This window comes from Macrobrachium rosenbergii, unplaced genomic scaffold, assembly GCF_040412425.1.
Source record: "Macrobrachium rosenbergii isolate ZJJX-2024 unplaced genomic scaffold, ASM4041242v1 13913, whole genome shotgun sequence".
Classification (NCBI taxonomy): Eukaryota; Metazoa; Arthropoda; class Malacostraca; order Decapoda; family Palaemonidae; genus Macrobrachium; species Macrobrachium rosenbergii.
Window position 1 is genome coordinate 1,285,155 of NW_027100727.1, and position 72,089 is coordinate 1,357,243.

Here is a 72,089-nt window from a genome sequence, read left to right on the forward strand (position 1 = left end):
ACATCAGCTTTCATACCAGGCCAGTAGTAATCTTCCAATAAACGCTTATAGGTTTTGGAAATGCCTAGAAGAGACTCTGCTGAATGAGCAAGATCCAATAAAGCTTTACGAAGATTAGAAGGAACTACAAGCTGATAAATATCATGCCAGGAATTTTGTCCTGCAATCTTCAGAGGTCTGTAACGTCTCATAAGGATGTTATTATCAAGATAAAAATACGGTAACTTATTTTCATCAGCATTGTCTTTTACTTTATCAAAATAATCTTTTAAACTATCATCAGACTTCTGATACTGTACAAATTCATCTGAGGGAACATCAACAATATCAGCAATGACTTTTTCACTCAAAGCACTTGGATCTACCTTACCTGTGGGTTTCGTCTCTTTAGGAGGAACTGAAGTTACAGACCTGGTGACTACTTGACAGGGAAGCTCTGTCCCAGGAGAAAACACTACTTGGCTAGCTTTCTCGATCACTACTTCAGGCTGAGTGATGATAAGACTAGGAGTACTGTTAGTTTGAGCCAGGTCATTACCAAGTATCATGTCTATATTCTTGCAAGGCAGGTCAGAATCCAACAAGGCAACATTAGTTGAACCTTTAAAATAAGGACAGTCAAGAGAAATCTGTACAATGGGCAAAACCTTTTGACAAGTCAAATCTGTGACAGTTACATATTGATCTGTTGGTTGGGCTAAATCTTTACCTTTGAGTTAATGATAGTTTGAGATGACCCTGTATCTCTCAAAATTTGCACTGGAATATCATTAACTTTACCAGGATATATAAATGCTGAAAAGTCTGATAGAGGTTGAGCACAGTGAAGTGTAGTTTTATTTGCAGTGGTCCCTGACTTGTGTCCCTGTTGAAAAGCATTAAGAGAAGCCTTACCATGAGATGCTTTGCATTTGGGGCTAGGACAGTCTTTGATATGATGTCCTTCTTTCTTACAAAATGTACAAACTTGAGTGGCAGATGAAGGGGAGGACGACTATGGTTTATGTTTATGAATGAGATGGTAATCATCAGCTAATAGGGCAGCCCTTTTTCCATCTTTTTCTTGTTTTTCTCTAATAAACATTGACACATTAGCTGGAATACGCCTTAGGAATTCCTCCAAAACTATTAAATCCTTCAGTTGTTCTAATGCGGTTATTATCTAACCATTTATTAAACTGCTTCAACTTCAGTTTGAAAAACACAGATAAGTTTTGTGCTTGGTTCAAAGTTTGTCGAAAGATTTGTCTTACCCTTCTGCTGTCACACTGTAAGCATCTAAAATGGGTTTTAAAGACTTCATAATCCCTTTCTTCCAGTAATGTTTCTTTTCCTTTGAATGAATTTCTGATTAAGAGTTCATATTGGTCAAGGCCAGTTGAAAGACGTTGCAGTGCTTTCAAAAGTAATGAAAAATACATCAGGTCTTTTTCATCGAAGACAGGTAGGAGTTTTGCGTGCTTTGCCAAGATCAAAAGCCTGGGCACTGCTTCTCTGCTAACCTTTCTTCCATCTTATGGCTGATAGTTCCTTTTCAACTGAGCTCCTTTTCTTTAAGTTTCTGCAATTAGGCTTGCTTCTACCCTTTTTGTTCTGCTGCCGCGGCATTTGCAGCTGTTCGCTGCTGTAGTTCAAGTTGTATTTTAACTCTGGGTCAGTCGTCGTAACTGAATAACACCTCGTTCTAGTGTTAAAAAGCCTCTTCTTCTGTAATGTTTCAAGATCCAAAAGGCTAAAATCTTTCAGTTACTAACAGCATGAAAGTTATCCTTATTAAAAGCTGGTCTTTCTTGAGTGTACAGGTGTTCCTGGGAGCACTTAAAAAATTTTCAAGATCAAAAGGCATCTTTCAGTACTGAAAAGAAAATATTAAAAAATGAACAGTTCACACATACCATACACAAGCTATGTAACCACCAAATGTCAAAACTTTAGGCCATTTGTTAAAAAAAATATAATGGTGTGAAGGCACCCATAAATCACGAATTACCGTAACAATCATTAAATGAAGCACGGAACACAATTGACAGCCAGACAGTAATTCCCTTTTAAATGAAGGAGCATTTGCTATAAGCAATTTTTCAAAAATTCATAACAATCAGAAAACGCAGTCCACCATTAATGCACAACCATAAACAATCCAGAATGAAACAGATTCTGAATGAAGTAATTACGAGGTACCAACTGTTACCTGAACAAGGAATAAACCTTTAATTGGCCATCGAACTAGGAAGTGAGGTTCCTGACGACGTGGTATTATCATTCGTAGACTGAATCCTTTAAAGAGGAAGGGTCGTAACCTGTTTAGGAGGAACATAGGTTCCTATGGAAGGAATTTTAATTCCTTAAGGTGAGGTTTTGAATGCCTCGAAGCACCTCGGCGAAGTTGGGGCGACTATGAAGATATCGCTAAGCGATGGTAGTCGACAGAGTCGAGGGTTAAAAGAATGACGAATAAAAGGATGCCATTACCCTGCCTGCCCGTCCTCCAAAATCCTGATGCATGCCTAAGATATCGTGTACCTACACGACATTCTTGTATGTGAAAGTGTGAGCGCGCTGGAGAACACTATCCGGTGGTAGTTCGTATTATAAACTTACAAAGTATCGCTAATACACTACACTCATGTTGTCCATCATCACGGAGAAACAACAAAGTGAATATCACAGTCCATCAAGATCGAGCGTAAGCGTAACGAAAACGTAAGTAAATCCCGGTCAGGCCCCCAATTTGTCACTGCTTAAACTTTCCACTTGAACCATTCATTAACTCCAAGTGATGAGGACAACGCTTATGTAGCGTAAAGTAGATTTACGAGGTGCATTAACAAACCAAAACTTAAATTAAACAAGAATTTTACTTATTTTAACTAACTTAAGAATATTTCAACAATAATTACAAAAAACCACTTAATAACTGTAATGAACAAAAGAATCGTAAGCCACCGGATAATGAACTCAAAGACATAGTTGTAATGAGTTTGGAAGTTAACATTTCCAAGGATTCCACAAGGGAAAAACAGGAGGTAATTTCATACACTATGTACGGTACAAAAAGCAACCAATAGATGGCGCTACCAGCATATACATAATAGGTGGGTTATTAGTTACTACATAATGATAGAGTTATAGTATTACAACATAATGATAGGAGGGTTATCATAATATATATTTATTATATATATATATATATATATATATATATATATATATATATATATATATATATATATATATATATATATATATATATATATATATATATATATATATATATATATATATATATATATATATATGTGTGTGTGTGTGTGTGTGTGTATATATATATATATATATATATATATATATATATATATATATATATATATATATATATATATATATATATATATATATATATATATATACAGTATATATCATGGAAGTGTAAATGGAAAAGCAATCTCTCTCTCTCTCCAGGGATTAGCACAAAAGGAAGGTAGCAGGCTCCACCCACATCACATCACATTACTCCTACCATATGACTCAAAAGGAACTTGATCGGTCAAGAAACCCCTATGACTCGATTCAGGGAACCAATCGCTGTCATCCGTCTCTCTCTCTCTCTCTCTCTCTCTCTCTCTCTCTCTCTCTCTTCATCTTCATCTTCATCTGCCAAAGCTTCATCTTATATGCCATATATATATATATATATATATATATATATATATATATATATATATATATATATATATATATATATATATCATGGAAGTGTAAAAGGAAAAGCGATCTCTCTCTCTCTCTCCATGGATTAGCCCAAAAGGAAGGTAGCAGGCTCTGCCTACATCACATCACATTACTCCTCCCACATGACTCAAAAAGGAACTCGATTGGTCAAGAAACCCCTATGACTCGATTCCGGGAACCAATTGCTGTCATCCGTCTCTCTCTCTCTCGCTCTCTCTCTCTCTCTCTCTCTCTCTCTCTCTCTCTCTCTCTCTCTCTCTCTCTTTATCTTCATCTTCATCTGCCAAAGCTGCCAGATGTATGAAGTTTACATGGATAATTTTGTGGAGGAAAGTTGGTCAATTCAGACTACACAATAAAACAATATATTAAATATTTCCTGGACAACATGGAGGGTAATACTTCCATTAGGTTAACTAGAAAAAGGGTCTGTAGCAAATCAACAAATGTCCATTTCACATACCTTACAATGCTGGGTAAGCCAATCAACTTACAACTATATGTCAAACTTGTTAGCAACATAGGCTATAATGAAGGTAGGTAAATCTGCCTGAACATCTATCTTTCAGGAAATGCCAACAATGCTTCCTGAAAGAATGCAATGAACCACAAAGTATCATGCGTGTAGACATGAAATAACGTATAAACTTGTTTTATTAACATATGGACTAAGCCTAATATCACCAATATTTCAAACAGCAAGAATCCCACCCGTTACAGTCCTCAGTAGACAATACAAGACTATTCATAAACATAAATTAATAGATATGACCATTTGCTGTAGGATCGCTACAACAGAAAGGTTAGATTACTAGGCTAACAGGCTTCTCACATAACTAGCCTAACCTGTTGCCTAAGATATGGGGCTAGGCTACAAATGAACAATTACATGTGTATGCATGATTAGCATAAGGACTGTAATGGGTCAGCAAAGTAAACAATGGATTGAAACCTACTGTGGCCCCCCCTTGGGGCCGGTAAATAGTCGCACGGGTATTAGTCTAACAACAGCACTTAGGCCTAACCTAGTAGAATACTTTAAGCTATGTTTCCACGTGAGGCCTACAATGTTGGCTGACTAGCCTAAAAGCGATCAACAGATCAAAATATGAAATAAGATGCACGGCAACTATAATCATGCCGTAAAGCCTAAATCAAGCTGCTCATAGATAAGAGCAAAAATGGTCTCTAGGACATACCTAAAGGCTAATGTCGTAGCCTAAGTCATCTAGAGGTATAAGCTATCCTATGTTAAGGCTATCATACAATAACTGAAACGGATGACTACATCGGACAGGCCCATCACAACATACTCACCGCTACCCTAGCATTAATGTCCTTATAAATGAGTGCATATAGTGCTAAATCCCGGCGAACGGGTGCTGAGGCGTTCTCTTAAGCACGACTCTCTGGCAACTACACACATTTTGGCAGGATCTGCCTCCCAGCCTTCTCAATCAAAACACATTGTTTGTAGGTTACAATAAACAAGACAATGAAATAAATGCTTGGCCATAAAGTAGTAAAAGGGGGGGGGGGGCATTTCTAGATGGAAAAATTAAATGATTTAACAATATCAAAAATATAATAACCCAATTAATGATGACTATCAATAAACAACAATAACCCCAATAATACTTGAGTCTAAGTCATGTCCGAACTTCGAACACAACTCTCAAACGAAACTGACTTATTTGTACAAAACTGATAAACTTAGGAAAATGAGAAACACCTTCTAGTGAATACAACAGCAATAATAAAATATATCTCAATTCCAACTAATAACACAGTGGAATCAAAGAAACAAATATGAAACATCAGACCTTTCATGTGACGTCATCAGATGTCTTACATCAGTAAAACTATTTCTGTTGAGTCGAAAAACTCGACACACTCCCAACAAGCAAAGAATCAAATCTTAGATTTGATCATGATCAATAAGATAGCGTCGGAGCTTGGCAGCCTTTAACGCAGCTTTCCTCATGGGACGCACTTCACTTACACTATCTTCTTGCATTTGTTCGGTTTCACCACTAACAGTAGTTTGTGATTCCTCGCCCTGCAAAATTGTGGAGTTTATAAGTGCCCACCCGGAAACTTGAAGTTCTATGAGAGTTTGTGAAACGTCTCCTCAAGGCGCGCAAACCTATGTTCGTGAACCTAAAATGAGCCCTAAAAACGACACTAAAACTACCCATTTTTGTAAACAAAAAAGAGCTCATAGTAGGTCTTATGAACGTTCATAAATGCTTAAAACGAACCCGAAAAGCACCTTCATGAACGTTCATGAAAGCTTAAAAAAAACCTGAAAAGCACCTTTCTGCTAATAGCCTGTAGGCCTATATACATTGGGTTCGATCCCCAAGGAAGGCAAGATGGCTAGGTAGCCTATAAGTCACCTTACACCCTGAGCCTGTACATGTTCACCTAGCAGTAAACAGGGGCCTGGTATCAGTGAACTGTTATGATGACCCATCTGTCAAACACAAAGATTAAATGTTTCCAAAATGTTGAATAATATACTTGCATTTTAAGAACCAATTTATTATAAATCATAATACATTACATTTAACAAAATAATCTTTCCATTATACAGTAAAAGTACCCAAAGGAAATAAACAGAAAAGAACATGGAATAAAGTACCTACACAACGATTTTTTTTTTTTGTCTGCTGTAATCTTCTTGAAGTTGTAGGCATAAATAGCATATAAAGTAAATTCCTTTTCAACTGTATGTTGAAGAAACCCCATTACACTTAAAATTTCATTTAATATCACCATTCAAAACTGTACAATCTTCATTTTATTATTTATCATACACAGTACCATATGTACACATTTACTCAGCAAGAAAATAAATTAAATAATGGCATTCCTGGGTGTGGAGAAACAACTATGGAGTTTAGTATTAACAAGGTCAGCCAAGTCTAGCCGCCTCTATGACAGACTATGCTAATAGAATTAGATGAAGCTAACATGTACAAAACCACAACATGCAAACCCGTTCAATTTTTCACTTATACACAAGGGCTATATAGCCTGTGGCTATATAGGAAAATTTAATCTCATGGCATTCTTACAGTCCATAAAGCACCAACAAAAATGACTCACTCAATAGTCTATAGTACAGCCATAAACGCATTAAATGTATTATAATTAGTTTTTACATATTAGAAAGCTACAATATGTCGGTATCCATCCTTCTAATTCCAGATGCTTCATACAGTAGCTATCATAAGTACTGCTGCCTTAACTTTTAAACTGAATGAATAAATATCAAGAACAAAATTGGGTATGCAGTCTATGAGCTTTTACCCAGGAAGGATGAATAGCAAAGAAAAATAAATATAGAGGAGGTAGCTACTAGAATTAGGATAGATCTGACCACTCAGATACAGACTCGTATGTTGAATATGATTTTCTTACTAATTTTTAGTTTGTATCCGAGTCATCAGATATCTCTTGTAGACCTAGTAGAGACAGTGAATCCTCACTGGCAGAGCTATATCACCAGGATCTGCACCTCCAGAGTGAAAGTCATTACCAGCCTGTCTTCCCTGTGAATGAGGTTGAGCTCTTCCATGCTCATCACTGTTATTTGACCTTATTATCCCACCTAACCTAGCTTTTTCCCTGTGTTGTTTGGATGATGCTCTAGTGCTTGTGTTTTTCAAATAAACTGAGAGAGCACTTGTTGCCTCTCTTGGATCTATTGAAAGTGTCTTGCATGCAGTAAGGAGAATTATATCCCTTATTTGTGGCATCTTGCTGCTCATGGACATCTTTGTCCCCGATCTACCGGTGGCACAAATATATTGCCAAAGCCAGTCGCCAGCAAGTCTCTGCATTGACACTCGAATGATGTCCAATGCCGAGATTTTACTTCCATGTTTTGGTTTTGGCGCTAATTCTACGAGGACTTTTAAAAGGAGCCTCTGTTCTTCTCGCCATCTAGGTGTTCCTCTGAGAACTGCTTTTCCCGCTCAAGAAGCTGTTGATAAAACAAATATTTATTAGTATTCAAATATTGTTTCCTGTATTTATAATGAAAAAACTGCAGACATGACCATTTCTTACTGAAAATCACCTGAAAAGCACTGCACATCCTTTAACAATGTCAAGGGGGTGATTTCAGGAGAATTTTTTTATTTGACATCACATCTATGAATTCTATTAAAATTTTACACAATGTAAGCTTAAGTGAACTAAAATGCTTCTGTAACTTTTTCTGTTTTTAGTGTAGCCAAAAAAATGCTTAATATAATATTAAAAGAGCTATTTTTAACCTCTGAATGCACTAATCACAAATTTGCTAACTTAAAAATAAGATATTTAAATTTTAAAATAGTGGGTGCGGAAAAATTGGCACTTTTAACCATTCCCTAATTAAAAACCAGAAATATTAAAACATTATAATTTGATACAAATTCATAGTAAACATAAGCCTACATTGTGTGAAGTTTTTACAAAAAATCCAGAGATGTGGTGAATGTCACATTATGGTTTGTCCTGGAAAAACCCAAGATTATCTTAAGATAGAGTTTGAATGTGGCAGCGTTGTTTAACCCCCAGAAGGCAGGTGGTAATAAATGTTACCAGTACCATTGTGTACTCAAAAAGCAGGTGGTAACAGGTGTTACCAGCAAAAAAAAAAAAAAATTCTACTGGAAACATCCAGGTTTTTGTTATTTCGTACTTGAATTAAGTCAGAGGAAGCGTTTCCAGTCGTTAAAGAAGGGACCCTATTGATGACACATGATTTTAGATGAATTTTTTCCTTATTTCCCTCTCTCCCTGTCTCTCTAGCCAAAAATGTGATTTTGTGTTTTTGCGTACTTATTGTTACTTTTATTACTTCATATGCTTGATATGAATAAATTTAGTTAATATGATGAATCCATCAAAACTTATTCGAAAATATAGTAAATAATATATGTTTTTTTTTTTCTTTTTTCACCTCGTAACCTTTACTTGACTATGTTCATGATTTTCTTGACCACTGTTCATGATTTACAGGGGAACAATGGTTTTTAATTGATTTATGGGGGTGGCCAAAAACACCTGCCATGGGTGGCAAATGTGTCCTTTTATGACCCGCCGTCTAGGAGTTAATACACAATTATTGTAAGCTCAACCTACCCATTCATTTTACTTATCTATGACAGTAAATAAATTTTGCAATACTTTTGGGGAAAGAACATACCCAAAACAAAGTTAACTAAAATACATTAGCAAAAGTAACACTAACACATGCGGATGAAAAAAGTGACCCACGTACATACTGTACAGTGTACGTGCATAAACCTCATGCACCCGCTATTCATACAATAACACCCAAATGTCATGGACTTAAATTCACCTTAGAAATCAGTGGGAAGTATTATTTTTCCACTGCTGTCACTGCAGAGGCCACACATTCTCAGGGAAGCTAAACACTACAAAATCAACAAAAAAATGTACAAGGAATCCTTAAGCATAATGGTTGCATTTTGGATATCATGTGTGTCACCAAATCTCACACAGACAATATATGCATACAACTCAGGAAGTAAAAAAGCCTTACTGTAGGCTTACACAGCTGTAACAAAAACCCAGAACACCCAAGCACAGGGAATGAATGAGAATGTACTATGAAGTAAATCAATATTAAGAGTTATTTTCTGGATAATTAAGGTGAGAAATTTGGCATTATAATACAGTAGTGAGTATATGTAGTACATATACTCATTACCCATACAGACAGAAGTGACAGTACTAATTATATGCAAATATGATGAAAACAATGTAGATGTAGATGCCCGGATAAAATGGAAGTTAATAACAAACGTATGTTAATGTGAAAAAGTCTAAACAAAATTTCCAACATTGAAAGACGTAAGCGGTAATAATTATTCGAGAATTCTAGTCTGACTGTCTAGAGGCATTTTTGCCAGGCTATCTATTAGCAGGGGCAGCCTATGGCACTGAAAATATTGATGACAGTGAGGACAGTCACCAAAATGTGAACACAGATGAGAAAAAAAGGTCTTCACTTTTTTATAGTCTACTTTTTCTGAAGCTGGCAAATTTACACCTAGTCACTTTTAGGTGCAGAGAACAAATGACCTTAATCCCTTCCAAAATTGTGATTTGATTGTAATTAGAAATGTGAGGGATATTTTATTATTTCTATTATGTAAACCACCATTAAATCCCATAGTTTTCATTCATTCATTAATCCTCTGCACCTGCAAGTGGCTCAGTGCAAGTTTGTCAAGCTTAAAAAGGTAACAGTATAGTAAATGTAAGCAAAGCATCTTTTCCCAAATAAATTACATTCAGCCCTCAATTTAACGGATATCGGTTTAATTGATACCATCAACTACAAACAGCATGCCCTTTTTGCCCAATGCTTCGAAAATTTATCAAGCAGGTACTATACTTTAATTTTACTCTGTTTATTACCACATAATTTCAGAAAACCTCCCACAAAGTGAAAAACACAAATAGCTACAGAAATATGCCTCCAGTAACTGTACAATAAAAAGAAGGGCTTTTCAACCTATGGACAGGCTTTCACCGAATTAGTTTGTTAAATCAAGGGTTGACTAGACTATAATATCAGCTATACACTACCAACACCAGCAGCATTGTTAAGAGACAAAATACATTACTTATCCGATATCTTGCTGCAAACAAGATGACGTTCAGCCTCCTGTCTGGACATAAAAGAAGTTATATTCTTATACTGAACAACCAGTATACAAAATGAAAAAATCTGACTTGTATTAATTATTGTGCAGAGGTTATATTAGAACCAGGAAAGGTTGGGTACCCTTATTTATTAATTGGGGGTAATTCCCAACTGTAATTTATTCTTCAGTGCTAGGCAACTAATGACCATATTGCATGTACTTGTATCCTGCCATTATTTAAAAGCTCACTTACTTCTTCCAATGAATTGGCTCTGAAGCCAAATGACCGAAGTATCTCGAAGGGGTTTTCCAAAGTGGTTTCCACAGTTTTATTTTCACCACACTTAGGGTCCAACATGTCCATCCTATTCTTGATAAGGCGGACATCCTCTTTCAATTCTTGGACATCCTTCTTGAGTTCTTGAAGCAAGTGTAGCGGCAGCGTTTGCTCTTGAATATCCTGCAGTAACAAAATTATGCTATGTATGCTAATTGATATAAGTAAAAAAAAAATTATATGGTAGAGATAGAGCAACCCCACTTTGGACAAATTATGTTTTTCACCTCACTGGATGCTTCATTCATATTTTTGGTACCACAGAATAACCTTATCTTATCTGTGACACCTTGCCCCAGGGAGCTTCCAACTGGGGAGGTGGCCATGGCAAAAAAAAAAAAGTCTCCAGTATCCTAACCAACATAAACTACAGCGCATATATATTTCTTTTAAGTAGTCTGAAGACTTGATCTGACCATAAAGTGGGGCCTGCATTTAGCAACATACAGAACTGATTAGTGATTACTAAGTTACTATGCAATCCAGAACTCAAAACTTGTACTTCAGTGAAAAAATCAGAGGAAGAAAAATATTGAGACAAGGAAGGAGATTGTTGCCCAGACCAGAGACTGAGTACCAGTCCTTGGGCTGCATGGGATAGGGAAAGGTGAAGAACTTTGTATCTATGATCAATAGACAATAGCAGGATTTTGAAGTTCGGTATTCACACATTCTCCTCTGTCCAATCCGCGAAGTGGTGCAACACAAATGTCTTCCAACACTAGCTGATAAGAGACTTTTGTTACAGAGTAGGTTTACTGCAGTACAAAGAAAATAAATCCTATATTTTGTCTCACCCTTCTTTTTCCGCTAACTTGGTTTTCCTTCCTCTCGTCTCCTTTGGTCTTGTTGCGAACTGACTCCTGTACATCATCATAAAGCCTCCTTCCTTGTGGCCTTGGGGTAACAGCTCCTGGAAACAATTCAATAAAAGAAGTTAAAAGTTTAATGAAATCGAGAGCAACTTATGAGATGCATTAAACTGAAGGGTCTGCATCTCAGATTTGTCAGTTTAAGGGGGTATGTCACATATACCATATTCTAATCAAGAATGGCACCGAAACAAGCACGCTGTATTGCAACTATGAGCCATCAGGCAAGGCATCAATGATCATTCTGGGGTCTCATTTTGAGGTCCCGGTCCTTCCTTTCAAATCTCCTGAAAAATCTCATCAGTGCAAATAAGTACCGTATGCGTAATTCTTTTCACTCTACAAAAAAGAAGGTAATTAACCATGACCCTATCTTTTGTGTTGTTTCTCATGGTAGCAATGTAAAGGTTCATTAATAAATGGAACATCTTATACAATCAAGATTATGTCCAATTTTCTATATTTGGTATATATAAAGGATGATCAGTGCCCAGAGACCCCAGAATCAACTTGGCTAAAAATACTGAGCTAATTCTATTCTGCAGATGTGTGATAATCCCCTAACGAGGAGTGAATTAGGTAGTTTTACATTATAACATTCTATAACAAGGAGCAAAGTGAGTCAAGTGCATGCACAAAGTTTTTTCCCCTGAGCAGATGGTCCGTTCTCACCCCCAAAACGGAGATGAGATTTTGCTGCTGACTGACTGAGATACAGTAAAGTAATGCATGCTGTCAAAGAAAATGAAGTAGAATGATAATACCATTAAGGTCAGCCTTGTAACGTCCATCAACAGCTTTCCTCTCAGATGTAACTTGCATAGATTGGCTCTCATCACCACTTTCAGCATTCACATCTGGAAGTACAGATTGAAATCAAGGTGTGAGGAAAAGATATGATAATTATCTCATTCAACCACCACTCACACATTGCTAAAAATGTTACAAACTCCACACCAAGTGCAAGGGCTGGTAAAAGGAAAAAAAAGAGTATAATTAAAATTAAAGAAAGAGTATAATTACCTGCAATGTTCTAAACTGTAATTGTTAACAGCAGTATTTTCAAAAATTTTTACTAAGAATGCATGGTAGTGCTGATATACCATTTTACTTGGTAAAATACAAATAAATGGCGATATTTTAATTCAATTACATACTGTATATATGTTACTGTTGATACATACCAAGTATACTGTTTGAAGTACAGGTACTGGGGCTGGGGTTATGCCCTGTCTGGGACATTGAAGTGGGAGTCCTGGCTACATTTGGAGTGGGAGATCTGCTGACGATATCACTGAATGTCCTGGGGCTGGGTCTATAACTTGTTTTTTTTTTTACTGCTAAAGCAGCTTTTTTTTTCGAATAAGTCTTCTAAATCAGTAACAGCACTGGAACTGGTGCTGACTGTACCAAGTTTCTCAGTGATGTCTGCATCACCGTCTCTAAGGCTATTGTAAAAACCTTTCAAGACTCCTGCTAATAAATCCCATTTATTAACATCAGGATCTGAACAAACTCTAATTAATTTCTGAACATTTAATTCATCGGCTGATCCCCTTTTAGGCCAAAAACATTTAGTTTTGACTCTTGTTGTGCCCGTTTTGTCTGACTTTTTAATTGTCCTGACCCAGCCCGCAGGAACTGTCAGCAGGATATGGTCTTCTGCGAAGTCAAACACAGCCCACCATTTCTGTGCACAACATACAGACTACCTAATATATCCTAATTAGTATACTTACTATAATTATATACACTAAATCAATTAATCATGTAAATGTTCTTTTTACCTTTATGGATGCAATTGAATCTCATCCCTTTTGAAGTGAGAATGGATCAGCTCAAAACATTTAAATTCACAGGTGAAATACCAATGTACCTGTACAGTACACTGATATAATATTGTACAGCATAGTATATGCACTCTGCCTGTCCACTGGAATTTCATACATGCACACACTGAACATTCTGCATGACTACAAACATCTATGAATGAAATAACACCTCTCTACAACCTACTTGTGCTTTTTCCGACTGCCTTGAAGAAACACGATTAATGATGGAAGACTGTGAGGAACACATCTTCTTTGCTGGAGGAGTTTCAGCTCTGACTCGGAAGAGGACATTTCAAATCTGCTGAGAAGACAATGATATCAATAAAAATGAGCCAGAGTGAAATTTGTTTTTTTTTTTTTAAATACTGTATTATGTACATTACCTGGTATATGTATAGCAAGTTTAAATGTCACATACTCCATAAAAGGTTACATAGTATGGCAGTATTAAGTTTAAACTTACATCCCTTTTCTCTTGTAAAATCAGCTTAAAAGTAATCCCACAAATATACAAATGAGAAATTTACAAATGTAGAATACCTGTACTTAAAAAAAATCCCCACTTTCATTTTTGCATGCCTTGCTCTCTACTAGTACACTATGGGCACGCCTCCCCTGGGAAATTAATAAATGAATGAAGATCAAGAAGAAAACTGGGTATGTGGGCTATGCACTTCTACATGGGAAAGATGAAAAGTATAGGAGAGGAGTATAAGTGGAGCCAAAATGACTTTGGTACGAAAAGTTAAATTAACTTTGTTACACTGGGGTTATGTTTTTAGTTGGTATAGCTACAGATTACTATACTATTAAGACCATACTGAATTATATTTGGTGGGAGTGATTCTTTTATTTTAAATAGGACACTAGTTTATCTATGGAGAAATTGCTGCTTTCAGCCAGCATATCCTATAGGGTATGGTTACTGAAACATTTGCTCTTTGGGGATAAGGGGGCCACCGCTGATTCAAGATTAACCCTAAGGGGTGAAAGCCCACAAATGTTAAGCACCACTGCCTTATACAGTATACAGTACACTAAGTTCTTTAATTACTAGATTATATTTACTTCTGTCCTTCCTGCATAAACATTACACGAGTTCATTGCACAATAGTTATGTTATATGTTCAGATAAGTTTTTACAAGTATAAATCCTCATTTAGTTAGAGCTAATGCACAGTACAGATACCATTATGCTTAGTATAAACAGTTGTCCTGGTCATGAAGCATTGCCATAATAATGGAAATGTTTTCATATTCTGGCAAATTCATGTTTTCTAACTTATCAATGTCTATTTTCATTCCTCTCCTGCATTTCATGATGTAAGCTGTATTCACTGTGACATAACGGTAATCCTGTCTTCGCACCTGGTAACAACCAATCTTTCTCGAGTCAAAGGTTTTTCATAAAAGGGAATGATGCAACATACTCCATGCATGACACTGTTCCATCAGTGAAATCTATTACCTGTAAGCATTTGCCCTTTTCCATGTTAACATATATGTTGTTTGGGGATTTTGTACTGATACTGTGCGTAATGTCTTTCAGTTTCATTGTACATGCAGCTGCTTGCATTCTCTGAACACCCTTGACCAAAGAGATAATCGGTCGATGGCTAGACGTCACCATTTTTTTGAGTTCCCTAGTTTGCTTTCAAATGCATAAGCACTAACATTATCTATGCTACCATGCATTTCAGCCACTGAGGAAAGTGTAGCTGACTGTGTACATTATACACCAAAAAGAATTTCCATATATTTCCTGACAGTTATCAACAAATTTCTTCATTAACAACTGGCAGTACTCTGAGTAGGGTTGTGCAGTCCTTTCATCTACAAGCAATGCACACACACTGTTATATGTGACAAGATTCTGGTAGCTTTCATCTGTGGCCATCAGATTCTTGAATACAATCTTAGCCGTGTATAGTTGCAACTGACGGATTTCAGTTGCCTTGAAGTAAGCGAAGTCTTTAAATGAACGTGGCTTACGGCTGAAGCAGTTTGGAATGAAATCCCTCAACTGTATCATCCTTTTTGTTAAGAGTGTCTACATTTCTACTAGACATACGACACTTGAACTGATCAGTTCCTGCTGACTTTGGGCCAAAAATGTTCCAGTTCAATAACTTCTTCATGCATCCTCCCCTCTGGTGCATGAAATCAGGGGGAAAGGAACTGATCATGTCTATTTTCAGCCTCAGGAATGGGCTATCCTTTCCATCAGCCTTGTGGTGACTTGGTTGTGATTTAGTTCTAAAACTATCATCAGTTCTGAGTGGTAGCTTCCAAGTACGAGGCCAAGTCATTCGGTATCCATCATGGAACCCTATGCTCTCGCACTGGTCGCACCCAAGCGTTGAAGAGAACTGTTTGACATGCTTTACATGAGCCCGAGCTGGGGCATCACATACAATGGCTGTTATAGCTAAGCAGAACTTCTGGTTATGAAACTCTAATCCATTTTCCATCAAGTGCCTGGCTTCTGTGATGAAATCTTCCAAATATTCCAAGTCGTGAGGCTTCCCTGATCCAGCAGTCAGTACAACTGGAAATACCTTCCTTGGTCTTAAATTAGCAATCTGAACTAGTATAGGCCAAGAACTTATGTTGTTACTCTTGAATAAGGGTAAGCCATCATTGTTAATTATGATGGATATGGTATCCAGTTTCTTAACATCATTTTCTGGATAAAGCTCTAAGTAACACTTCAACTGGACCTCTAACCCAAAATAATAGTAATCATGCCCTGACTTACTTTTGAGGGCTTGAGTTATAGGGGGTATGTGACTTTACATAGCGATTTATATGATTTAGGGATGATGCCAAATAGGTTTCTGTGTTTGTGAAGAGTACTAAGAACAGCATCTACCTGCACTGTAGTCATGCATGTTTTGACGGCTGCAGATCTTAAATCATCCCAGAGGGTACCAGGAGCATCAGCTTCAACATGTAAATTATGATGATCTAAAACCTCACTATCACCTTCACTCACTTCTGAACAATAACCATCATAATTGTGACTATGGCCTACTGCCTCCTCATCTGAAGTGTGTACATACTTTCCATTGTCTAAAAATTAACACAGCTGTGCCTGGATTACTTTCTGTAGTACCAGTGGTATCTGGTACCACATCACAGCTTAAAAAACCATGTCTTTCCAACTCACTTTTACCCAAAACTCTTCTAGCGAGAGCCAGCGCTCGTGCCTCTTCTCGTTTTTTTCTTTCTGATTGCCTGTGTGCTGCTACTTTCTTTTTTATATATATTTGCCTCAATTTCTGTTTCCTTATTCTTTCTTCAATGAAATAATTTTTTATAAAATCTTTATTGCAGCAATTTACGCTCATTGTCAAAGTATCATACAAGGCATGCAAAATAAGTGGCATCCCATCACATTATGTATAGTAGAGTAGGTACCAGGATATAAGAGTCAAAATGTAAAATTTTAAACACAAAATATAGTGTATATAGTGGGGATAACTTTAGTTTCTTGATGGGATGAATTTGTTACCTCGATCCTAATTTCAGTACCAGTAACAACTGTACCTGGAAATATGAAGAAAGGGATTTGAAAGTTTTGCCATACATCTTGCATAACTTACTGGTACAGGTAATAATTTAAATTATTAGAGGTTAGGTGTGGGTAGTTTTTAGTACCTGGAAGAGGGCCTCCTCATCTGTCACCATTATTACATACTGTACTAACACTAAAGGGGGAATTGTGGGAGGGTAAAACGTGACGGGGTGAGATTATGAAAATTTAACATTTCATAGTCCTATACATTTGTGAAGGTTATTATGATCAATCAAACATAGTTTCTTCACAATATCTCTTATAAGTTTTAAAAACCATGTATTTTTCAAAGTTCATTGAGATATACATTCACTAATATAGTCTACCTTCAAGTGGCACACTTTGTATCATCCCAAGGTACTGTACTCCAAAAAAACTTTTCTTGGGCAAGATCATAAGTGATTTGAAAATCACATTAAAAAAAATCTTATAATTTTGTCCATGAAAAAAGTCTATGAAAGTAAAATACATATATTTTTAAGTAAAATCAAATATGATTGGTCCCCAAAAGGTGCATAATCATTAAGCTAGCCTATATTTAGGAAATGATCTAGGCCTAGGTATGCCTACAAAAAATAAAGGTCAATGTGTTTTCTTTTAAGTTAGTAATTAAGGCCATAATTTCTGATTAAACAGAAGTTAATGAAAGTCCAGCCATGAGCAGTGCAAACTCTGCTCCATGACGCTTTTGAAAATTTTTGTCAAAATACCTTAAGTTTTGAAAATTGACGACATCTCAAAGGTTGCAGAGTCACTTGTGTCAACAAACATTCCATTTCATATCTCATTTTGTTGACGAAACTTCAATCTTTTGCATGGTATGCTTAAATATTGAATTATATTGTTGTTCCACCAATTAAATATCGAGTGAAAAAATGGACCATTTGCCGATACAATGAATCATTTGACGATGTTTTACCCTAATGCCTACGTTAGGCTATCTACCTATGTGGTATATTTACGTTAGTATTAACAACACTTACAGATGGTTGTTGTCAATTAATAGGTACCTATATCTACGAAACATTTTCTACTACAGTCGTAGGTGTCTAGGCCCTATTTTCCGAAACAGCAGGGGATAGGTATTCTAGTTTAAGGTAGATTTAGGCTACCTCTATTATACCAATATCGACCGTGGAGCTTTTCCCTACAATTATAGATTTGGTTACGATTAGCCTATTATTCTTATTTAACTGATTTGTGTACAGACAATGCAGTATCATAGCTATATACCTACTAATAGGTAAGTAGTTTAGGCTAAACCGAGACAAGATTTCAGTAAGGAAACTACGTAGTATTTCTTATATTTCAGACAATTCTACGACACTTTTCTTGTCTGGCATTTCCACCTCATTTAGGACAGCATAGACAAGGCCATTAAAACTACAATTAATGACAGGAAAATCAAATTACATACCTTTTCTTTGTAAACAAAGCGGAACAATACTAGACAGGCAAATCCCAATGCGCTTTACCATGTAAATTGGCAATAATATAGTAATATGTCAACATATTATTAAAGATTACGGATATGCATTCCACTGATAACGTAAATACGCACCCATAAGCAATTTCTGCATAATATGACTAGGGAGAACTACTTTGTCATGCGGATGTACTATGTTGTGTGATAATGGAGAAGCCCGCCAAATTCAAATTTCCAGTTATCTTTAAACTTGTAGTTCAAGCGCAATTTGATGGCGTTTTTCATAAGTTACTTAGCATACATTATTTAATAATGTGTGTATTGTATACAATGTACTTATTTTGGTTATTTTGGGGGTAAACGTTCAGAGTACATGAAACAAACTGTTCTCTGCTATTCGTAGAACACAAACTCAAAATGCAACTATCACAAGCCTGAAACAAACCGCTCATTTTGGGTTTGCAAGAGTTTGCTTCTGGGGGGGTGGTGAGTGGATTTCCAAAGGAACCAGTTTGTCTATGGTACGTTTAGTTATTGATCCATTGTAGAGAACATCCACTACTCTTATAATACCATCTTTATCATGATACACTTTCACAATACGACCTAAAGGCCACTCATGTTGAGGACCTGGCCGTTCAACAATAACTACGTCCCCTACACGTGGTGCTTTATCCTGGCATGCTTGTGAGCTACCGTAATGTTTTTCACGTAGGGCAGTTAAATATTCATTTCTCCACATATTTTCAAAGTGGTTAAGAATGACAGACACTTGGCTATAGCGCTGCTTAATTTCACTATGATCCAAAAAGTTTGGACCTTGTTGATCATCCAACACTATTGATGGCATAGGACTAATGATCCTACCACACCACAAATGAATTGGGGCAAGAGGTTCGATGGGAGTTTCAGCACCTATATACTGTAAGTTAAGGGACGATTATTCAATTTACACTGAATTTCCTTTAACACTGTTTCTAATTCCTCTTGGTTAACTCTTTTCTTGAACAGCACCTTCTTCAGACAGGACTTGGTTAGCCCAATAAGGCGTTCATAAAATCCCCCCTGCCAAGGAGCACGAGGTGCGATGAACTTCCACTGAATTCTATTAACAGCCATATATTCCTTTACATCTCTTTGTATCAATAATTCACTAAAAACCTTGGCGCTGACCAAAAAATTACTACCATTGTCAGAGATCACAGAAACCGGGGCGGAATCGTCTAAAAATATTAATGAAAGGTTGATGCACTCATGTTAGATGCTAACTCTAAATGAACTACTAACTATTTCAAGGCCCATAACACCCTCCTTTGTTAATATAACTAATGAACTAGGCTTCTGATTAATGTGAAACCGAAACCACCGGAGTTCGAGACACCGACCTAATTAAGAAAAATGGATTCAAGCATCTACTCCGCATTATTGTCTTACTTTATATCGAGAAATGTCATCTCAATTTGGTGGGCATGGTGAGAACGGAAATTAAGACCTGGCAACTAGGCACAGAATGACGTGTGTCGACCATGACGTGTGGCCCCGTGACGTTTACACCTGCCACGTCCCCATTATTGTATGGTTATCAAATAATATATAAGTTGTAGTGAATTATACTGATCTTTGATGGAATGTTTGAATAAACTCATTTTTAGCCTCACTTGTGTTTATTATTTAATTAATAGGTAATTCTTACGAAAAAGAAGACAAAAAATCAAAATCTCGGATGGCAGTCAGAGAGGTGATCGTGCTAGGGAAGGTACACGTCTGTTAGATACAGGCATTGACAAGGGCTCCTGCTGACACCTTGCTTACTGCCTACTATTGACATTTTATATCATGTCTTCAATGCTTCACCTTTATCCGCAAGGTTGTCGTAATGCTTTTGTGTTGCGACTCTTAACATGCTACAAGAGGGAACAAGACAACAATAAACTGAAGATTGGATTGAATAGGTTGATATCATGTTGTCATGTTTAATGGCGTACCATCACGGACATGTATAGTTGAATATTATGCATTATCAGATTCTCTCTCTCTCTCTCTCTCTCTCTCTCTCTCTCTCTCTCTCTCTCTCTCTCTCTCTCTCTCTCTCTCTCTTTATATATACTGTATATATATATATATATATATATATATATATATATATATATATATATATATATATATATATATATATATATATATATATATATATATATAAATAAATATATATATATATATATATATATATATATATATATATATATATATATATATATATATATATATATATAAAGAGATAAAGAGAGAGGTTGTTCGATAGATAATTACACGAGAACAAATATTTTTTTTACCCAAACAGACCGTATGACCGAGTTGTGATGTCATAGATATGACAAGGAATGCCGTTCGTCAGATGGTCAGGCGCACCACACATTCACGACCAATTGCAGGACAACCAACTCCACCATCATCACCAGTCCCATCACCATCACCACCCTCATTGCCAGCACTATCAATAGCTCCATCGCCATCAAGAGTTCCATCGCCATCACCATTATCACCGCCCTCATCAGATTCAGCACAGTCTTATTCCACACAGCTGTTCACAACAAGTTCTTGTCAAAGGATACCTTTACAATTACTACTCTGACAAGAGAACTCAAGAAGGAAGGAATATTACTTGAAGGCACATCGAAAACTTCGTTTTGGAGAGTACTTCACAAGATGGGATTTCGATATAAGACGACACAGCGAAAAATGTATGCTAGAAAAGAGTCCTTAGACATAGTATGAAAAAGGATCCGTGCTCTCAGGCTCTCAAACAGTCTCGTGAGGAAGGAAGACAGGTGGTCTATTTAGACGAGACATGGTTCACTACAAGGATGAGCCACAACACAGAATGGGTGGACACAGCTCAGCCATTCACAACTACCACATACGAGTATAGCCGACAGGTTCCGCCAGGAGATGGTGAATGCTTTGTCGTGGTAGCAGCTGGTACTAACAAGGGCTTTATTGAAGATTCATTCCTTTGCTATACAGCAAAGAATAGTAGTGGGGACTACCATGGCGAAATGAACGCCGAACTCTTCAAGCGATGGCTGACAACCAAATTAGTACCATCATTAGAAGAGCCATCAGTTCTCGTCATCGACAACACTCCCTACCACAGTCACCTTACAGAGGAGAGCCACTGTCCAACTACTGGCACCAAAAAAGGCGATCTAATAAATTGGTTGCGGCAGCGCAATATCACATACCCACCACACGCTTTGCGACCTGAACTGCTCAAAATATGCAAGGAAAATCGACCACCTCCCAGATTCACAGTGGATAATACCATTCGCCTGTGGGGTCATGAAGTAGTGCGGCTACCACCAGCACACCCAGAGCTAAATGCTATTGAGCAAGTATGGAGTGTCATGAAGAAGTACGTTCGATCATCCCTTCACCATTTTACACGAACGGACCTCAATGCAAGATTGAATGAAGCAAAGTTGTATGTGACAGAGGACGTGTGGGCAAATGCTGTTCAGCGCTCTGAATACTTTGAGAGAGAGTACTGGTCATTAGATAATATCCATGACAGTGTGGATCCCATCATCATAAGTCTCGCCAGTGACGACGAAGAGGAAGACTTTATTTTAGACAGTTTTGAGGGGTAATAAAAAGTGAATATATATATGTATATATATATATATATATATATATATATATATATATATATATATATATATATATATATATATATATGTATGTATGTATGTATGTATGTATGTATGTATATATATATGTATATATATATATATATATATATATATATATATATATATATATATATATATATATATATATATATATATATATATATATATATATATATATATATATATATATATATATATATATATATATATATTTATATATATATATATATATATATATATATATATATATATATATATATATATATATATATATATATATATATATATATATATGTATATATATATATATACATATATTCTATTTCAGTCTTGTAACTTTATTTATTAAAATGTTAGCTGCTATACTACTACATATGTACAATACACTTATTGTTAATAAAGTATTACTATCCTTTCACCTCCATCCAATCCTCAGCCATATTAAATATTTATAATGATCTTATTACGTACGCACCCTCAACAATCATATTCACCAATAATCAATTCACATATAGCACGATTAAGCTCTTTATCTAAAATTACTTTCGTGACGTTATTGAAATCAGGGAATAATACAATAATATGACCAATTTAAACTTTGCCAGACCGAACATTTTTTCATTCCATAACTTCAACCCACTAATGACTGCATACCTGTATTGAAAAATAAATACACCTTATCTCTATCAAAGGTATATATATATATAATTTCTTGTACTGATATAATGATAACCATACAGAAGGGGGGCGTGGCAGGTGTAAACGTCACTGGGCCACACGTCATGGTCGACACACGTCATTCTGCGCTTAGTTGCCAGGTCTTAATTTCCGTTCTCACCATGCCCACCAAATTGAGATGACATTTCTCGATATAAAGTAAGACAATAATGCGGAGTAGATGCTTGATTCCATTTTTCTTAATTAGGTCGGTGTCTCAAACTCTGGTGGTTTCGGTTTCACATTAATCAGAAGCCTAGTTCATTAGTTATATTAACAAAGGATGGGGGTTATGGGCCTTGAAATAGTTAGTAGTCTTGATGCAGTACATGTAAAAAGTACTATATAATATTTATGAGGTTTACCATCATCAGTTTTGGTTATGGTAATGGGACCTGAAGAATCAATGCCAGTATGTGCAAATGGTCGGATAAACTGAACTCTTACAGCTGGAAGTGGAGGACCAGGGTAATCAAATCTACTATCTCCAACTCTTTTACAAATTACACAATGTCTTAGGAACTTCTTAATGGTTGATATCACCTTTGGTATCCAATATTGTCGACGAAGATAAGACAAGGTGTCTTTAACTCCACCATGCAGACATTTTTCATGAGCATAGTCAATTAACAGACTAGTAAAATGACTCTTGAGAGGTATTAAAATAGGAAATTTGGTACGTTGATCTAAATTAGAATGGTGTAGTCTACCGCGACTATGGACCAGACCAGTATACTCATCATAATAAAGACCTGTCTCTTTAATAAATGTCAGTTTATCTTGTTCAAGACTGTTCAATTCCTTCCTAAGGAAGGCACAAATTCTGGGATAATGAGTATCTTGAACATATCTGATCCAATACATAAGAGGATCAACTAATCTAATATCAGATTTAACATATATAATGAAATTATAAACAACTCTAGTAACATTCAACAACTTTCTTAGAGATGAGTAGTTACTATAATCAAAAATAGGTTCTGGAATAGGCACTTCAGGAACAACCTCTGATACAGTTTCACAAATCATTACATAAATTTTCTGTTCAGGCCATTCTTCAGGACGAGACAACCATGAAGGCCCATGGATCCACAAGTAAGACTTGCGAAACTGAGCTATACTAATACCCCTTGTTAGGAGATCTGCTGGGTTATCTTTGGTGGATACATATAAAAACCTGAAAGAGGATCCTAATTCCTTTATCTGAGCTACTCTATTTTGTACATAGGTAATTTTACATTTATTGTTTTTAAGCCATTGGAGAGCAACTTCTGAATCTGACCAAATTATGACTTCCTCAATAATGAAACGATTGCAAAGGTCTCAGATACAGCATGCAAATTGAGTGCCTAGCTGTAACGCCGTAAGTTCTAACTGAGGTACAGTACGAGTTTGCTAGCTACAAAATTAGATTGATCATTATTACTGAGATAACACACTGCACCATAGGCAGTAGTACTAGCATCCACAAAAACATGAAGTCTATATGAGTCTCCCATCTGACAGATGCATCTAGGAAATCTGAAGGTTGGGAGCTTGATTAACTCTTGAGCCAAAGTATTCCATCTGTCAAGAAATGAAGGTGGTAATTTTACATCCTAACCAACCTTTTCTTTCCATGCTTCCTGAATTAACAACTTCCCATTAATCAAGATGGGTACACATACCCAAAGAGTCAAAACAAGAAGATACAAGGGACAGTAATTGTCTCTTTGTAACATATTGTAATGGTTCAAATTTACACTGATTAAGAAATAAAGAATCAGTTGAAATTTCCCAATTTAAACCTAATACTTTGTCTACAAGTGGGAATGTAAATGATTTCTCTGTACTCTGGTTTATATAATCTTTAAGTAACTCTGAATTACTGTTCCATTGTCTCAGATTCATTCCTGCCTTGTTCATCTCACCATTGGCCACATCATATAACTTAACTAACTCTTGTTCATCATCAGTAGTATATTGAAAATTATCTACATAGAAACTAGATAATAAAAGATCTGAATAAGGTGAAGACGATATCTGGAAATGATACTGTAAGGTCATCTTCAGCAAAAAAGGGCTGCAAGTAGCACCAAAGAGAACTGATTTAAGTCTGTATGTGTTTACTGTACTGTCTTGATCAAATGGGTTTTCTAACCACAAAAATCTAGTAAAGTCCCTGTGATGAGGTTGTAATCCAATCTGCAGAAAAGCCTTCTCAATATCAGCTATGCAGGCAAATTTATTCATTCTAAACCTGACTAGCAAATCAAATAATTTCTCTGTTAATGAAGGACCAGTCATGAGACAATCATTCAATGATGCAGGGGACTGATTGACTCTTGCACTACAATTATACACCGCTCTAAGGGGTGTAGTGGATGAGTTCTTGCTGACTGCATGATGTGGAAGATAGTGGGTGTTGGGACTTACTACTGGATTTTCAACTTCTTCAATAAAATCTAAATTTAACTGCTCATAACATTTCAAAAGCTCTGGTTGATGCTGAAACCTTTTTACTTGATTGTAAATTTGAGCTAATGCTATATTGTGATTAGTTGGGAGAAAAGGATGATTATGCTTGAATGGTAATTCCACCCAGCATCTTCCATCGCTATACAAAACTGTGGTTTCATACTTAGAAATAGTTTTGACATCACTTGGTGAAACTTGTGAAGGAATTATCCCGACTACGTCAAGGTCCCATAATTTATGCACCGGAAGAGTATCATCAATCACGGCAGAGTTTAATGTGCGAGGTTCAGCCAACAATGGGGCACTTTCTCCTGACTCAACACTCACTCTAGAAACAAGTGCACTGTTACAATGGATATGACTAGTACCTTTATGTGGAATGAGACTATAAACTAAATATCCACCCGGGGATTCAAATAAATCAATATTATTCACTTGCCTCATACCTGATAAATATCTCCCTAGGAAGTCTGAACCTATGAGCATTTGGATGTTGTCAATCCTATCTGACCTTATATCTTTATCTGCAAGACGATAACCTCTCCTATCAAGATCTCTCATAGTCTCACAAAGACCAGGAGTTGCTATTGGTTCTGGCATGTTTTCCACAACGATTATTGATACTCTCTTTTTCCTATTCCCCAATGAAACTACGGGGTTAACAATCTCATAATTCTTGGAATTTCCCATACTATCAAAGTTATTCAAAATCATATCTACAGTAGTGACTGTTCTGATGCCTAACTTATTGGCCAAATCTTTATGAATGAAGGAACGCTGACTTCCACTATCAAAAAGACATCTAACTGGTATGAACTGGCCATCTTCTGATTTCACGGTCACTGTTGCAGTAGGAAGAGCAGTAGAGGAAAAAACCCCATATAGACTCCACTTTTCTAACCCCGCCCCCGAAGGGGGCGTGGCAACCCCCCCCTCCCCCATCCTGATAAGCTCATGTACGTACGTGAGGCCCAAAAAGGGGCGGGGCAATGCCCCAGACCCCAAAAGGGGGCGTGGCTACCCCCTCCTCCTCTTGATAAGCTCATATACGTACATGAGGCCTAAAAAGGGGGTGTGGCCTCCCCAGACCCCAAATAGACTCCACTATTCTGGGGGGCGTGGCCACCCCTGACCCCAAATCGACTCCAGTTGTATTATAAGCTCATGTACGTACATGAGCTCATATTAGGGGCGTGGCCACCCCTGACCCCAAATGGACTCCATGTCTTATAAGCTCATGTATGCGTACATGAACTAATATATGTACATGAGGTGCAAAAGGGGTGTTGCCACCCCTGACTCCACTTGTCTTATAAGCTCATGTACGTACATGAGGTCGAAAAAGGAGTGGGTGCGTGGACACCTGTAACTCTACGGGAATGAAACCACTTTTCTGCACCCCCGTGACGTCACGCAACTCTCTACGGGAATAAAACCACCAATTCAACCCTGACCTCAAATTGACTCCACTTTTTGGGGCGTGGCCACCTGTAACTCTACAGGAATAAAACCAACATTTCAACCCCGACCCCAACCTGGCTCCACTTTGCCGCACCCCGTGACGTCACGTAACTCTCACGGGAATAAAACCACCAATTCAACCCTGACCTCAAATTGACTCCACTTTTTTTGGGGCGTGGCCACCTGTAATTCTACGGGAATAAAACCAACATTTCAACCCCGACCCAAACCTGGCTCCACTTTGCCGCACCCCGTGACGTCACGTAACTCTACGGGAATAAAACCACCAATTCAACACCTGACCTCAAATTGACTCCACTTTTTGGGGCGTGGCCACCTGTAACTCTACGGGAATAAAACCAACATTTCAACCCCCCGATCCCAACCTGGCTCCACTTTGCCGCACCCCCCGTGACGTCACGTAACTCTACGGGAATAAAACCACCAATTCAACCCCTGACCCCAAATTGACTCCACCACTTTTCTACCTCCTGTGACGTCACGTAACTCTACGGGAATAAAACCATCCTTCCAACCCCCTACCCCAAATTGACTCCACCTTTCCTACCCCCATGACGTCACGTAACTCTACGGGAATAAAACCATCCTTCCAACCCCGACCCCAAATTGACTCCATTCCTAACCCCGTGACGTCCACGTAACTCTCACGGGGGAAACCCTTCATTTGAACCCCGACCCCAAATCGACTCCACGCTTATGCCCCGTGACGTCACGTAACTCTACGGGAATAAAACCACCCCACCCCAACCCCAAATAGACTCAGTTCACTGCTTTTTTGCGACTCATGTCCCCTTTAATTGTTTTCAACGTAACCGGGACGTTTACCTCCTCCTCCTCCTCATATAAAACCTCTAAATTAATATATGCACATCCCGAAAATATAGCCTCTATCAACTCTCTCTCTCTCTCTCTCTCTCTCTCTCTCTCTCTCTCTCTCTCTCTCTCTCTCTCGTTACATTTTTTTTTTATATATATATATATATATATATATATATATATATATATATATATATATATATATATATATATATATCTCTATATATATATATCTAGTTACATTTTGCTTAGATATTCAGAGTATCATGATAAAAGGATATTTGGCGACTGACTTCAACCTCATGTGAGACATATATTTATCAATTTGATATCTCCCCAATAACTGACACACGGATGAAACCTGACCTTATCGCCATATTTGCCAAGCTGACTTCACCCTCACGTGAAATTTTATCTATCATAGAATTTGAGTCATAATCTCCATACATTACACAAGTTTAAAGGCACACACTTCAATTTTGTTTATTTATTAATACCGAGTTTGAAAGAGGTTAAATGAAAAATCAAATGACAGACGGAATTTCAATTTTGTTTATTTATTAATACCGAGTTTGAAAGAGGTTAAATGAAAAATCAAATGACAGACGGAATTGTTATTTTATATTTGTAACCAATGCTAAATACAGGGAATGAATTAATATTCCATACAAATACATACATTAGAAAAAACTGTATATACAAACACGAACGCGATAATATACGCATTCGCTTTTCCAAAAACAATACTTCAACGAAACACACGGCTACTAAATATTTTCTAACCTGTTCCTTCACATCACAGCCTCAGTATATGCCACACATACATCTACTCCAGCACTTTCCCGACCGTTTATCAAAGACGACGTTTCATCTAACACCTCAAAGCTTTTAAATTTAGCTAACAAGTTTTTCATATATAAATCTTCCACGCACCTTTCCTCCAACAGGGATAAATTCTTTTTCATTATAGCCACGCAACATATTTTACCAATTTTGCTCATTTCATCACTGAATGTAGCTAACACAGGTAAATATTGATTCAACCAAGTCGTATTAACACGCCCGCTTTGACCGATGCCAGCGGGAAAGATAACATACTTGACATAGTCATACGATGATTTAGATAATTCTTCCTTCAATTTCTTGACCGAAGAAAAAAAGTGGTTGAATCTCATCTGCTTACTATCTCTGGCCAAACGATCGGCATGATCTTCATCTTTGGAATAAGCCACGCTCTTTTGTGCGTATTCGTTCTCTTCAATGGGGGCGCCGATACCGTATTGTGTTAATAAGGTAGCTATGGTAGGGAGATCAACTTCATCGTTGCATTCCCAAGATGTGATATTTTCAGGTCTTTTCACAATGGCGGAACCTTCAATACCCTATCACGAGGACATGCATATGATGCACCAGTGCGAGAATATCGAAAACCTGCCAACTCGGCATACGGATAAGCACGAATGACGTCTGCCACCACACCGTAATTCCTGCATGTGACACAATTAGTGGCCACTACTAAACACGTGTTCCGCTTCCTGAACATATTTTCGGACAAGTTCCCGAAAACTAACTTGCACGAGGAGGTTGATGAAGCCATGGCGAGAGTCCACGTCTTGATGTGACAATCCTTCAAGAGATAATGAGCTACCTGAGCTCCCTGCCTTTATCACAATCACCGATTACAAACCAGTTGTGACGAAGCATCAAGTCTCTCTCCCTCCCAGCCATGATTCACACACACACGAATAAACAAGTCTTATCATTCCCTCACGCCAAAGGTCATCCACACAGATCGGTGTGATCTACATCTTTGGAATATACAATACTTCAACGAAACACCGTATGTCACACCTGATTATTACTTTCTGACTGAACACCATAAATACAGCCGACAAGGGAAATTGACGTTATTCCATGCCCAAAGTTTATAAGAGTAAGTGCATCAAGTATTTCTCTTGACCAGTGAGTGAACGTCAGTATTTTCCCCGTCACTATTCAGTAAGTAGCATATAAAACACTTTCCATTTACTCGAACATATAGTAAATATTAAAAACAGCAATAAGATTCATCTGTATACGGAATAGATATTCATATGAAATAATGTACCCGTTGAAAGAAACAGAATATATAAAACAGTCATTATTTCTCTCTTTCAGATATGGGAAATAACTCCAGTAGCGAACTGTCAGCTGACGAAGTAGCCACTCAGGTCAGACACCATTACTACTATGGTGCTGGAGCCCCCAACACATTTATTAGGAAGGTGAAAACAGGTCATGACCATGAAGCAGGAGCAGAAGAAGAAGTAGCAGGAGATGCAACAACCCCCGCTGACAGCCCACAGCAGTGCAACCCCCACCAACTCCGCCACCACCCACTACTGAAGGAAACGAGCAACCCGGTGAAGGTATGTAAAACCGATGTGTTATATATTTATTTAATAACAGTTCTTGATTCCATAGAAACACGCACTCTTTTTTTCTCCGTTTTCCTGTTTTTGATTTCAAATGGATTGTGGGCATAGTAAAAAAACACGTATATGATTATTCATAAGGATTTATTGACCACATAAAAGACAGTGTACAAATTCAATACACTAATCACCGTCAGACTGTCTCAGCACACATCCCAATATAACGTCCACGTGTATCCTTATGATAAGGCGAATATTCCGAAAAGCGTTTAAGAGGAAACGACTAAGACGTCTTAGCATTTTATCACCGACGTTCACGGGTGAATGATTCTCACAGCTCATCCTGAAATAAGTAAAAAATAGTTATGTGATTCACGGTGTATGATACATATATAGAATATATCCTTAACAGAATGTAAATGGGGTAATATAAAAATCAAAGAAAAATATGCATTTACCTTAGTTGTTTAAGATGCGGAGACATTCCTTGTATGTAATAGCACGTTTGACCCCCGACCTCCAATGTGAACATTTAAACTTTTTCAAATATTTAAAATAATATCCCGTTATCCATTTATCATTGCCTCTCAAACGAGTGAATGAGAATACATTTTGTATTAAGGATAATACTGTTTTCACACCTCGGTGACTCACGCAATGAACAAAAAACTAACGTAAAGACCGCATTTGTACGATTTATCGGGTTGTATTTGTTTTATTAGTCGATAGAGGCTATATTTGGGATGTGCATATATAAATTTAGAGAAGTCATTCGAATAAACTTTAGGATTTATACCGTAACTATCAAAAAAGAAGATTATATTTCTAGGTGATTTTTCCACGTAAAAACATACCCAATGACCGACAATATTAATATCAGTAGACGAAGATAATGTATTAGATATAAAAACTAAAGGTTTGATTCTATTTTCTGGCAATGTCAATAATCCTACTTCATCCGAAGCGAACACACCTAAATATTTAACCCGGTCACCGAGTGAACCTTTTAAACTTATTTCAATTTCTTTTGTATCCATTCTATTTAACCCCTAACATCACACTGAATAACTCTATCCGCATCCACCGTTAAAATACCCTTGGTATCCCCGAAAAGTAAAATAATGCAAGGGTTAGGTGTAGCCGTACCCAGCCTGATCGATATTCGCAGGTTTGCCGAAATTTCCACTGGCATGGAATCTTCAACATCTTCCACCACAAAATTAAAGCAGTAAATAGCTCTACCATTTTTAAAACTATCATAAGTGATCAGATTATCACCGCCACCCCTATACTTTTCTGCGTCTCGTGATATAATTGCATGATGGTATTAGGGAAACTGCATTGAATATTATATACAGTATTCCCATTAACGGTAATATGTATATTATTTAAATCGAAAGATTGAAAATATAGGCTATTGGCTGCGTAATCACCTGAAAATGTTTCCATATCAATCATGGCCAATGTGATTTTTTCAGGTATACAACTGTTAAAAGGTTGATCAATTAAAATCGAATTTTCATTTTGCCCAATAACGTATGTCTTGTATAAAGTCTTATCAAATATATATTGTATAGGATTAACTGCTATCGCCTCATTTAAAGCCGACATTGCGTTATAATGTGGGGTAACTCTATCGATCCATAATTTAACCTTTTCTATATTTATCACATTTAAATGTCCGTCTGTGTGGGCACCCATAACCCAGTTATTATTTGCTAATTCGAGCCTAAGCCTCAAGTCAATCGAATCCAGTAAATACATGTCTATAGTCGCTATATCCAAAAGAAGTGGAAAATATGTATGCACGCCCCGCGTTTTAATGTCGCCCATAACTTTCGTCTCCCACCTGCTGGTTTGACCGAAGGTATTGGCAGTAAATTGTCGAGTTACCCCGTGTGTTACATGATAGTCATCATATAAAAATCCCGCCCGACCGGTGGTAGGTAATGCCGAGGGCTTTATCATTTTCAGCATTTTGATATATGATTGATAGTTAAATACAGGACAGGATTCCACCAACTTTTCATTCAAGAAAACAGAAGCGGATTTAAATAATGTATTACTTAGACCATTAACGACAGACACGTGATCATCATCTGCTAATTGCGCGCCGGCCCTATCTATTGTGATATATAATTCTAAAGCTATACTTGACAAATCTAAGAAAGAACCTGCCACCCCATTAATGCGAAATTCTATATATTTATCAGTTAGAATTTGATTTACGGAAATATTGCAAGGTGTAAAATCCAGTCTTTCCTTTGAATTAATTGAAGTTTCAATAATTCTCCGTCTATTAACATTCGGGAACAATTCAGATATACCCGCAATATACGATGAAACAGGAACTTGATTACCAGTTCCGGGTATGTTAGGAACTACGCTAGCCATATTTTTGTGTTTATATAATTTGAGATGAAGGGTAGAACGAGTGCGTACCCGCCGAATGTCAATTGATGAATGAGTTACAAAAGATCGTACACGTCCTTATTATATGTACTTCTAGATTTAACGCGTGTAACCTTCCTCTTCCTACGTTTTTTTTTCTTTCCTCCCACACTCGACCGTCTAACTAAACGTTTCACCGTTTTCCTCCGTCTCGTTCTTCTTCTTCTCCTTCCAGTACCGCTTAAAATTCGTTGTCCAGTAGTTTTGAGGGCTCTTATACCATTTCGTTTTAAGGATTCTTTTAAAGGTAAACCGTTGTTTACCATATCAGATAACACAGATCTACCGAATTCATTAACTGAAGGTTTCGCGGCATTAAATAGAAAAGGAAGTACTTTACGTGCAATACCACTTATAGTAGAAAAATACCACTTCCCCTCCTGCGACCGGGATAGAAAACGGAAATATCCTCAAACCCCGCCCCTCTCCTTAATAAAGGGTCTGATAAAAATAGTTTTTAAATTCCGCCTCTGAAGGAGGCGCGAATAACACTCTCATTTTACTGTTTATACTATTCCCAAACAATTTAAGTGGAGCTTGATTCACACGTTCTAGTTGACTCGAGGGTGTTACGATCACGAATAAGGAATGCCAAGGGTGAACATCGAATTATATACGTACCTATTCATCTAATTTTCCTCTAGGTTTTATACGGAGCAGGCAAGTAACGCTTGAGTCTTTAGCGAAATGTAAAAGGTGTCCATTTTGATCCGTGATAAGAATAGAAATCTGATCCAAGATGTTCGTGTTCAACAATTTGTAGACTGTATTATGTATTCCTTTTCCTCTACCACTTGCTAAAGTAAAACAGTCCAATATATTGACTAGTCTCCCACCAAAAATCGTCGGTTGAACTATATCCGTATACACATATATATAATCTACCCCACAATTATCAGGTAGAGAATCAAGGGAAACGTGTTCATTCAATTCACGCCCACCATATATTTCATAACCAGTATTAATATGAAAACCTAATAATTTCGCGGCTTTTCCACTAAATTTTACGTATATACTTTTAACGTCCCCCGGTCTCAGTTTCTCTCTCTTGATACGTGGCATAGTAATTCTCCTTAAATCTTCATCCCAATGAAATATACCGTTACTATTAAAATAATTTATGAAATTATCACCGTAATAAACTTTCAAATAATCATGCACGTCCTTATTAAGAGCTCTCACGAGTCTTTTCATATCCCCGCTAACATCGCTATTCTCGGTCTGTACAAATATGTATGCCTATCACGTTTATGACGCTCTGTAATAAATTCGAGAGTGAATAAATCATCTTTGGATAATATAGCGTAATAACTCCCCGGGAACATGATCGAAGCTAAACCTACTTCATATTCAACCCCATTAGGTAATAATATAGGTGTAGGTAATCTATTGGCAAATTTCGAAGGTGTATTTTTGGTATACGTGTCTAAACAGCCGAGACTGCTCAAATATATGTGTTCACCAGCCATGTCGGTTAAATACTACGATGGGTATATGTCACGAATGGTATTTATAAGAAAAGTTCGATAGCGTTTTATCTAGGTCTTATATGCAGACTGCATGATACAACCCCATTTTCAGTAAACATTATTTCTTCACCGTTCTGATCCGAGACATCGATGGTAATGTAATCCAATACGTCAATGGTATTTAAAGGTTTATAAATGGCATTATGCGGACCTTTACCACATGCACATCCTAACGTGAAACAGTCTAAGAGATTAACCATTTTATCACCCAAGATGGTAGGTTGAACGATACCCGAATACAGGTAAACGTATTCAACGCCTTGATGGAATATATTTCTACCGCGGTGAGGTCTCAACGCACCCGAACTGTATATTAAATACCTGACTTTTTCATTGAAACCAAACATATTAGCTGCTTTAGCACTGAGTTTAATCGTAATTGAATCAATCATGTCAACTTTGGCCACTCCTGCATCGACATGTGGAATGCTCATTACCTTCGTGTCATCATTCCATGAGAATAAACCGTCCCTGCGGATAGCTCCGCGAATATGCTCACCGTAAAATCCAGATAATTGTTCAATAATTTCCGTATTAAACGCTCTAGTCATGACATTCATATCACCACCCAACAAACCCGAAATGGACTTATAAATATAAGTATAAACGCGTTTCCCAACTGACTCGTTATAGATCACGTTAAATTGAATAGTAAAATCAATGTCTTCTGGTTTAATAGCGTAATATAATTTCGGGAGAATGACTCCCACTAGGCCCACTTCATATTCCACTTCTTTCGGTAATGATATTGGGGCAGCTAACCTATTGGTAAATTTACACGCCCGGTTTTCTGGAAATGTACTTATACATGCTTTGCTATTCACGTATATGATGTGATCGCTACACATGTTGAATGTAGACTGTATGACTAACAATGGGCATCGGGTTTATAAATAATATGTGTACATAAAAACCTCCACGTTCATGTTATACATAAAAACCTCCACGTTCATGATATGTCATGCAGTATTCATGAATTTGTTATCTCACAGATTGCCACGTCATTAAAGAAGATGTCCAAGCCTCTAGCCGCCATGATGAATCATCCTCACCACACTCCGATCCAGGTAAAAAATTATTATTATTATTATATTATCATTGTTGTTTTTGCAGTTATTATTATTATTATTATTATTATTATTATTATTATTATTATTATTATTATTATTATAATACACGTTCACCCGGTGCTAATTAACACGATCTTTACAGATCCCTTCGCTGAAGACTTCCCATTAGATGAAGATTTGATGGGGAGTAATAATAATGAAGCGTCACGCATTGGTGGGAGGGGATCTGCACTCGCGAGGGAAAGAACGGAGGGTAACAAGGTAGTGAGTACCATTCATTATGCGGCTGCGGTAGGGTCACACATTGACGTGGCAATGAAGCTAAGTAGTAGCATAGCCCGATTACGCGAAGATGTGCTCAGTAACTTCCTTGAAAGAGGTATTCGCTCGGCTATGCTCTACTTGTGTGTTATTATCACCAGTGTGAGGATGCTAGGCGACATGAATGAAAAAAATGCTTTTTATTTATGTACCCCGCCTATCCTCACTACGATTGACTCGATCTATGACTCCCTGGAGGAGGCTATTGAGTTTATAGCTAATAACTTGGAAGAAAGACTCAACCGTACTGAGGGTTCGGGTTGGTGTATGACCTCGCTGGACAGGGTTGAACTTCATATCACGCGGCGTGAGTTAGTGAATATTAATAACTTCAAGGCGTATCCCAAGGGAGTCCGTGGTAGTGATCAGGTTATCAATATTCAGTCCGGGTACAACTGTGTTATTACAGCATTAGAAGCTTACGTTGTACTCCGGGATAACCCTCCCACACGTATTAACAACCTCCCTCGTGTCTTAATGAGGAGGATGGGGAGGGGGCAATTTAATATCAAACACTCGCCAGATATGCCGTTGACCCATGACTCTTTCAAAACATTAGAAAAGGGGAATAACCTCAACATATATCTGTATAAATTATGTGAATTAGGCATGGGGAAACAGCGGAAAAAACATTGGACGGTACATCTGGCGAGGAAAGGTGGTAACCCCAAAGCCGTCATTTGGTCACGTTGTTATTAATCACTGACGACCACGTTGCGTTGATTAAGGATATGTTGGCATTCGTGAAGAAGTTCCGACACGGATTCAAGCAGGGGCGGGGACTGAGCACGCGGGTGGTATGTGTTACAATTGTTTGACTTTGTTTAATAGTCCCACCATCCGCGAGGCACACACTCAGGCCTGTACCGCTCGAACCACTGTCGAATACCCAGAACCCGGTCAATTTAAACAGTTTACTAAAGTTAAAGCTCTGCAGCCAATCTCACACATGGCTTTCCTGGATTTTTGAAGCGTATAATATAACCGAAGACCGGAGAGGACGATCCGAGAATAGTATCTCGGCAGAAAGCTTTCGCTTACTGCTACGTGATCGTTGACGGTAGAACGGGGGAATATTGTACCCATAGACTAAGTCACGGAGAGAAATGCGTTGATGATTGTTTGCAGAACATGAACCGGGACTGGGCGTTATTGCGCGAACGAATGCGTGCGTATCCTTTACATATGACTCCTGAATCCACCCGTAAGTTTGAAGCGAGCACTCATTGCGAAGGCTGCAACGTCGAATTCAAGGCTGGAGTCACGAAAATGCGACATCACGCTCATTCTGTGGCACGGGATAACTTTCTGTGTGCACTGTGTCAACAGTGTAATTTGAAGATTCAATTTAAGGAGCCGACTTTAACAGTGTTCGTACACAATTTGTCATATGACATCGCCCTGGTCTTGAAAGAGGCGGGGGCTCAACATGATTTTGAAATTCTGAAACGCGAGGGTAGTAAATTTTACTCAGCCAGATCAGGCAATCTGAGATTCGTGGATAGCAACAACGTGATTAGAGGGACCCTTTCTAGTCTCGCCTCGAGTCATATCAAACAGAAAGGTTCCCTCGAAATCGTACGTAAGTTGTTAACCCAGTATTCTCGGGATTGTCTCGATTTAGTTTTGGGTACGGGTAAACAGTACTACCCTTATGATTATGTGACGGGTTTCAATATCCTGCGAAAGCCTGGCATCCCTTCTCGAGAGTGTTTCGATTCGGAACTTACAGGGGAAACCCTTTCCAGCGAGGACTATGCACACGTGGTCAAGGTTTGGAACGCTGCTAATTGCGCCAATCTTCTAGATTACACCATTTTGTATTTGTTAATGGATGTGGGATTATTAGCAGACGTTTATTTAGCTTGGAGGAAGGCTGCCATGGCGCAATTTGGACTAGACCCCGCCCGTTACCTGACTTCTACCTCTCTCTCGCTCGATGCTTTCCTGTATTCCTCTAAAATTCGTCTCCCCCTCATTTCGAATGGTGAACTCTATCAATTAATTTGTAAAAACATCCGCGGCGGTTTTTGTAGTCTAGTTCGAAGGCAATGTGTAGCTAATAATCCAGAGTTAAATCCCAGTTTTAGGGTAGGTGATCCTCAATCGTATATATTATACGTTGATTTCACCAGTTTGTATCCCACAGTTATGAGTAAATACAAAATGCCCTTGGGTGAAATAACTGAACTTTGCCCTGCCGAATTAGAAAGTTTTGTCGCTAGCGATATTACCGCCATTGATTCACAGGGTGAATACGGTTATTTCATCCTGCTCGATACCAAACCAGTTAGACGGGATGTTGCTCTACAGACGGACGATCTCCTCTCGCCATTCATCACATGAATGTGACTCACCAGGATCTATCGCCCTATAGTAAAAACCTAATGAATAAATTCAAGGTGAAGCTACCCAAGAAAAATGTTAAGTTGACGGGTACGCATTTACCCATGCGTAATCACTTGATCTGTCTTCCTTATTACAAACATTGATAAGACTCGGTCTCGAAGTTGATGTAATAAGGAAAGTGTACAAATTCAAACAGGATTTTTATTTGAGGGAATATATTCTGGAGAATGCCGAAAGGCGTGCTAAAGAGACCGATCCGGACAAGAGGAACACCATCAAAATCATAATGAATGGTCTTTTCGGTGTCACTATTAAAAATTCATTGAATTATTCTACCCGAACTGTCGTCACCACCGGTGAAGCCTCTCTCCTCAGGAATGTATCCAAACACACGTACAAGTCTTTGGAAAAACTGGGTAATGACAGGTACATTGTGAACCATTGCAAAGAGTCTGTTATGGCTGAATCCCCGATTTATATCGGTTTCAGTATACTAGACATGGCGAAGGATATGGTGTATCAGTTCTATTACGACGTTCTTCGAAAGCAGTATGGACACCGAGTTCAGCTCCTTTATACCGACACTGACAGCTTGATCTTTTCCCTCGCGACTGATAACCTCAATCGAGAACTGAAGGGTGTGCTCAAACCCTACATGGATTTGAGTAATTTCCCCAAAACTCACGAATTGTATGATGAGTCACGTAAGGGGAAACTAGGGTTAGTCAAGGTTGAAACGGGAGCTGAACTCATGAGGGAGTTTATCGGCGTTAAACCTAAAGTTTATTCGTATCTGACGGAAACTAGTCGTAGTAACACCTTGAAAGGAGTACAAAGGTGCCGGCAAAAGACCATTCCGCATGACCAGTATCGAGCTGTAATCGAAAAGAATGAGATTACTTATACTCGTGTGCACAATTTGCAAAGAGTAGGAGGTACGATGTGTCATACGAGCCAGCGAAAGGTATCTCTCTGTCCTTTAGAGGACAAGAGATATTATGTGACACCTTATAAATCGTTGGCGTATGGACATCCAGACATTGGGGTGGAGGAGGGTATGGCGGGGGAGGGGGAGGGGGGGAGGAGGAGGAGGAGATAGAGAGGGCAGTGGCGGTGCCAGCAGTAGCGGCAATCTCTCCCGCTCCTAGCACCTCGAGAATTCCTCCGACCCTACATCCATCACATCATTTCCCGCGGGTGAAAGGATGTTCAAAACGTCGAAGAGAGAATAGTAAAATATACAATGTTAATTCTCTCTCTCTTCGGCGTCTTTGACTTCTCCTCGACAGGAAATGGTTTCACCCTCTCCTCCAGTTAAACGGAGGCGTATCACACCTTGACCGGGTGTCATAGTTTGTATATTTTACTATATATTTTATCCTATATTCATATATTTTAATATATTATATTGTATATAATATATTCATATACACAGTTGGTTTTTATATTTTTAAATTATTAAATTGTATTTTTATTATAGGTTGCATTTTTACTGTACATTGTATTTTGATATTGTAGGAAAAACCTGTATATGTTTCATTATGGAAATTAAACAAATATTATTGCCGTCAACTTCCATTCACCCTAATTATTATTATTAAGGCTTGTATATAAAAGGAGCGTGTAAAGTATACAACTTTAGTCTTGAACGCGCTAACATCATGGCTGCGGCAGGTCCCTTCCCTGGGCAGTTGTTAGACCCGTTCGCTAATCCCGCTCGTATTATCATCGCGGGGTTTAGTAACAGTGGCAAGTCCGTCCTTTGTCAAAAATCATTGAACTCTATGAAACGCGTTTCCAATACATTTTATATTGCGGGGTATCTGAACACCCCCTCGAAATGCATCCCTCAATAGGTCCCAAATTTAAAGTATCCAAAGAAATTTTAAATCCCTTTGATTACGCTGAAAAGGGGGAGACAGAGGTTAATAAAGGTCTATTATTCATACTCGACGATTGTTTCCTCGAGGCTAGTGATAATAAATTTGTCACTAACGCCTTCACAGCGGGACGTCATTCATCTATTTCAGTTATATTCATAACGCAGAATATGTTTCATTCGGGCAAGTTTAGTAGAAGTATAAGCCTGAATTGTTCACATTATATTCTAATGAAAAATCGTGATTTTAGTCAAATTGAAACTCTAGGTCGGCAGTTATTCGGCCGTCAAAAAGCTTCAGCCTTTTCGGACATATATAAAAAGGCCCTATCACGTAACCGCTACGGTTATTTGTTAGTAGACTTCGCTCCGTCAACACCTGAACTGTTACAGCTCCGAACTAATATTCTGGGTGAAACGGAATATCAAATAGCTTACCAATATGGATAAAGAACGGATAAAACTGCTAAAAACTTTGTACGGAGATGCACGGGGTGTGGGTAGTTTCAGCGGGGTGGACTCTTTATTCAGGGTAGCGAAAAATCTGGATAGCCAAATTACACGTGAAAATGTTAAAGAATTCTTGCGTGGACAAAAGTCTTACACACTGCATAAAGTCACTCGAAAAAATTCCCCAGAAGAAAAATCATGTCACCCAAAACCGCGAGTAATAGCGAGCACCGATTTAGCCGATATGTCCAAATTAGCTCGGTATAATAATGGGTTTAAATATTTGCTGGTCTTTATTGACGTGTTTTCCAGATATCTACAAATTGTTCCCTTGAAAAAGAAGGATGGTGTTACTATGCGTCGCGCTTTGAAGAAGGTTATCGAATCTACCGAATTTTCGGGAATTTCACGTTTGAATAGTGATGAGGGTAGAGAATATTATAACAAACATGTCAGAGAATATTTAGATAGTAAAAATATAAAATTATATAGCGTTTATTCGAGAGAAATCAAATCCTCTATAGCTGAAAGAGTCATAAGGACTATTAAAAGTCGGATATATAGATATCTCACACATAAGAATACCTTAAAATACATTAACGTCTTGCGTGACATTGTTCAGAGTTACAACCACAACCCCATAGGAGTTTGGGTCGCACCCCGCAAGAGGTTCACGCATTAACGGCTAGAGATGACATTGAACGTCAATTCTCGAGTATGTATAAAAAGGCTGTTCTCGTTAATCCTCCCACCATTTCGCTCTTGAATGTTGGAGACGTTGTACGCATTGCCGATGAGCGTCGGAACGCAATTTTTAGGAGGGGATACACAATTCAAAATACTCTAGAAATTTTTAAAATCCGAAAAGTGGATACATCGCAAAATCCAGTCGTATACTTCTTGGAAGATTTAGCGGGTGAAGAAATAAAGGGTGCATTTTATCGTGAAGAATTAATTCCCACAAATCTACCAGAAACGTATGATATCACTATTCTGGGAAGGAGGAAGAAAAATAATAAAACTCAATATTACGTTCATTGGAAAGGTTATCCGAGACAATTCAATTCCTGGGTTGATGAATCTCAAATTGAACGGATATGAACCGTAAGCAGCCTTTAATACGTAAAAATAAAAACTTTATTTTATTCATCTCTGGTTTATCACCCAGTGAAAGAAGTAAAGTCATTCCCATCTTAAACGGTGGTTTGGTGGCTACGCTCTCGGAAATTTTTAGAAATTTTCTTTGTGGTAATCTAACTCAAGATAAGAAGTTTATTAAACACTTAAGAAATTGTAGACGAGAAATTCATCTTGTGTCCTTGAAAACAACGTCCATATCTAAGAAGAAAAATATACTGAAAAGTCGTAAAGGGGGCTATTCTATCAGCGTTATTGCCTATTGCAGCGAGTTTGGTAGGAAGTCTTTTTAATTGAAAATGAAGGAGTTTTACGTTATCCCTGCCATTACCTACGAGAGGTTAATGAATAGAAAAGAGGTTTGTGATGGTGATATTAATAACCTGGAGGGTACTGGCAAGTTGGATACGACAGCTGTTAGTAGTAGCGGACACGTCCCTCTTAATATCCAAAAACTGTCTGTGCCAGCTATATCGCTCACGGGACCTCCTCTTCCTCCTCCTCCTCCTCCTATAGAAAGTGTAGGTGCAGTGACTGGAGGGGAGGTGGTAAACGCCCCGATTACGTTGAAAACAATTAAAGGGGACATGACTCGCAAAAAAAGCAATCCCGATTTAACAGGTATTATTCCAATATTTTTAAAGAACCTCAAAAGTCATATGTTACGGCTTTTTGTTAAGCACTTACAAGATTCTAACACGGTTGAATGGAATGAAGAAGGAGATTTAACTCATCCACTCGCAGGTTATAATATTTTAGATATAGCTCGAGAATTTCAAGGGAATAAAAAAACCCACGTTGATAATATTTCGAATTATCACTACTTCATAGAAATGGCCGGGGTTAAAGATTGGATGTTAAGGAATATAGCCATTAAAAACAAATCGAAACGTGGCGAAATATGGGGAAAAAGGAGGAGGAGGAGGAGGAGGAGGAGGAGGAGGAGGAGGGGAGGGGGAAAAACAAGATGGCGATTGTGAGGAAGAAACGAAACAGAAGCATGGTGGATGCGTGGGTGGCTTATTAACATTTTAGGAACAATGATGCCGGAGCTGTTTAGTCACGTGATACTGATTTTGATAAAATGAGTCATATGTGTGGATGACTTTGGCATGGGGAATGATAAGACTTGTTTATTCGTGTGAGCTTGAATCATGGCTGGGAGTGATACTGATTTTGATAAAATGAGTCATATGTGTGGATGACCTTTGGCGTGAGGGAATGATAAGACTTGTTTATTCGTGTGTGTGAATCATGGCTGGGAGGGAGAGAGACTTGATGCTTCGTCACAACTGGTTTGTAATCGGTGATTGTGATAAAGGCAGGGAGCTCGGGTAGCTCATTATCTCTTGAAGGATTGTCACATCAAGACGTGGACTCTCGCCATGGCTTCATCAACCTCCTCGTGCAAGTTAGTTTTCGGGAACTTGTCCGAAAATATGTTCAGGAAGCGGAACACGTGTTTAGTAGTGGCCACTAATTGTGTCACATGCAGGAATTACGGTGTGGTGGCAGACGTCATTCGTGCTTATCCGTATGCCGAGTTGGCAGGTTTTCGATATTCTCGCACTGGTGCATCATATGCATGTCCTCGTGATAGGGTATTGAAGGTTCCGCCATTGTGAAAAGACCTGAAAATATCACATCTTGGGAATGCAACGATGAAGTTGATCTCCCTACCATAGCTACCTTATTAACACAATACGGTATCGGCGCCCCCATTGAAGAGAACGAATACGCACAAAAGAGCGTGGCTTATTCCAAAGATGAAGATCATGCCGATCGTTTTGGGCAGAGATAGTAAGCAGATGAGATTCAACCACTTTTTTTCTTCGGTCAAGAAATTGAAGGAAGAATTATCTAAATCATCGTATGACTATGTCAAGTATGTTATCTTTCCCGCTGGCATCGGTCAAAGCGGGCGTGTTAATACGACTTGGTTGAATCAATATTTACCTGTGTTAGCTACATTCAGTGATGAAATGAGCAAAATTGGTAAAATATGTTGCGTGGCTATAATGAAAAGAATTTATCCCTGTTGGAGGAAAGGTGCGTGGAAGATTTATATATGAAAAACTTGTTAGCTAAATTTAAAAGCTTTGAGGTGTTAGATGAAACGTCGTCTTTGATAAACGGTCGGGAAAGTGCTGGAGTAGATGTATGTGGCATATACTGAGGCTGTGATGTGAAGGAACAGGTTAGAAAATATTTAGTAGCCGTGTGTTTCGTTGAAGTATTGTTTTTGGAAAAGCGAATGCGTATATTATCGCGTTCGTGTTTGTATATACAGTTTTTTTCTAATGTATGTATTTGTATGGAATATTAATTCATTCCCCTGTATTTAGCATTGGTTACAAATATAAAATAACAATTCCGTCTGTCATTTGATTTTTCATTTAACCTCTTTCAAACTCGGTATTAATAAATAAACAAAACTGAAATTCCGTCTGTCATTTGATTTTCATTTAACCTCTTTCAAACTCGGTATTAATAAATAAACAAATTGAAGTGTTTGCCTTTAAACTTGTGTAGTGTATGGAGATTATGACTCAAATTCTATGATAGATAAAATTTCACGTGAGGGTGAAGTCAGCTTGGCAAATATGGCGATAAGGTCAGGTTTCATCCGTGTGTCGGTTATTGGGGGAGATATCAAATTGATAAATATATGTCTCACATGAGGTTGAAGTCAGTCGCCAAATATCCTTTTATCATGATACTCCGAATATCTAAGCAAAATGTAACGGCTGAGAGAGAGAGAGAGAGAGAGAGAGAGAGAGAGAGGCTACATTCGCGATGTGCATATATTAATTTAGAGATTTTATATGAGGAGGAGGAGGAGGTAAACGTCCCGGTTACGTTGAAAACAATTAAAGGGGACATGAGTCGCAAAAAGCAGTGAACTGAGTCTATTTGGGGTTGGGGTGGGGTGGTTTTATTCCGTAGAGTTACGTGACGTCACGGGGCATAAGCGTGAGTCGATTTGGGGTCGGGGTTCAAATGAAGGGTTTCCGTAGAGAGTTACGTGACGTCACGGGGTTAGGAATGGAGTCAATTTGGGGTCAGGGGTTGGAAGGATGGTTTTATTCCCGTAGAGTTACGTGACGTCACGGGGGTAGGAAAGGTGGAGTCAATTTGGGGTAGGGTTGGAAGGATGGTTTTATTCCCGTAGAGTTAGAGTTACGTGACGTCACAGGAGGTAGAAAAGTGGTGGAGTCAATTTGGGGTCAGGGGTTGAATTGGTGGTTTTATTCCCGTAGAGTTACGTGACGTCACGGGGGGTGCGGCAAAGTGGAGCCAGGTTGGGGTCGGGGGTTGAAATGTTGGTTTTAGAGAGTTACAGGTGGCCACGCCCCAAAAAGTGGAGTCAATTTGAGGTCAGGGGTTGAATTGGTGGTTTTATTCCGTAGAGTTACGTGACGTCAGGGGGGGTGCGGCAAAGTGGAGCCAGGTTGGGGTCGGGGGTTGAAATGTTGGTTTTATTCCCGTAGAGTTACAGGTGGCCACACCCCCAAAAAGTGGAGTCAATTTGAGGTCAGGGGTTGAATTGGTGGTTTTATTCCCGTAGAGTTACGTGACGTCACGGGGTGTTGCAAAGTGGAGCCAGGTTGGGGTCAGGTTGGGGGTTGAAATGTTGGTTTTATTCCCGTAGAGTTACAGGTGGCCACGCCCCCAAAAAGTGGAGTCAATTTGAGGTCAGGGGTTGAATTGGTGGTTTTATTCCCGTAGAGTTACGTGACGTCACGGGGGGTGCGGCAAAGTGGAGCCAGGTTGGGGTCGGGGGTTGAAATGTTGGTTTTATTCCCGTAGAGTTACAGGTGGCCACGCCCCCAAAAAGTGGAGTCAATTTGAGGTCAGGGGTTGAATTGGTGGTTTTATTCCCGTAGAGTTGCGTGACGTCACTGGGGGTGCAGAAAAGTGGTTTCATTCCCGTAGAGTTACAGGTGTCCACGCACCCACTCCCTTTTTCGACCTCATGTACGTACATGAGCTTATAAGACAAGTGGAGTCAGGGGTGGCAACACCCCCTTTTGCACCTCATGTACATATATTAGTTCATGTACGTACATGAGCTTATAAGACATGCGGAGTCCATTTGGGGTCACGGGTGGCCACGCCCCCCTAATATGAGCTCATGTACGTACATGAGCTTATAATACAACTGGAGTCGATTTGGGGTCAGGGGTGGCCACGCCCACCAGAATAGTGGAGTCTATTTGGGGTCTGGGGAGGCCACACCCCCTTTTTAGGCCTCATGTACGTATATGAGCTTATCAGGAGGGGGAGGGGCTAGCCACGCCCCCTTTTGGGGGTTGGGGGCGTTGCCCCGCCCCTTTTTAGGCCTCACGTACGTACATGAGCTTATCAGGAGGGGGAAGGGGGGGTGGCCACGCCCCCTTCGGGGGCGGGGTAGAAAAGTGGAGTCTATATGGGGTTTTTTCCTCTACTGGTATAGGTGCGTGTTTGATGCAGAAATTTGAGGAAAATTACACCCAATTGCTTTTTATAGCAGAAAGTTCAAACGCTGCAGTAATGAAAGGCTGATGTCAGTTGTAGACAAGGAGGCTTTCTTTAGTCGTCTCTAGCCTTGTTCATTTCAAGAAGTTGTTGTTGGGAAATAAAGCTGAGATTTTTACAGATCATCAACCGTTGCTTGCTTTTAATAAGCCAAATTTATCGCCCAAGAGAGCATGTTGGTTTTTGACATTGAGAGATTTGATGCAAGCCCAAATACATTGAAGGTAAGCATACTGTGGTTGCAGATGCATTGCACAGATATTTTCCCAGTTGAGGATGAGGGAGTACATACCGAATCCTATGTGGGAGATGAGAGTAGACATTTGGTATCTCATGTCTCTGATACTAGTAGTTCTGAGATATCTCATGTAGAGGACATACACATTCCTACAGTGCATACTGGGAGAAATAGTGTGTCAGCAGTCTCGAAGAGATTGTTGTTCGTGATGTTGAGGGAGGGAACGTTGTGTGTTATGTTACTGGTGAAAATATCACTTGGGATACTTTAGAAGAGAAGCAAGATGAAGATAAATACCATCAGGATGCTAAGGCATTTTTCAGGGAGTTCCACCGAAGAAAGGGTATGTTGCCTTTTTCTGGACTAGAGCTGAGAATAATTTATTAGTTAGGAAAGTTAAGTATAACTTGCAAGTACTCTAAGCATGGGTGAAATTACACAAACTATCGTGCCAGAGAGTCTAGTACCACAAGTTCTAGATACTTAAAGCATTGTAAATTTGGTTCTCCTCATTTAGGTGTGGACAAGACGAAGGAAACGTCAGGTCAAAGTTCTTTTGGAAAAATATGTTTTCCGCAGTAGAGGCCTTTGTGAAGAATTGCGCTGTTTGCAATGCGAATAAGCCGGCGACGACGGTGTCGTCGTTTGGGTCTTCATATCCCATACCGGGCCAGGCCGTTTCAGAGAGTGCATATGGATATTCTGGGTAACTTCTCAGTGAATCTGCTTATGGATATAGACATTCATTAGCAGTTGTAGATGAGTTAACTCGTTTTGTCGAGATTTTCCCACTGAAATACAAGCCGCCGAGTAGTTGCTGTAGTGTCTTTAAGGATAATTTGTAGATATGGTGTGTTCCTGAATGTCTGATCACAGACAATGGTAGGGAATTTATTAATAAGACTTTAGACGGTCTTGCTAATTTACTGGGAATAAAGAAAGTATCTATAATCCCGTATAGACCAGAAGCGAACGGGTTATGTGAGAGGGCGAATCAGAAAATAATCGAAGCTTTACGCATGACAGTGGGCGGTTCCGATACACATTGGGACAGATCTTTGGATGAAGTGCGATATAGTATCAACACTATGGTGAATGACATAATTAAGATATCTCCAGCAGCTTTGTATGGGTACAAGTTGAAAGGACCTTTGATTTGTTACCAGAGCGAGTTATGGTGATGTTACTGTTACTTCGTTGGTAAATACAGAATAGAAAGCTTTAGGTGTATCAGTAAAGAACTTGAACTTAGTTTGCGCAATGGTAGAGAAAAGTGAATGCGAAATCGCGGGAGTAGCTTTTTCTATGAGTGATAGAGTGTTTGTTAGCGAATGTTCGAATGATCCGACTATAAATTAAGTCCGAGTTCCATGGACCTTGAGATTGTAGAGATCAAAAAGGAATAGATTTGTAGTAAAGATAAATACTGTGACGAAATTAACTCATATTTCAAAATTAAAGAAAGTTGAATGTAAATGGAACATTTGTATATAATTAGAGGGATAAATGGGTTGATATTTGTATATACTGTATATAATACTTTTTTTTTTTTTTGTCTCGTGTTCATTTTAGATGAAGTAGAGAATAAGAGAACTTTACCAGTCTCTTTAACTAGATTAATGAAAGAATTGAGAATAACATTAGATAGAGTTGATAAAGGGATAGATAAAACGTTAGAATGGATTTCTGACGTTACTCCAGGAAATTCACCTTCTATACAGAATAGGAGAAGTAAAAGAGTAAATTATGAAACAAAACTAATTCACAAAAACTTTATCAGGAATTTAAATTAATCAAGCAAAATTTAAACTATCAAGAATTACTCAAGATTTAAAAAAAAAATCTCAATAAATGAAATCAAGTATACAATATTAAATTACCAAGAAATATTTAAAATGCTACGTAAATAAATGTTACATCACAAACACAAAAAATGTGAAAATATAGAGATTGTAAATAGATAAACACACAAAAATACACATAAGATTTATCAGTAATGATTTCACTTGGTAAAAATTTCCTAACTTATCATACCATGGTATTAATAAGTAAAATTCACGTTACAAATACACAAACTTGTGAAACCTCTGTAAATCACTTGCTGCAACTGCGTTACCACAATACACACTTTTTTTACCAGGCGCCATTACAAACTAAATAACTTTGCTAAATTCAGATCTCAAAAGTTAATGTTAATATGTGACCACAAAATACTACGTTAAAAGTGATCTCTTTCTAAGAACAAGAGAGAGAGAGAGGGAACCAACTTGACTGGTCTCAGAAATCAGAATGAAACAAATTTTAGAATTTCAGTAATACGTGAAACAATTACATGACGTCTAAAAAGCGTTTTGGGTGCGAGATACAATGGAGAAGCTTCTAGAAGAAAGTTACGTCATCCCAGCAAAATGTTTTGAACACAGTCTTACAAAACATGACGTAATTGATCAAGACACGTATTCTTTCTCGAACATGTAACAATGTGAAATCACTCGTCTGAAGCCCGTATGGGACGAATCGGCGTTTGTTTTCGCAACCTGTCATCACTAACCCAAAACAAAGCGCTCGCTCTTATCTCAACTGATGACAATTGAAATGAAACAAGTCCTGGTAATTGTTACATGTTCATAAGCTACGCTTTTATCAAGAAAGATTCTAAACTACGTTACAATTAAAATTGTATTAACAATTCTAAATTACGCTATCAAGTTACTTAATCATTAGTTCTTTTGAGATCTGATTCAAACTAAATATGACACTTCAACAACCATTATAATTAAGCATAACACATGAAAAAGTAAATATGTCAAAATTATAGGAGGATATATGTCGGAATTTATTGCAAGGCAACATCATAAAATATATATATATATATGTGAATATATATATATATAAATATATATATATACATTTATATATATATATATATATATATATATATATAATCAGATATTGTATTATGTATTTATGTATGAATGTATGTATGTATGTATGTAGCTGAGCTAACATTATTATATATATATATATATATATATATATATATATATATATATATATATATATATATTATATATATATATATATATATATATATATATATATATATATTTATATATTAGAAAATATGGCCGTTTTAACATTACTGTGTTTATATTAGGTGTGATTCAAAAAGAAGTTGCTGCAAGATGGTAGTAGGTCAAGACAGACAGTTGAATTGAATCGTTGCATTCAGCAAATAGTTTGGTTACTTCAGCCGTTTGTTTGATGAACATACAATATTGGCTCTGGTATGCTGAGTCATATGACGTAAAGTTGGTATGTGGGTACATAAGTTCGTTTCACGTTAGAAAATCTAGATTTTGTGTATAATTCAGTTTGCCCAAAAATTAGTCCGATCGTTCATTAGCCTGAAGCTAGAACGAGATCGTCAAGATATTATCTTTGAGTGTTGCAATCTCTTAGAATTGGCAGAATAAGGTAAAGTTCAGACTCTTCGTTTTTCTGTGTGAATTGTGAACTTATGTTTTTTACCATGTTTCAAGACATTTTTTAACTTGTGTGGGAAGTGAACATAACCTTTACCATTTCAATATTCTATTTTATTGTGTTTTATTTACCAGCAGGCTATTTACTCATGCATTTTAGACTTTTCATTATTATGTTTTGCACTTGCATATTTTTGGGAGATTATTATTTGTGCTTAATTCTTTCGACAGATGTCGGTGGTGGGAACATTGTGGTGAGAACATTGTTGTGGTGATGAAATTGTGTGACATGGTGTTATCATGGTGGTGTGATTATAGAAAGACAGATGCAAACCTTTGCAATTCTAAATTTCTCATGTGGTAGACTTCTGAGACTAGACTACAGTGTCTAAGATAGAGTATGTGAGATTTTTTGAATTTGCAGGTTATTAGCCACAATCAGATTTTTAGTTGGACTGAGATTAAATCTTGAGTTAGATTTTTTTTACTTGAAAATTTCATTTATGATGCATTTTAATCTTTGCTTTGTTTATTCATTACTTGTTGGGTTGCTTTTAAATAATAAATCTATTTTTCAAAGGAAAGATTGCGTTTCCTTAGATGATCCATTTCATTTCTTTAATGTGGAATAAAAGAACGAAAGAGATCTTTGTGCTGTCTGAGAGAGAGATTAGATTAGATAAAGGGAATGCTTTGAGGAGTGCAAGAGAGAGATAGAGAGAGAAAGAAAAAGTAAGTGAGTGTCCAGGGGAGGTCTGTGTGGGCTGAGTGTTAGATTTTAGGAATAAGGGTCGAATTACCAAATGCCTTCCGAAATTAGATCATAAGACACGTTACGTAACACTTCAAAAAGTATTTAATCATGAATCCGTAGGCATAACATATATAATGTGCGTGTGTGTTTATTTCAGCACACATATTACACAATATATATATATATATCTTATATATATATATATATATATATATATATATATGCCATATATATATTATATATATATATATATATATATATATACCATATATATATATATATTATATACCAAATATATATATATATATATATATATATTTTTTTATAAATATTACTGCTGTTTTGAACTTACCAATGTATTTAGGTGTAGGAATATTGTCAGATTGACCTCGAGAAGAGAAGAAATCTGCCAGATAAGTGGCTGACAATTCAAAATAACAATCACCGCAAAGTAGACAAATGGCTTTGTGCAAAGGGCAGTTTTAAAACAGAATATGCTAGGGCATTAGGGACCTAAGCCTAAAGAGGGTTTACACTCAATGACCCTAGTTAGGTGGCCCTTAAGCTTTATTCTATGCATTCAGGCGATGCCTCTGTCAAAGCATTCGGATTGCCCGGGCGGTATGTCAAATCGGCGTCTTGTTTTCACTGAGGACCTGTCATCACTAACCCAAAACAAATCGAGGCTCTTATCTCAACTGATGACAATTGAAATGGAAACAAGAGCCTAAATACCAGCCAAGCATATGGATTGGGAAAAGCCAAAGGCATTATGCCGCTCACTGGAGAAGAGCCAGAGAGGTAACATGGCAGAAGTTCGTAGAGTCATTACCAAGGCCTACGAAATAACCCCAGAAAAATGGAGACAACGGTTCCGAGGTCTTGCCAAGGAAGTCGGCTGGTCTTGGACGGAATGGGCATGTCACAAAACCCAGTCCGCACGCGCTGGCTCGACTCCTTGGCCTGCACGACGCTTGAGGATCTTTTCAATCGGACCATGCTAGAAGACCTTTTCCAATGTGTGCCAGGGCCCCTTGCTGTATATCTTAACGATAAACAGCCCTCCACGCTTATGGAAGCTTGTCGCATGGCTGATTCAACAAGAAACTTTCAATCAGTCGCATAGCACCTCAACAGAAGCGAATCGTTCCCCAGACCTACCTCTCGAACTCCACTCACCTGAAGAATGGACTGCCTAGCATGACCCTGTGCAACTATTGCAAGAAGGGGGGCCACATTGAAGCTGAGTGCCGATACAAACTCGGCACTAATAAGCAGCCTAACCCTACCAGCCAGAACTCCGCTCCCGATTCATCCGCTCAGCCCTCCTCCAACAGTTACTGCAGGCCACCGAGCCCATCCAAAAGGCCCGTGCAGATCCTGTGGGGCTGCTAGCCACTACAATGCTGGATCTCCGGCCTGTCCACATCATGTCCCCACCACCAAATTTGTCAACCTAATCAGCACTTCATTTTCTGCTGCTGGTCCGCACCGGATCCTTTACTTTCGAGGGACTGGAAACCCAGTTCATCTCGGTGGCCCCTCTTCAGAGCACTAGTGATTTGCCAGTGACCCTTCCGGTCACAGTAGACACTTTGCAGACATTAGCCTGATCACTAGGGCCCAAGTGCCAGCCGGTGCCATGGTTGATGAAGAAACCCGGTGGGAAATGAAGTGGATAGAGGGCCACACCATTACCGTTCCTACTGTCCAACTCCAGGTTATGACACCTTGGGGCACGATACCCCACCTAATCGGCGTGGTAGGTGGAATTCGGCCCGGAGTGGCTTTCTTGTTGGGTCAGGATCTTCTCTGCAGGAAGCCCGTCACCAACGCCACTTCGCAGCAGCTATGTTACCTCCACAGAGGCCACATGCCTTAAACCTCTCAACCATGACAAACCTCCACCTTCCGCCCACCAAAGTGGTCCGCGGAATGGGGGCATCTTCAAACTATTTCAGGCTCAGCCCTCTCCAATCGCGAAGGGCTGGCCCACCAAGAGGTCCTCCTCTCCCCGAAGAGAGATTCAGGAGGAGCAGTACTGCTGCAGGACGTGCAAAGCGGGCAGACCACTCCACAAATTGGGAGGGCTGCCCAATGCATTAGCAACGCCCAGCGGACGCCCAATGAACAAAACTCTAGGAGAGGATCACGATCTCCTGCTGGGGCAGGAATCTCTGCCGCAGCCAAACCCAAGTCGTCCGCGAGGTATTGCACCTCCGGACCCCTTATCAGGCATGCCTGACCTCAACTGCTGCCAGTGCCACTTGCGAGCTTTGAGCAGTGCCAGACTCCGTCCGCCACGGACGTTTTTTACCAGTGAAAAAGGCCCCCATGCCGGGTCTAAATCATGAGGTGAATCCTCCTCCAGGAGATTTAGGATTCCCCATGCAGTTGATCATTGCGACTGGAGAGCCTCCAGCACCCGAAACTTCTTTGCAAAATTTGACTCCAGGGGATGAACCCCTGGAGGATCGAAATGGTACCCCATCTTTGGAATACCAGTAACTGGCCTCCTCGGACGCAGAAGTCGAGATCGTCTCGCCCGGTTTCGCAGCAGCCGGAGTTGGGAGTCCTCCTGCATTTTTGAAGTTGCCCCTGACTTGGTGCGCCCACGCACTAGCCCTTCTGGCCTGTCCCCGAGTCGGTGCCATCATCACCTCCTAGACCAGGCTGCTACTGATAGGCCTTGGAGGAACCCGAAGAAGAAGAAGAAGGGGTGGAAGAGAGCCCAGTAGTTGCCGAGCTATAAAGCTCATCCTGGCACTAATGCCCTCTCGGCACAGTGCCCTAACATCTAAGAGTGATCCTGGCCCCTTGTCCAGAGAAGGTAGCCAGTGTGATCTCTTCCTTTTATTTGTACATAGCCTAGGCCACCTTAATCCTTGGACTGTACATCAATTTAGTAACCTTGTTCCTTCCACTTACCACCGAGCCGCAGTAATCACGTAAGTAGCCTAACTAATTTCAATAATCTTAACTATTGTGAAACGAGCCATGATGCTACCAGGACACGCATGGCTTAAGACCTCAGTGAGGCACCCATTTATCATATGAGGCAACCTCAATGAATTAACTAGTAATTATTAATTGTATTAAACATAAACCAATGTTGTGATTTAGTTAGAACATTAACTCTTATGTTGGTGCTTGGTCTGTTGTTAGGATAAGTTAGGCTAGGGAATATCATAGAATGTACCACTAGGCTAGGTCTAAAACACATCATGATTGAAGGAGGTAGCCTATAATAACTGTGAGCACCTTTCTTGTACTATTAGATTAGGTAAAGTAGTGATTATAGCTCATATCCTATCTAGGGTTAGGTAGTTCTGTAGCTAGGTAGGCTAACCAGGACTAATCTGCTCAGGGAAGGAGAGTAACCTACGAGAGGCGAACAGCTTGTTTAGTATAGACCTTCACGCCCGAAAAGGAGTGAAGGCCCTCTTAAGGGGGAGCTTTTATAAATATTACTGCTGTTCGCCCTCGATGTATTTAGGTGTAGGAATATTATCAGATTGACCTAGATATAAAGAACATCTCTTTATAAATATTAGGCTAGACAATTCAAAATAACAATCAACAGTAGACAAATGGCGCCGTGCATAGGCTGGGCAGTTTTAAAACAGAATATGCTAGGGCATTAGGGACCTAAGCCTCAGAGAGGGTTTACACTCAATGACCCCTAGTTATGGTGGCCCTTAAGCTTTATTCTATGCATTCGGCGATGCCTTTGTCAAGGTCGGATTGCCTGGGGCGGTATGTCAAGAGGCCACCTCATCTGGCGGGAACGAAGCGAGGTCAGGCAGAGAGAGTAACGGTCACTGAACCAGGATGTGACGTTTAATGCGTGCCCAGAACGATATTCTTTGTTCTTTATTACTTTTCCTCCTACGTCTATCTTAATTAGTGAATTGGGAAGACTGCCAGAATACGACTCCTGAGGTCCCTTTTTCATTAAGCGACTCGACATTCACGGTAAGTCCGATTCTTGTTGAAGCTTCGTCGATTGACTAGTACTTTTCTGTATTTCACATTTTTTCTTTGTTTTCTTCCTTCAGCCACCACTTAGGGTATATGTGTTTACGAAGTCTAGATTAAGCCAAATTATTATATTGTTAGCTTCAACCCCGTTATTCCAGTAAAATACCTAGGTTAGGGTAAGCAACACAGTTTTAAGTCTCGATGCTTTTTATGCCTAGTGTTCGAATGTTTGGAAGAACCGTTGCGTTTTTAAAATCAAATTCATCTCAAATATTCTTGTTAGGTTAATTACCCTTAACTGGCGACCTTTGGCTAATTAACGACTGTCTTTGAGGTTAACTTTTGGCTTCAAGTGGCAGGTTACGTGTAATCTTGGTTTGCAGGGCCGTAAAAAACTACGTAAATTGAATAATACATGATCGACCAAGACCCTACACGTAACATTGGCGACCTTGCGTAGAATCTAAAAATAAAGTTTAGAGAAAGAATCTGGAGAAAAGGAAATTAAATTACATTAATTCCAAAAAAATAAAAGTCAGATATCGAACTCCATTTCATTCTTCCAAACAAGGAACCAGGCATAATAATAAGCAGTAAAGAGCATAGTTATAATAACAGGTAGTGAGAATTAGCCGTAGGTAGGAAGGGTGCGACTTGAGAGCAGAGCGAATCACAATTTGTGTCGTTTAAGGAAGGGCATTTTACCGTGTTCGGAACGTGAGTCAAGTCGTTCAAATAACGAATCTTAAGGCCAAGAAAAGCGGAGCCCATTTCATATATACAAAGTAATGTAGTAATCGCGTTGGCAATTCCGATCGTTATTGTTCATATAGCAGGAATCAGGTAAAACCGTGTCAGTAAAATAGCAAACGAACGGAAATAGTAATTTTACAATAAAATGTACCATGCAGCAACGTAAATTCACGCTGGTAGGACAGCAGTTTTTTCATTCTTTTGTTCAATGTCCGGGTGAGAAATACGATAACAAAAGACACAAAGTTGTTTGGTAATTTCGTTTTCCATCCTTAACGTAAAACACTATGCATGATTGGTATATTTAAAGTAAATCTGGATACCTGCATTTGTTTCGTTTGTTGTTTTGAATTTTGTGCTAAAAAGAAAATACCCGCCATCTTGGATTCCTCCGCCGTGTTCGCGCAGGTTGTTTTGAAATTGTTCGAACTGTATGTGAGAGAACCGCCATTTGATGTTGTCAAATGTTGCCTTAAGGTTTTGAAATTTAGGCCTAACGGGACTTGGCCGCCATCTTAAGACCTTGTTATTGTCATTCTCTGTTGTGACCACTCTGCTCCCAGCCCTTTTGGAACTTTTTTCTCGGCGTAGTAGAAGTTATACCATCGCAATATCTTAGCTAGACAGACTTCGAAGAAAAAACCAAAAGATAATTTAGGCAGGGAAAGATAGGCCTTAGTTAGGAGTAATACCATAACAAGTTCCTATACAAATACATGCTGTAAGAATCATATAAAAAGAATTTAAAATTGTAGCTAAAAGTCTTGTGACGTCGCATCGGCTCCCAGGAAAATTACGATAATAAAGCAAAATCCCTAAGGAAACCAAGACGACACATCTATCTGATTTTATCAAGATCCATGACATTGTGCATTTATAAGATCTTTGCTTTACATGTTCTCAAGCAGCAAGAAATTAGCTGATTGAAAATCTCTCTCTCTCTCTCTCTCTCTCTCTCTCTCTCTCTCTCTCTCTCGTCATTCAGGCCATTCATAAGCATTCCTAACCTAAGTGTACGTGACCCTCTTCAAAGGAAGAACGGCCGACACTAGGCTAATTAATTCAAATACAGTAAACCAAATAAAGAAACACCTCTGTCCCACAATAGATGAGGACAAGTTAAGAGTAATTACAATACAGTGATAAACTGTCGGTCACGAGTGAGGCCTGCTATCCAGACCCGAAGCAAACAGTAGTTTTTCACCCTCTGAAGAAGAAGGGGTCAGCACTGGGTACTGGGACCAGCCACTCACGAGGATCTTTAAAGAAAAAAAAAAAAAACCCAAATTCACTTTATTCCACAGTGCCAATAATTTGCTGCACTGTCATCACTCGAATAGCTTACTTCTCTCTCTCTCTCTCTCTCTCTCTTTTACCTTCCCTTTCTCTCTCATTCGATTGTCACACTCTGCAGGGGGTGTAGAGTGCCTTTCCTCCCATATAGCCTAGTTGGACTCCAGTAGAGGGTCCCTAGGAACACATTGGCACCATAAGTGCCACCAACCAAGCATATAGGAAAATAAATAAACGAAAACAAAAAGGGAACACAGAAGAGAAAGTTCTTCTGGGACCTAACCTGCACCAGTGCCTAGGGATACTGAGTGCCACCAGTGTGACCTCCACCACGGCACACCCAAACTACAGTGCCACCTTTTGAAAGGGTGCCACATCATTGAAGAGACACTTCTCGCTGCCCAAGTACGCCCAGTCGACCCGGTTGGACGCCCTTCCCCACCAGAACCATGGCAGCAGAGCATTATAAAACCTTCCTGGGGCTGGGGACGGCGGCAGGTCTCACCGGCTGGAACTTACCACCTGGGTTAAGGAGCAAGTGGACGACTTGGCCAAGCGGGAGAAAGAAGAAAGACTTGAGCAGAGGAAGTATGAAGAAGAGCAGAGGAAGTATGAAGAGGAACGAAGGGCGTATGAAGCCGAGCAAAGGCAATTAGAAGAGGAAAGAGAAGAAAGAAGAAGACAGCATGAGCTAGCCTTCAAGGAGAAAGAGCTCGAGCTGGAAAGAGCGAAAATGGAGAATGCCGAAGCTATGGCTAGACAGCAAGCCTCCAGTCCTACACCTGCTGCATCAAAAGCTCCAATTTCGAGCATCAATTCCCTAGTCCCCAAGTGGACTGAGGACGAGCCAGAAGCATGGCTGGAGGAGATCGAGGCTCTTTTCGATAACTACAGCACCACGGAGACGGAGAGAGCCTTAATACTAGCCAAGCATATGGAGGGAAAAGCCAAGGCAGCGCTTCGCTCACTGGAGAAGAGCCAGAGAGGTAACATGGCAGAAGTTCGTAGAGTCATTACCAAGGCCTACGAAATAACCCCAGAAAAATGGAGACAACGGTTCCGAGGTCTTGCCAAGGAAGTCGGCTGGTCTTGGACGGAATGGGCATGTCACAAAACCCAGTCCATGCACGCGCTGGTTCGACTCCTTGGCCTGCACGACGTTTGAGGATCTTTTCAATCGTACCATGCTAGAAGACCTTTTCCAATGTGTGCCAGGGCCCCTTGCTGTATATCTTAACGATAAACAGCCCTCCACGCTTATGGAAGCTTGTCGCATGGCTGATTCGTGGGAAACTTTCAATCGGTCGCATAGCACCTCGCAGAAGCGAATCGTTCCCCAGGCCTACCTCTCGAACTCCACTCGCCCTAAGAATGGACTGCCTAGCATGACCCTGTGCAACTATTGCAAGAAGGGGGGCAACGCTGAAGCTGAGTGCCGATACAAACTCGGCACTAATAAGCAGCCTAACCCTCCCAGCCAGAACTCCGCTCCCGATTCATCCGCTCAGCCCTCTCCTCCAACAGTTACTGCAGGCCACCGAGCCCATCCAACAGGCCCGTGCAAATCCTGTGGGGCTGCTAGCCACTACAATGCTGGATCTCCGGCCTGTCCACATCATGTCCCCACCACCAAATTTGTCAACCTAATCAGCACTTCATTTTCTGCTGCTGGTCCGCACCGGATCCTTTACCCCGAGGGACTGGAAACCCAGTTCATCTCGGTGGCCCCTCTTCAGAGCACTAGCCTGCCAGTGACCCTTCCGGTCACAGTAGACACTGCGGCAGACATTAGCCTGATCACTAGGGCCCAAGTGCCAGCCGGTGCCATGGTTGATGAAGAAACCCAGTGAGAAATGAAGTGGATAGAGGGCCACACCATTACCGTTCCTACTGTCCAACTCCAGGTTATGACACCTTGGGATACGATACCCCACCGCCTCGGCGTGGTAGGTGGAATTCGGCCTGGAGTGGCTTTCTTGTTGGGTCGGGATCTTCTCTGCGGAAGCCCGTCACCAACGCCACTCCGCAGCCACGTTACCTCCTCCACGGAGGCCCCATCTAACACTCTCAATAATGACAAACCTCCACCTTCCGCCCACCAAAGTGGTCCGCGGAAGGGCACAACAAATTATTTCAGGCCTAGCCCTCCAATCGCGAAGGGCTGGCCCACCAAGAGGTCCTCCCTCTCCCGAAGAGAGATTCAGGAGGAGCAGTACCGCTGCAGGACGTGCAAGCGGGCAGACCACTCCACAAATTGGGAGGGCTGCCCAAGCAAGCAACGCCCAGTGGACGCCCCCGAACAAAACTCTAGGAGAGGCTACGATCTCCTGCTGGGGCAGGAATCTCTGCCGCAGCCAAACCCAAGTCGTCCGCGAGGTATTGCACATTCGGACCCCTTGTCAGGCATGCCTGACCCTCAACTGCTGCCAGTGCCACTTGCGAGCACTGAGCAGTGCCAGACTCCGTCCGCCACGGACGTTGAGCTACCAGTGGAAAAGGCCCCCATGCCGGGTCTAAATCATGAGGCGAATCCTCCTCCGGGAGATTTAGGATTCCCCATGCAGTTGATCATTGCGACTGGAGAGCCTCCAGCACCCGAAACTTCGTCTTTGCAAAATTTGACTCCAGGGGATGAACCCCTGGAGGATGGAAATGGTACCCTATCTTTGGAAGACCAGGAACTGGCCTCCTCGGACGCAGAAGTCGAGATCGCTCTCGCTCCGGTTGTCGCAGCAGCCGGAGTAGGGAGCCCTCCTGCAGCTTTTGAAGTTGCCCCTGACTTCGCGCCCGCTAGCCCTTCTGGCCTGTCCCCGGAGTCGGTGCCCTCATCACCTCCTAGACCTGCTACTGATAGGCCTTGGAGGAACCCGAAGAAGAAGAAGAAGGGGCAGAAGAGAGCCCAGTAGTTGCCGAGCTATAAGCTCATCCTGGCACTAGTGCCCTCTCGGCACAGTGCCCTAACATCTAAGAGTGACCCTGGCCCCTTGCCCAGAGGAGGTAGCCAGTGTGATCTCTTCCTTTTATTGTACATAGCCTAGGCCGCCTTAAAGTACGGTACATCAATTTAGTAACCTTGTTCCTTCCACTTACCACCGAGCCGCAGTAATCACGTAAGTAGCCTAACTAATTTCAATAATCTTAACTATTGTGAACCGAGCCACGATGCTCAAGACACGCATGGCTTAAGACCTCCGTGAGGCACCCATTTATCATATGAGGCAACCTCATGAATTAACTAGTAATTATTAATTGTATTAAACATAAACCAAGTTGTGATTTAGTTAGAACATTAACTCTTATGTTGGTGCTACGGTCGGGTTAGGATAGGTTAGGCTAGGGAATATCATAGAATGTACCACTAGGCTAGGTCTAAACACATCATGATTGAAGGAGGTAGCCTATAATAACCGTAAGCACCTTCTCGTACTATTAGACTTAGGTAAAGCAGTGATTATAGCTCGTATCCTATCTAGGGTTAGGTAGTTCTGTAGCTAGGTAGGCTAACCAGGACTAATCTGCTCAGGGGAAGGAGAGTAACCTACGAGAGGCGAACAGCTTGCTTAGTATAGACCTTCACGCCCGAAAAGGGAGTGAAGGCCCTCTTAAGGCGGGGAGCTTTTATAAATATTACTGCTGTTCGCCCTCGATGTATTTAGGTGTAGGAATATTAGTCAGATTGACCTCGACAGAGAACATCTCTGCCCCGCCGGTGGGCTAGACAATTCAATATAACAATCACCGCAGTAGACAAATGGCGCGTGCATAGGCTGGGCAGTTTTAAAACAGAATATGCTAGGGTATTAGGGACCTAAGCCTCAGAGAGGGTTTACACTCAATGACCCCTAGTTATGGTGGCCCTAAGCTTTATTCTATGCATTCGGCGATGCCTTTGTCAAGGTCGGATTGCCCGGGGTGGTATGTCAAGAGGCCACCTCATCTGGCGGGAACGAAGCGAGGTCGGGCAGAGAGAGTAACGCGGTCACTGAACCAGGGTGACGCTGCGTGCGTGCCCGAACGATATTCTTTGTTCTTTATTACTTTTCCTCCTACATCTATCTTAATTAGTGAATTGGGAAGACTGCCAGAATACGACTCCTGAGGTCCCTTGTTTTGCAGCGACTTCGACATTCACGGTAAGTCCGATTCTTGTTGAAGCTTCGTCGATTGACTAGTACTCCTTCTGTATTTCACATTTTTCTTTGTTTTCTTCCTTCAGCCACCACTTAGGGTATATGTGTTTACAAAGTCTAGATTAAGCCAAATTATTATATTGTTAGCTTCAACCCCGTTATTCCAGTAAAATACCTAGGTTAGGGTAAGCAACACAGTTTTAAGTCTCGATGCTTTTTATGCCTAGCGTCCGAATGTTTGGAAGAACCGTTGCGTTTAAAATCAAAGTCATCTCAAATATTCTTGTTAAGGTTAATTACCCTTAACTGGTGACCTTTGGCTAATTAACGACTGTCTTTGAGGTTAACTTTTGGCTTCAAGTGACAGGTTACGTGTAATCTTGGTTTGCAGGGCTGTGAAAACTACGTAAATTGAATAATACATGATCGACCAAGACCCATGCATGTGACAATATATATATATATATATATATATATATATATATATATATATATATATATATATATATATATATATATATATATATATATATATATATATATATATATATATATATATATATATATATATATATATATATATATATATATATATATATATATATATAGAATATATATATATATATATATATATATATATATATATATATATATATATATATATATATATATATATATATATATATATATATATATATATATATATATATATATATATATATATATATATATATATATATATATATATATATATATATATATATATATATATATATATATATATATATATATATATATATATATATATATATATATATATATATATATATATATATATATATATATAGTATATACATATATATATATATATATATATATATATATATATATATATATATATATATATATATATATATATATATATATATATATATATATATATATATATATATATATATATATATATATATATATATATATGTGCATGCACACCCATATAAATATAGATTCCAAGTGAGTACTAGCCCTTGGCCAGTGGGGAATGATAAACTGTGTGCACTGTCCCACTGACTAATTCTTGTATTCTTACCACACTTTCACGATTAAACTGATGCAGAAGGAAGGATTCAGAGAGGACACGTAAAACAGTTGTCAAAGCAATAAATATAAACAATAAATATGATTGTCTGCAAAATCTGCCATACTTAGAAAAGATCAGATCAACAACCTTCACAAAGGCTCAGAATATACTGAAATAAAAAAAAAAAAAGTAGTCGAGTCAGAAAGGACTACTTTACCCCACTACTACGCAAACGAATTTGCCGAGAATCACCAGGAAACAGGTGTCGTCTATCTATCTTGCCTCTAAGGAAGATTTCCTCTCCATAACTGAAGACTAAGGGGAGGCATTCAGTCCTCTTCCCCCACAGTGGTGTAGTCACTGGCCGGGCAGCAAATTCCTGAGAGAGATGTATGCTAGTATTGCACCAGCTCCGGTTTTTTTGCCATGCCCCTAAGTTAGGTTAGGTTAATTTAGAATCCATGAAGTAATTTGGGTGTGTGAAACATAATGAGATTGTTTTCAAGAAAATTCTATGGTTAGTTTTTAAGACATGGCGTCCCGCTTTTTTCAGGAAAGGTCTCCCTGGCACTCGGTTACATCTGGGGAAAATGCGGCCGGGCACGAGAGTACTTGAGCTCCCTCAGGGGTACGGAGATCAAATCATACTCTCAGATAAACATACCTCTGTCTGGAATCTCACAGGTGTCTAACATATGTGGGAAAAACGGAAATGAACAGATGTAAAACGGTGATGGTAATATTTATAAACAATTCTTTCATTTACAGCAGAAATGTGTATTCTTTCATGTATACAAAATGTTGAATGCTAAAAAAAATCCTTACAAGGTTCACTTTATATTAAGGCAACGTGATAGCAATCAGCAATGGGAATATTTTATCTTTTGACACAATGTATTGATAAAATTAACGGATCCTTGGAAATACAGGTTCATTTGTAAGGTGTCACTCACTACAAAACCAATCAATTGTTGGATTGCTTTATATATCCTGTGTTAAGAAACAATTACCTTGTAAAGTTATTTTTTGTCATATATAAAAAAGGGTGTATTATACTTTCCATCAGTGTTACTGAACATATATAAAATAAGAGATGTTTATTGGCACGCCAAGGTTTCCTCCCGTGTATAAACATGGTTCAGAAACGCTGCTAATTCGAAAAACTCGTCTCTATCTGAAATAAAAAAAAATCTTTTATTCGCTTTTATCAGGACCCCTGAGGGTTGCTGGGCCTCTCTCTCTCTCTCTCTCTCTCTCTCTCTCTCTCTCTCTCTCTCTCTCTCTCTCTCTCTCTCTCTGTCTTATCCTTTTCATCATTCACTCATTCGTTTCCATAAAGGTACTAAGCCAATTCACAGGTCATTCAAGTTGTAAGACTACGATTTATTGTAGGAATAAATAAATGTTGGCGGAGTTTGAACGAACATTGCCACGGGAAAATTTTCATTCATTCGTCCTAAGGTCATTAATCTGGTCTACTATTAATGACACCAGACTATTGCACATTATTTAGTGCCATTTTCCACAATTACCTTCCTTCCTGATTATCACAATAATCCTTCATAACTAGATTTTTGCCTTCCAATAATAATCCTACATTCAATACATTCGCATTAGAACCCATTTCTGTTTTAATAACTACATTTACCAAATGTAAACGTTCCAGTTTAATATTCTAAACGTCATTAGAAAACGTTTAAATGCTCATGACTCACAGGTAAAGTATTTTTCTATAAAAAACTCACAAATACTTGATCACCTCAATATTCGAACGCGAAGGCTTATCTTAATTCCTCCTACCTTGTCCTCTCTCTCTCCTTCTCTCGTCCTCACGTTAACATTGGGGCAATTGTAATTTCATAATGCCGTATTTTTAGTTTTCTGTAAAAGAAAACTATTATGACGGCTCTGTCCGTCCGCACTTTCTCTGTCCGCCCTCAGACCTTAAAAACTACTGAGGAGGCTAGAGGGTTGCAAATTTGTATGTCATTCATCCACCCTCCAGTCATCAAACATACGAAATTGCAGCCCTCTAGCCCCCTCAGTAGTTCTTATTTTATTTAAGGCACCGATATAGGTACGAACAACTAAGACCACCGTCGGACCTGGGCTGAGTTTCATGGGCCGTGGCTGAGACCACCACCGGACCGTGGCCGAGTTTCATGGGCTACGGCTAAGAGTTTCATGGGCCGTGGCTGAAAGTTTCATACAGCATTATGCGCTGTACAGAAAACGCGATTGCTCCCAAGAAAGTTCGGCGCATTTTTTACTTGCTGCATTTGGCCGAGGCGGCGTCTATATATCTGGAGTCATAACTTCGTCCGTCCGAGTTGCAGCTGAAACTCTTCAGCCTAATATAGGGCGCTGACGTCCCTCCCAATTACTGGACTTGCGGGCTCGGCTTGATGATGTTTCGGCCACTCCTCCTCTTTCTTTGCCTTCAGGTCTCGTTGCAAGTACTGGAATGCTTGATCTTCAGCTGCACTTTCCAAATAGGTTATTTCAGGCGTTATTTAAAATAACTCGAGTCTCTCTTCTATAGAAAAATACTGCGAGGTGTAGAGATACATTCTGGTGTAGGGTTTTCCCTAAATGGTCTTTTTTCCAGAGGCCTCTTGGCTCCGGCGTTTCTAAAAAGTTTAGTTTCAGCTCTTTTTCCTTCTTCATTTCGCTTAAAAGGAAAACGCGCTTTCTAATTCTTTTATGAAGCTCTTTGCATTTTATAGATATTTATTATATGGTCTTGTCCTGTGCGCAGTCAAGTTCACTTGAGAAATACTGATCAAACTAAAATGATAGTCAACTGCTTATTAAACATTATAAACAAATCAATAAAAAGGCAAATGTATATTTAGCTTTCTGTAAAAGGAAACTATTGTGCCGGCTTGGTCTGTCCGTCCGCACTTTTTCTGTCCGCCCGCAGATCTTAAAAACTACTGAGGAGGCTACAGGGCTGGAAATTGGTATGTTGATCATCCACCTCCTATCATTAAACATACCAAATTGCAGCCCTCTAGCCTCAGTAGTTTTTATTTTATTTAAGGTTAAAGTTAGCCATAATCGTGCTTCTGGCAACGATATCGGACAGGCCACCACCGGGCGGCAGTTAAAGTTTCATGGGCCGCTTCTCATACGGCATTATACCGAGACCACCAAAAGCCACATCTATTTTCGGTGATTATACGTTGTACAGAAAGCTCGATTGCGCCGAAGAAACTTCGATGTATTTTTTACTTGTTAAGGATTGTGGTTAATCCTCCAGACGATTAATTTCTTAGCTTTCTCATTAATCCTTTACTGGCAAGAATGAGTTACAATTAAATGACCTCCGTCGCTCAGAGAATGTAATCAGTCTTCGCCTATTCGGAGTGGAAGGAAATCATCACTATTTTACAAAGAATTATTATCCACTTAACAATCTTCATTAAAACTGTTCAGGGGAGCTACGAACTTTTTTTCCTTGTGTTTTGTTTTAGAAGGCAAAAGCGAAAGAGTGTCTGGTGGCTAGTGAGGTGAAAATGATAAAAAGGACCTTTAGTCTGATCATATATTGACATCACAATGACGTCATTATCTAAGGATTATAGTTCAATAACTCAAGAACAGTTTTACACTGGCTTGTTAGAAAATTTTCCAAAAATATACTTGTTCGCCATTAGATTATAGATACATAAATATACACGCACACTGAACCGCAAACACGCACAAACATGTGTATATATATATATATATATATATATATATATATATATATATATATATATATATATATATATATATATATATATATATATATATATATATATATATATATATATATATATATTTATATATATATATTAATTAGAAAATATGTATTATAATCAAGATTATTTATGGGTACTCCTACGCTGTGTTTGCTTATTTTACTGTACCATATACAGTATGTATATAATTACACAATTATATACAGATATATTTAAATTTCCGTATACATCTTCACCTTCATATGAAACAACACCTGCATTCAGTGGCCATTTTGGTGTCGTCCGCATGTCTGACAATACTTAACACCTGAGTGTACAAGAGTCACCAGAGCCAACAAAGTAACTTTGTGGTTTCAGGAGTGTTTCCGCGGTAAGGCCAACGTCAATCATTTTGTAACACCCCTACCATCAGCCCCGCCTCTCCTCACCATCACCTGTAAGTATCAGCCCCGCCTCTCCTCACCATCACCTGGAAGTATCAGCCTCGCCTATCCTCACCATCACCTGGAAGTATCAGCCCCGCCTCTCCTCACCATCACCTGGAAGTATCAGCCCCGCCTATCCTCATCATCACCTGGAAGTATCAGCCCCGCCTCACCTCACCATCACCTGGAAGTATCAGCCCCGCCTCTCCTCACCATCACCTGCAAGTATCAGCCCCGCCTCTCCTCACCATCACCTGCAAGTATCAGCCCCGCCTCTCCTCACCATCACCTGTAAGTATCAGCCACGCCTCTCCTCACCATCACCTGCAAGTATCAGCCCCGCCTCTCCTCACCATCACCTGCAAGTATCAGCCCCGCCTCTCCTCACCATCACCTGAAAGTACCAGCTCCGCCTATCCTCACCATCATCTGGAGGCAGTATTTATCTCCTGAAGGAGTGAAACCTGGAGGCAGGTGCTGTAGGTAGGCTGAAATTTCTTTCAAGGTCATAAAGCTTTCACCTACTTAGGATATTGCAGTGAACGAAGATCAGTTCCAGGCTTCCCTTTGAACTGAGATCATGTCGTTATATTTTATTAAGTGTTCGTGATCATTACTGGGTCTCCTTTTGACAGCAAGGAACATCATAAAACAGCTTTGTCAGACTGCGTCTCCTGTTGTCAGTCTGAGCAGAGCAGACTTCTTTTCAATCTCAAAACAGGAAGTGTTGTTACACTCAGTGAATTTATGCAAAAAGAACGAGTCACTGTAGAAGTCATCCTCCTCAAGCCTATGATTCATGATCAATGTCAGTGATTGCTATACGGCCTTTTTTTACCCAAGAGAAAATATTAATTGCTCGGTGTAGGGTAAGGCTGCATTCTCTGCCATTATACACTCTCTTTTAGGCTTTCCCATCGACCAGACAAAGTGGAACCAATAAGAGATGAGTAAAATATTCTCTCTCTCTCTCTCTCTCTCTCTCTCTCTCTCTCTCTCTCTCTCTCTCTCTGCTGTTACTATAAATTTAGGTTGATATTTCTAAATGTTCTATTTTATTTGCTATTATCCCTCACAAATGAATTTTTCCAGCTTATGTTCTTCGTCTTCTCTTCACCTCCCTTTTCTTCTCCTTTCCTCGTTTTCTCCTCCTCAAGGGGTCGGACGTCAGAGAGGTCTTTCATGACTTGTCCTTCTCCTCCACAGTGACATGACATGACACGGCATCTCCCCAAATGGATTCCTTACACTGCGTCAGCTTCTTTATGACAACCTCTTCCAATTCCAGTCTTCTGCCTTTTTTCCGCGTCTCTCTCTCTCTCTTTGAACCCTTTTATTCTCTTTGGCTCTCTCTGTCCTCGTCTTTCCTATCTTCTGCTCTCCTATTCCATGTTTCTGACTCTTTCGCCGTATTAGTACAAAAACATATTATCCAATTTCTCAAGTTATTTCTTGACCGAGACTTCACTCAAATGCTTCTTATTGTTTATTTATTGACACTGTCTAAAAGTGGTAAGTTTCGCTGGCTGGTTTTAGGTAGTTTCTAACTATTAGCTTTTTCTTTACTTCTCTGCACTATTTGTAATTATTTATCCCTTTTGAGGCAAAAAAAATTTACCAGTTGACCAGTTGGTCTGTTCCGAGAAATTTTACTTGAAATTGCTTTCAAAGGGTGGCATGAAAGGTATAAATATATATATATATATATATATATATATATATATATATATATATATATATATATATATATATATATTTTAAATCACAGTAGATGCACGTGACATCAGTGTATAAGCGAATCACACAGCAAAATGACAGGCAGAAGTTCGGTATCAAGCGCTTTCACGTTTATTAACGCGCATCGTCTGAGCACAAATTTATGCCCAGACGATGCGTAAATAAAACGTGAAAGCTTTCAAGTTTTCTGGTACTGAACTTCTGCCTGTCACTTTCCTGTGTGATTCGGGTTTATATATATATATATATATATATATATATATATATATATATATATATATAAATATATATATATATATATATATATATATATATATATATATTACAAAGCAAAGGCAAAATGCGTCGAGATTCCTTTAGCGTTTTGTTAATTTTTTCGAAGAGCTGCTTATGAAGCGAGAGGCAAATTTACTAAGCGTTTGGAGATCAGAGGAAAGCCATGACACCACAGGAATTCCAGCAACCCGGTGGCAATTTCCCCAGATGTAACCGAGTACAGGACCTTTAAAAAAAAAGCGGGATGCCTTATCTTAAAAATGACCATAGAATTTTCTTGAAAATAATCTCAATATGTTTCCCACGCCTATATTATCTGGATTACTCTAAACTAATCTAACCTACCTAACCTAACCTAGGGCCATGGCCAAAAAACCGGGCTGGTGCAATACTAGTAGACATCTCACGAATTTGCAAGCCGGTGGCAGCAGAGGAACTTACTATAATTACCGCTGGCCTATATCGGAGTGACATTAATTTCTAGCAAAATACACGAACCGTGCATTTTGCTTGCCGTACGTTTGGTGCGTTGTGACCTCTGCATATGTCAAGATTTCTTTGAACAGGGATTTTTTCTTAATTTATTCAAATACCTTATAGTAGTACGGATTCCCATCATTCTCTATCATTAAAATGACTTTCATTTTGCAAATATTACTCCTTAGCAAAAATAAAAAAATAAAAATAATTAATACGGAATTTCTCACAATACTGTACTCAGACGAATTTAGCTAACGATATTTTTCTGAATATTTTTACCTGCGTTTCTTAGCAAATTTAACTCAATGAAAGCATATACTGAAAATGCTCCACTTTGAAATAAAGTGTTTTCAAGCGAGAAGTTAATCATACAAAAGTGTAATCTCTCGTAGGGGGTTACACTTACAGTGCACCTTGCGCAGCACACTGTAGACAGCACGAAATGCTTATGCAGAGACCCTCTGTTCACCTGCAGTCAAGTTTTCTGCCTTTATTTGTCATGCGGCGTTTGCTTAGTTCTTCCTCCACTGAGCTGTTCACCTTCTTCAATTTGGCCTTGCCACGATAGCGAGGTTCTTTGAAGCGTTTATCCCCAGTTCTAGAACCTGCAGTCTCGAAATGTGTATTAACAGAATCACTTCAGGATAATGAATAAAATAAAGCAATGCAATAAGGCTACGGTAGTGAGAGTGAGTGGACTGAGGATTGAGGGGAGGGGAGAGGAAAGGAAGAGGAAGAGGAAGGGGGAGGAGGAGGAGGGAGGAGGAGCAGGGCGGGGGGGGGAGATGAATGCAATAACACTGTCATGTCTGGAACCTGCCTGAAGACGGTGATGCTGAATGATGGAGGGAACAAGGGAGGCAGAGAGCAGAGGAGAGGATTTGTCAAGTTTGGGTCCGATAAAACCTTACAGGCGAATCCTTTGTACTCCTGTACCTGTCTTCATGGTGGTCCCAGCATTACAAGCGCCAGCAAAAGCCACACTTCTCAAATACACCGCATGCAGTCACTCTTTGCCTGTAACATTCCTGCACGCACACACAAACATACATAGAACACACACATATTATCTATATATATATATTATCATATATATATATATATATATATATATATACATAAATATATAGCTATATATATATATATATATATATATATATATATATATATATATATATAATATATATATATATACCTCTTATATTATTATTATTATTGAATATTCTCCTATTTGTAAGTGCCTGACTAAAAACAGAAATAATGAAGCTAGAGAGAGAGAGAGAGAGAGAGAGAGAGAGACAGACAGACAGAGAGAGACAGACAGAGAGAGACAGACAGACAAGAGAGGCGTTCCTGAAAATCGTCGAGATTAAAGGAGCCCGTGAGTGAATCTCCTCGAGGAACGGTCCTGAAGGCTACCTCGGGGGGATAATATATCCCTGGCCACACTCCAGAGGTGGGTGGGGTGACAGGCGAAACTCTTCTTAGAGGATTAAATGTCTGAAATCCGGTTTTCATTTCCAGCTTTGTTTTTTCATCCTGCAGTAATTCTTCGAAGATTTTTTTTTTCTCTTGGGTACTGAGTAGGTTCATTGCTCTAAAAAGATCGTATAGAAACTGAAATTTAGAGAGGTTATCGAAATAAAATTAAATGTACGTGGAATTAGAAAAAATTTGCAACTATTAAATACTACAGTATGGTCGTGCGTTTTTCCTCTTATGCCTGGTTAAGGAATATCTTTGAAACTAGTCAGAGAGAGAGAGAGAGAGAGAGAGAGAGAGAGAGAGAGAGAGAGAGAGAGAGAGATTTTCTAAATGGAGGAATAGTTTTACATAGGAAAGAAAAATATTGTCTGAAACAGACATTTTTTTTCATTTTGCTTTGAAGACGGTAAGGGCAAGTTTCGTCCGAGATACACTCTCTCTCTCCTTCTCTCTCTCTCTCTCTTCTCTCTCTCTCCTCCAAAAAACAAGCAGTATCAAAAACTTATATTTTCTTTCCATTTAGCCTCTTGAAGACGGCAGGGAAACATCTCTCTCTCTCTCTCTCTCTCTCTCTCTCTCTCCTAAAAACAAGCAGTATCAAAACTTATATTTTCTTTTCCATTTAGCTGCTTACCTTTGAAGACCTGGATCCGTGGGAAACATTTCTAAAAACTCTTCTCTCTCTCTCTTGTATTCTTAAAAACTATCAAATATATTTCTTTCCATTTAGCCTTTGAATCTGCATGGGAGAAACATCTCTCTGTTCTATCTCTCGCTCTCTCTCTCCTCCTAAAAACAAGCAGTATCAAAACTTATATTTTTTTCCATTTAGCTTTTGAAGACGGCAGGGAAACATCTCTCTCTCTCTCTCTCTCTCTCTCTCTCTCTCTCTCTCTCTCTCTCTCTCCTAAAAACAAGCAGTATCAAAAACTTATATTTTCTTTCCATTTAGCCTTTGAAGACGGCAGGGAAACATCTCTCTCTCTCTCTCTCTCTCTCTCTCTCTCTCTCTCTCTCTCCTAAAAACAAGCAGTATCAAAAACTTATATTTTCTTTCCATTTAGCCTTTGAAGACGGCATTACGTTATACACACTCTCTCTCTCTCTCTCTCTCTCTGTAGTTAATGAAATATATCGTTCAAAAGGACAAATTACCAATTGGTTTTAGCCATCTTTATTAACCTTACAACAAGACATAATCCTCATGGTCTGAGAAAGAGAGTCCTTTCCACCAAATCAAGAAGCGCCCAAACCTCAACAGATATCAAACGAGTTTGACCTTGACTTAAGAGGTTTAGTGTTTGGAAAACAATGATTGGGAATTTGATATACTGTATTACTTGGCAAAAATAATCAATGTGAAGATTTTCATAATCTATTACCGTGAGAAAGATATCAGTTCACGTTACACACCAGGGAAACACCTATCTCTATTGATGGGCGAGATGGATTCAATGCCCACAAATCGTTTATCTGAGCAACTTAAAAACAAAAAATTAATCATCTCGAGGAGGTCCTTTAATGGGTAACCTGCTAAGTGCATCATGATCCATCTATCTAATTTTGGAATACTAGAATACTGTTAGTGAACTCAAGATCAAACATGGGTGGAAGCATCACCTCCAAGTTAGATAAAAAAAAAAAAGAGAAGGGTTTTAACAAAGAAAGTGACCGCTATGAATTGTATGGGATTATAACTAATCAAAATCTGTCAGTAACCGATGTGAATTATATGGGATTATAACTAATCAGAATCTGTCAATAACCAACCTGATGTCCAAGATCGGACAATTAACCGTCATTAATGAAGACTGCATGAAGAGTCTGAGGTCATCCGACAGATGAACAAGTCAAATAAGGTTGTTTAATGGTCATTAGATGTTTCCTGAAAAATATCTTAAAAAATGCGAAAATAATTAGGAGTGGGAAAACACTGGGTTCTTTTTTAATTGTTATATAAATGAACAGATTAGTAAAGAATAAAGAAAAGGGGTAACCACCCCCAATGGAATTAATAAAGGACTTACAATATAATTTCGAAGAAAAATGAGAAATGGAATGGAAAAGCTACAAGAAAAATACACAACAAGCGCTGAGAGTGAAGGAAGGAGAGCTTCTTATTCATTACAACGATAAATGAAAACTTGGCAATCAGGTATGACGTGCTTTCTGTTTTGCTGAGGAAGAATTTCACATTATGTATAATACACCTGTAGGGTCCCACAAGGACCTCCTGCACGATCGTCCATCTTGCCTGGCCGCCAGAAATCATACCCTGCGGCCATCCACTCCTCACAGAGAACATCTCCGCACATTTTCAACTATATGTACACATTGACAAAAGCCACACACACACACACACATATATATGTGTATACATACATACATACATACACACATATTATATAAATATATGTATATATATATAGGCAAAGAATGTCACACGGTTTTCAAGCCTTAAGAATCTGAAACATTTGAAATATTTATTGTTCCAAA

At 39.0% G+C, this 72,089-nt stretch overlaps 4 protein-coding genes, 1 long non-coding RNA gene and 1 pseudogene across 8 annotated transcripts; 2 read left to right on the forward strand and 4 right to left on the reverse strand.

Moving 5' to 3' along the window:
- Positions 1-6,260: 6,260 nt before the first annotated feature.
- LOC136838073 (uncharacterized) lies at positions 6,261-14,762 on the reverse strand. 4 transcript variants are annotated; one of them, XM_067102918.1, is made up of 8 exons: positions 13,911-14,762; positions 13,632-13,748; positions 12,800-13,305; positions 12,380-12,472; positions 11,541-11,656; positions 10,660-10,866; positions 10,386-10,426; positions 6,261-7,723 (listed from the first exon to the last, which is right to left on the reverse strand). In XM_067102918.1, the coding sequence occupies exons 3-8, from the start codon at positions 12,855-12,857 to the stop codon at positions 7,684-7,686; spliced, it is 555 nt and encodes a 184-aa protein (XP_066959019.1). In that variant the 5' UTR covers positions 12,858-13,305; positions 13,632-13,748; positions 13,911-14,762; the 3' UTR covers positions 6,261-7,683. The 4 variants fall into 4 exon arrangements, with proteins under 4 accessions (XP_066959019.1, XP_066959021.1, XP_066959020.1 ...); XM_067102920.1 differs by having other exon boundaries at positions 10,386-10,430; XM_067102919.1 differs by lacking the exon at positions 10,386-10,426.
- Positions 14,763-14,825: 63 nt separating this feature from the next.
- On the reverse strand, positions 14,826-19,569 carry LOC136838065 (uncharacterized; annotated as a pseudogene).
- A 1,652-nt stretch (positions 19,570-21,221) lies between these two features.
- LOC136838066 (uncharacterized) lies at positions 21,222-22,097 on the forward strand. Its single transcript, XM_067102912.1, has one exon. The coding sequence runs from the start codon at positions 21,222-21,224 to the stop codon at positions 22,095-22,097; it is 876 nt and encodes a 291-aa protein (XP_066959013.1).
- A 673-nt stretch (positions 22,098-22,770) lies between these two features.
- LOC136838068 (uncharacterized) lies at positions 22,771-26,255 on the reverse strand. The gene is made up of 3 exons (XM_067102913.1): positions 24,767-26,255; positions 23,222-24,010; positions 22,771-22,793 (listed from the first exon to the last, which is right to left on the reverse strand). Exons 1-3 carry the CDS (start codon positions 26,253-26,255, stop codon positions 22,771-22,773), a joined length of 2,301 nt encoding a protein of 766 aa, XP_066959014.1.
- A 3,358-nt stretch (positions 26,256-29,613) lies between these two features.
- On the forward strand, positions 29,614-35,293 carry LOC136838075 (uncharacterized). The gene is made up of 3 exons (XM_067102922.1): positions 29,614-30,019; positions 34,998-35,072; positions 35,218-35,293. Exons 1-3 carry the CDS (start codon positions 29,771-29,773, stop codon positions 35,242-35,244), a joined length of 351 nt encoding a protein of 116 aa, XP_066959023.1. The 5' UTR covers positions 29,614-29,770; the 3' UTR covers positions 35,245-35,293.
- On the reverse strand, positions 30,153-30,706 carry LOC136838076 (uncharacterized). The gene is made up of 2 exons (XR_010852849.1): positions 30,484-30,706; positions 30,153-30,368 (listed from the first exon to the last, which is right to left on the reverse strand). It is a non-coding gene; the product is annotated as an uncharacterized lncRNA (long non-coding RNA).
- Positions 35,294-72,089: the final 36,796 nt, after the last annotated feature.

What these genes read in the sequence shown, in the direction of transcription:
- LOC136838073 (XM_067102918.1), bottom strand. Translation starts at nt 12,857, where the DNA reads ATGTCCCAGACAGGGCATAACCCCAGCCCCAGTACCTGTACTTCAAAC. An exon ending in TACTTCAAACAGTATACTTG is followed by an intron (nt 12,473 to 12,799) that starts GTATGTATCAAC and finishes CTGTACTTCCAG; the next exon opens with ATGTGAATGCTGAAAGTGGT. An exon ending in GAGCCAATTCATTGGAAGAA is followed by an intron (nt 10,427 to 10,659) that starts GTAAGTGAGCTT and finishes ATGTCCAGACAG; the next exon opens with GAGGCTGAACGTCATCTTGT.
- LOC136838066 (XM_067102912.1), top strand. Translation starts at nt 21,222, where the DNA reads ATGAAAAAGGATCCGTGCTCTCAGGCTCTCAAACAGTCTCGTGAGGAA.
- LOC136838068 (XM_067102913.1), bottom strand. Translation starts at nt 26,255, where the DNA reads ATGGGGGAGGGGGGGGTTGCCACGCCCCCTTCGGGGGCGGGGTTAGAA. An exon ending in GTTATATGATGTGGCCAATG is followed by an intron (nt 24,011 to 24,766) that starts GTGAGATGAACA and finishes TATCCACCAAAG; the next exon opens with ATAACCCAGCAGATCTCCTA. An exon ending in CATAACCAAAACTGATGATG is followed by an intron (nt 22,794 to 23,221) that starts GTAAACCTCATA and finishes TTTTCAATACAG; the next exon opens with GTATGCAGTCATTAGTGGGT.
- LOC136838075 (XM_067102922.1), top strand. Translation starts at nt 29,771, where the DNA reads ATGGGAAATAACTCCAGTAGCGAACTGTCAGCTGACGAAGTAGCCACT. An exon ending in AAACGAGCAACCCGGTGAAG is followed by an intron (nt 30,020 to 34,997) that starts GTATGTAAAACC and finishes GTTATCTCACAG; the next exon opens with ATTGCCACGTCATTAAAGAA. An exon ending in CTCACCACACTCCGATCCAG is followed by an intron (nt 35,073 to 35,217) that starts GTAAAAAATTAT and finishes CGATCTTTACAG; the next exon opens with ATCCCTTCGCTGAAGACTTC.